Source organism: Panthera pardus, unplaced genomic scaffold, assembly GCF_024362965.1.
Source record: "Panthera pardus isolate Hobbes unplaced genomic scaffold, ASM2436296v1 HiC_scaffold_2, whole genome shotgun sequence".
Lineage (NCBI taxonomy): Eukaryota > Metazoa > Chordata > Mammalia > Carnivora > Felidae > Panthera > Panthera pardus.
Genome location: NW_026526765.1, coordinates 50966510 through 51027457, shown reverse-complemented (window position 1 = coordinate 51027457; position 60948 = coordinate 50966510). Strand labels below are relative to the sequence as shown.

The 60948-nt window shown below is 45.3% G+C and overlaps 1 protein-coding gene across 1 annotated transcript; it reads right to left on the bottom strand.

Annotated features, from left to right (window-relative positions):
* Positions 1-951: 951 nt before the first annotated feature.
* ADRA1B (adrenoceptor alpha 1B) lies at positions 952-52565 on the bottom strand. Its single transcript, XM_019433759.2, has 2 exons — positions 51065-52565; positions 952-1588 (listed from the first exon to the last, which is right to left on the bottom strand). The coding sequence occupies exons 1-2, from the start codon at positions 52011-52013 to the stop codon at positions 981-983; spliced, it is 1557 nt and encodes a 518-aa protein (XP_019289304.1). The 5' UTR covers positions 52014-52565; the 3' UTR covers positions 952-980.
* Positions 52566-60948: the final 8383 nt, after the last annotated feature.

Below are 60948 nucleotides of genomic sequence, written 5' to 3'. Positions count from 1 at the left end.
TCTGGGTTTCTTTACCGGTTCCATGGACACAGGTAAACAATGGAGTGTTTGGCCTAAGAGGGATGTGGGGAGGAGGTGAAAGGAACCAGCCCTTTTCTCTGCCTGGGGTTCCATTCCGTCTCAAGTGACAGGCCCACCAACTGTCCTGGCCACAGAGTCCCAGCTAGGATTGGGGTCCCTGGGACCAGGCTAGAGCTTGCCCAGTGTTGCCCACAGCAGGAGGATTAGATACCGCTAAGGGTCAAAAACAGGCAAGCAGGATTTATGGGACAAATCCACGGGCTCACTTTCAGCCACAGGGTCAGATCTGTTTAGCCCTGGAGGGCAGTAATGGCAAAGGCTGCAGCGGGGCCGAGGGGCTCCAGAACAACTACTGTCCACAGGACCGGTGGGACTGACGGGGACAAACCTGAAGGGGAAGGAAGAGGAGACTCCAGATCCTGCCTACCGCCCGCATCACAAACTACTCAAAGGCGCACAGGAGAAATGACCTTTAATGTCCGATTTGTTTGCAACCCCGCCCAAGTGCCATCATTCTGTGAAGTACAAGGAGGGGCTTGAGAGGTACGAAGTCACGGAGACAAACGACGCCCCCGCTGCCTCCCGGGCGCACACTCGCTCTGCCCCCGCAGACGGGCGGCCCCACGCACGCACACATGCAGACCACACGGACACCGCACAGACACACGCACGTGTACCCACGGTTAAATACATGTACAGAGGGACTCGTTTGGATATATACAGAGAGAGAGACGGAAATCCCGGCCGGCGTCGGGTCCCCCAGGCTCTCAGCATGCTCGGCCCAGCTCTCCGCGCTGTACCTGGCACCCATGCCCCTGCCAGAAAAGCAGCTGCCCCTCTCCCCGCCCCCCTCCCCCCGGTTCCCCCGGGGCCCGCGCCTCCGGGCGCCGACGCCCCTCCCCCCCTCCGCCCGCCCTCCCCCCACGATGGTTTCCTCCCCACCAACCCCCCCGGGGGCTCTAGAACTGCCCGGGCGCCAGGGGCATGTTGGTTTTGAAGCCTGGCTGCCCGTTAGCCACGTCGGTCGCCGCCTCGCAGCCGCCGTTGCTGGCGCCGCCGTCGGTCCCGGGGCTCTCGGGCTCCGATAGGAGCTTGAAGGTGAAGAGCGGGCCCGAATCGTGGCGGCCGCGGCGGCCGGGGGGCTCGGGCGCCGGCAGGCTCAGGAGCGCGCCGGGCGCCTTCCACTCGGGGAAGGCGCACAGCTCGACGGGCGGCGGCGCGCCGCGGCCCAGGTAGCCCGGGCTCGGCGAGGCCGAGGGCAGGGTCCGCTGGCTGCCGCTCAGGCAGCTGCCGCTGTCGTCCAGCGAGTCCTTGCGCGACTGCGAGCGCTCCAGCGAGCCGCCGCGCGTCCACGGCCGGTAGGTGTAGGCGCAGCCGCCCAGGCGACGGCGGCGGCGGCGGCGGCGGCGGCCGCGGCACTGGCACCCGAGGATGCGCACGAAGGCGCGCTTGAACTCCTTGCTGGAGCACGGGTAGATGATGGGGTTGAGGCAGCTGTTGAAGTAGCCCAGCCAGAACACCACCTTGAACACGGCGTCGGGGGGCTTCAGGGTGGAGAACAGGGAGCCTGCAGGGGAAGGGGTGGGGTGGGCACGGGCAGAAAGACAGACAGCAGTTTGTGAGTAGTCAGGTCCTCTCCTCCGAGGGCTCCGCCTAAACGCGGCGCCCGGGAAGCGCTCCCGCCGCCAGGGCTTTGCCCAGGCCACCTTTCGCTGCCTGGAGCGCTCGCCTCTCCCTTCTCCAAGTGAGCGAATCCGACATTCTTTTTGGGGGGCTGGTTGAGCTAACCAGCACCGAAACTCCCTAAAATCTTTCCTGGTTTAGCTGACCAGCACCCAACCTCCCATTTCTCTAGATATCCCAGGGCAGCGCTTACCACTTTGTATTCCAGTGATAATAATCACCACACGCAACTGCACAGCTCTTGGGGCATTGTGCTAGGCGCTTTAACTATATTGTTTTGCCCTACAAGAGGCATTGAAGCTGACACCGATTGATCTCCATGGCAAATACGAGAGGTGTTAAAGACCTAAATGTGAAAGGTAAAACTTCAAAAGACAAAGTAAAGGAACGATCTTTTTGATCTAGGGCTGAAAGGAAAATGACTTAACACTTCAGAAAGATAAACTGCAAGGCAAGGGTGGGAGAAGGTATTTATAATGTCTAAGACAGTCAAGCGATCGGTATTTAGAATATATAAGGAACTCCTGCAAATCAACAGGAAAAACAGCATTCCCAGTAGAAATGTGGGCTAAGGAAGTGAACAGGCAATTTACAAAGCGGGGAAACCTGAGGGCTAACGTATGCCAGGGTACTCAAAATATTAGGGAGTAGGATGCATAGTAATGAAAACCACAAAGAGATATAAGGTATCTGTTAGGGTGGCAAAAATCAGGGAACTAGAGAGTGCCAAGTGTGGGCAGGGGTGTGGGGACATGGGGAGCCTTCTGCCTGGCTGGTGGGGAGCACAGGCTGTGAAGCTGTACTGGAGAAGATTCTGGCACCACTTGGTCTCATCAAGTATATACACATACCTCTTAACCTGGCGGTTCTTCTGCAGGGTATAGATCTCAAAGACTTTTCACACAGGTCCACAAGGGGACACCTATAAGAATGCTGAGAGCAGTGTTGCTTATGGTGATAGACAGCTGGAGAGAACATAGGTGTTCCTTACTGAGAATTATGGAAAGGTAGCCTGGAGTAGAAGCCCAGCACAGAGATTATTGCAGCAGGTAGATAAGGCCCTAAAAATGGCATGTCCATATAGCAATGTGCAAAGGCTTAAAAACATCGCTCTTTAGGAAAAAAGTAGGAAACAGAATTGAGATTTACAGCATAATACTATTTAAGTAACACACCAAACCACCACACACATTTTGCAAAAACACTTTCAAAAAATGTCAAACACAAAATGGTTGCCTAAGGGGGTAGGCAGAGGGAAATGGGAATAAAAGGAAATAAATCAATGAAATAAGAGAGAGGCCTTACAATGAGGTGCTATGATGGAGAAACATGATTAACTCATCCCTCGAATTTGAGGTCCAAAAACATTTTATGGCATATTAAATTAAAAACAATTTCCATTTTAAATGCAAGGCAGCTAAGACTTGGAGAGGGTAAATGACTTGCCCCAGGTTACACAGCATGTTTGTAGTATAGTTGGGATTCAAACTAAGTCTGTTTGAGTACAAAATATGTTTTTTAAAGGTGATTAATAATACCCTTGGTGGAAAAATGAGAAAATACAAAAAGAAAAAAGAAAAAAAGAAAAAAATTTTAAAAGCACACATAACCCTGCAATGCAGAGAAATTACATTTGGTGCACATACCTTCAGATTTTTTTCTCTGTTGTATATGTATCTTTAAATGTTTTGATATATGCAATTTACTTTACAGGACATTTTGTTATTTCAAACTATGTTCCCTAACCCTGCCACTAAGTTGGTGGTACAGTGACTTTCATATTCCTGTCTTATCTCCTCTGTTTAAACTGTGAGCTTCCCAAGGGTCTGGTCTTCTGGATCAACTTTGATTCCATTTGGCGAATGAAGAGCACACACTCCTAGAATATCTGAATGGGGGTGGGGGGTGTCTTAGCAATCACAAATCCAAGCTCCTCTTTTGCAGATGGAAACACTGAGTCCCAGAGAGTGGCCGAAAGTGCCAAGGGGCAGTGGCATAGAAGCCACAGGATAGAAATCCTTTGATTTGGGGCTACACTTGAGCTTCCCCCTTGTAGCACTTCTCCTTTTTGATTCTTTGAGGTTTGCCTATTGTTATAGGGAGCCTCCTAGTTTTCTGCTTAGCAAGCCAAGGATGGTGGTGGGCAAGGGTGGGGAGACGGCTGGGCTCCTGGTGCAGGGCTAAGCCAGGCAAAGGTTTACATTTAGAAAGAGGGTTATCTGTATCCGGGTGTAAGTGCTCTATTTTTTAAAGTTTATTCGTTTATTTTGAGAGAGACAGAGATAGCACGAAGGGCAGAGAGGGAGAGAGAATCCCAAGGAGGCTCCCCACTGTCAGTGCAGAGCCCGATGCGGGGCTTGAACTCCCGAAACCATGAGATTATGACCTGAGCAGAAATCAAGAGTCAGATGCTTAACTGGCTGAGCTACCCAGGTTCCCCTAAAAAGTTTACTTATTTATTTTTAGAGAGAGAGAGAGAGAGACAAAGAGAGAGTGGGGGCGGGGGAGAGGGAGAGAGAGAGAGAGAGAGGCAATCCCAGTCTCTGCACTGTCAGCACAGAGGCTGACTTGGCCCTCAATCCATGAGATCGTTATCTGAGCCCTGAAATCAAGAGTCCGGATGCTCAACCGACTAATCTACCCAGCTGTCCTTGATGTAAGTGCTAATTATATGTACAAGGTACACTGATTCTTCTTCTTTTTTTAAAAGTTTATTTATTGATGTAATCTCCATACCCTACGTGGGCTCAAACTCATGACCCTGAGATCAAGAGCCGCGTGCTCTACTGACTGAGCCAGCCAGGCACCCCACTACACTGATTCTTTTCCCAACTCAGGGGGAAATGTGGGAGTGGGCCACATTCTGCATTCGCTTCAGATGAGGCAGAAGAGGGCGCCACCTCGTGATCTGATATGTGACAAGGCCAGCACCATTAGATTTTCACCCCACCATCCCACATACTCCTTTGGACTAAGACACTGTATGGAAGACCCCAGCTGAAATCCAAATACATGGCGTGTGAACAGCTAGTATACATCATGGAATGAGTTGTCTCTGTCCACGGGGAAGACTGTCACTGAGTCTGAAGGGGATAGGCACTGGTCTTGACAATGTGGGAAACTGGAGAATAGATTTTGGAGAGAGGGAAACCTAGAAAAGCTTGGAAGCCTTGCGCGTTACCCTAGAGGATAAATGCTGATGAGCGTGTGTACGTGTAGGCATGTGGTCTTTTTTTTTTTTAAATATGAAATTTATTGTCAAATTGGTTTCCATACAACACCCAATGCTCATCCCAAAAGGTGCCCTCCTCAATACCCATCACCCACCCTCCCCTCCCTCCCACCCACCATCAACCCTCAGTTTGTTCTCAGTTTTTAAGAGTCTCTTACGTTTTGGCTCCCTCCCTCTCTAACCTTTTTTTTTTTTCTTCCCCTCCCTGCCATGGTCTTCTGTTAAGTTTCTCAGGATCCACATAGGAGTGAAAACATACGGTATCTGTTTTTTCTCTGTATGACTTATTTCACTTAGCATAACACTCTCCAGTTCCATCCACATTGCTACAAAAGGCCATATTTCATTCTTTCTCATTGCCACATAGTATTCCATTGTGTATATAAACCACAATTTCTTTATCCATTCATCAGTTGATGGACATTTAGGCTCTTTCCATAATTTGGCTATTGTTGAAAGTGCTGCTATAAACATTGGGGTACAAGTGCCCCTATGCATCAGTACTCCTGTATCTCTTGGGTAAATTCCTAGCAGTGCTATTGCTGGGTCATGGGGTAGATCTATTTTTAATTTTTTGAGGAACCTCCACACTGTTTTCCAGAGCAGCTGCACCAGTTTGCATTCCCACCAACAGTGCAAGAGGGTTCCTGTTTCTCCACATCCTTGCCAGCATCTATAGTCTCCTGATTTGTTCATTTTAGCCACTCTGACTGGCGTGAGGTTGTATCTGAGTGTGGTTTTGATTTGTATTTCCCTGATGAGGAGTGATGTTGAGCATCTTTTCATGTAGGCACGCGGTCTTAATGAGGACTCTTAGGACCTGGGATAGAGGCTGCAGACGCATAGACAGTCGTGGCAAAGGTAAGGAGGATGAAGAGCTGGAGAGCACGCATGCTGAAAACATACTCATAGCTTTGCTTACGAGCCCCATTGAAGATGATAGTAAAATAGGCAATAAATGGCTTAATGGGGACACATCCTTAGGGACTGGCTCTTTTAAAGGATATGCGGAACAGTAAGGCTAATGGCTAATATTCCTCAGACCCACTGTTTCCATTGTGTGTGTGCTCTGTATAGGCCTTGCGCTAAACTCTTTATACCATTAGCCCATTTAATTATCACAATAATCCCTTGATGAAGGTACTATTGTCGGTCCTATTTTATACATCAGGACATCAACATATGATAGTGTCTGCTATTTACATGTGTATACACCTGTTCATTTGTTTGTTCATTCACTCATTCCACAAACACTGAGCTCCTGCTGATGTTGGCATGAGGCCAAGGTGAGGGGGATACAGAGATGAATTGGGGTGTGGTCTCTGCCCCATGGCAGCCCACAGGCATGTGGGGAGAGAGATGTGTTAACAGGTCATTGCAACACAACACACATAGCATTATGATAGAGGCATAAATGTCACTCTGTCCCCCTACACCCAAGTGGCATTTCTGTCTGGTGCTTCTTCACCTCCATCATATTGGAAGCCTTGTATCAAGGACAATGATGGGCTGGATCTCTGCCTTTATTTTCTTACAAAGTACTCTTCAAGGACTATGGCTCTGAGAAGTGTTCAGCCAAAAGTAAGGGGATGCTGCTGACTTTTTTCACTGCATTTATTTACAGCCACATTGTGAGTTTGGACTCCCTGAACCACTTGTTCCTCTGAGAAGAAGATCATTCTTTGCCTTCCATTCTTTGTCTGCCTTTCATCATCCTTCTGCTGATTTAGGCAGTGTGATTCTGTGGCCTGAGCACAGGGCTTGGGATCACACAGACCTGGTTTTGAATCACTTTTTTTGTGTGTACTGGCTGTTTGACATTAGAAAAGTTAATTGGCCCTCTTAGACTCAATATTCTCATCCATAAATTGGGGACAGTATCTGTTCCATATTCTGAATACATGAAAATATCCCTGTAAAATACTAGACATAGGGTCTGGCACCTTGAAAATAATACATAGTGGCCATTTTCCACAAATACTTTATATCCTGGCACAGGCATGAGCCTCCTCCAAGAACTCTTCCCTGATGAACCTCACCCAACTCAGATTGACTTCTTTATTCTGTACCCCACAGAAGGTATACAATCACATCTCATTCTGTTATGGTTTGCCTGTTAATGTTGTTAAGCCATTCCAGGGCTGACTGAGTCCTCGCCCACACCCAGACTTTAAATTCCTTCTGCCAAGGGGCACCTGAGTGGCTCAATAGGTTAAGCATCTGACTCTTGATTTCAGCTCAGGTCATGATCTCAGGGTTTGTAAGATCGAGCTCCGCACTGGGCTCCAGGCTGATAGCACCAAGCCTGCTTGAATTCTCTCTCTCCTTCTATCTCTGCCCCTCCCTCCCCCACCCTCTCAAAATAAATAAATAATCTTAAAAAAAATTCCTTCTGGGCAAGAACCACCTCTTCATTTCTTTTCTTTTCCTCTCCAGATTTGCGTATTTTTATTACAAAGAAAAGAAAAAAAGAGGGAGCACAGAGGTTTTTTAAGGCAGTGAAACTATTCTGTATGACATTATGATGGTGGATACATGTCATTATACATTTGTCCAAATCCATAGAATGTATAACACCAAGAGTGAACCCTAATGTCAACTATGGACTTTCGGTGAAAATGTTGTGCCAATGTAAGCTCATCCATTGTAACGCATGTACCCTTCTGATAGGGGATGTTGATAATTGCAGAGCCTGTGGATGTGGGGGGCAGGAGGTGTATGGGAAATCTCAATACCTTGTTGTCAATTTGGGTGTGAACCTAAAACTGCTCTAAAAATAGTCTATTAGAAAAACCTCACTTACGTAAAATGAAAAAGTGATCTATGCTGATTTTTTAAAAATTACATTACCAAAAAAAAAAAAAAAACCTACATATTATAAAGTGAAAATTCTTCTCCATTCAGGTAGAGGGGACCAGAGCTCACAGTTTTATTTTTTATTTTTATCCTTTTCAATTGTTTTTTTTTTTTTTTAAATGGGAGTTATACACATATCTTTCCCCCAATTTCTTTCCTCACTTAGAAAATATTTAAGACATTTCCCCATGTCGGGACATTATATCCTACCATCTGGATATATAGTAGTTTAACTTTCTCCAGGCTTAACTCTTTTCTAATGATAGTCAAGTAGTGATTTCCAAGTTTTGTCTGTTACAGACTGTAGTAATGAAAAGCCTCATGCATTTTGCTTTTTCCATGTTTGAGTGTTTCTGTGGGATAAACTCCTACACGAGGAATCACTGACTCAGTGCCACATTTAAGTGCTGAAAGCTAGCCAGATTGCCTTCTGAACTAATTGTACCAATTTACCTTCCTGTTGGCTGTATATGATTGTGATAGTTTCTTTACATCTCTGCAACTCTGGGTTTGGTCAGGTTTTAATCTTTGCTTGTCTGAAAGCTGAATAATGACTTTGCCCTCTTGTTTCCTTTGCATTCTGTTTTATTTTGGCCCCATGAAGACTGTAGATCGCATGCCCACCCTGAGCAAACCTTCAGTGGCTTCTGACAGATTCCCTTTCCTTATTAGAATTGGACTCCTTAGAATAGAATCCAGCCTGTCTCCCCAGCAGCCATGTGACCTTGGGCAAGTTTCACACTGTCCCTAAGCCTCAGTTTTCTCATCAATAAAATGGGGCTAATAATAGTGCCATGCCTCTGGGTTATTTTGAGAACTAAGAAGATAAAACATGTCAAGTCCTTTTTAGCACTCAGGGTACCAGGAACCTGCCACCCAGTCAACTTTGCATTAATGCTAATTAACCAAATAATTCTTATTCCTGTCAATCACTGATTGGACTGGAAATCTAATTACAGAAAGTCTATGTGTGAGACCAGTGTTTGGTAACTAGATATTTCATTCTGAGTAGGCTGCTTTCCTTTTCTGAACCTCAGTTTCCCTCCTTTAGGGGAGTGGTTTCATTTGGGTTCTCTCCAGCCTTAAAATTCGGAGTCTTGTTGAAGCTGGGGTTGGAAGCCCTGCTCAGCCTTGCTGGGATGTGCCCTCTTCTCTGGACTTACCACTGAGGGGCAGTGTGGGTCAAGGACTGGACGGCGGGTCTCTCTGATTCTAAGCATATTTCTGCTGCTCCCTCCTCCCCTCCCCCCAGCTGCACAGAAGCTACAGGGCTGAGGGGTCTTGTTTGCTACCCAGGCGGGCCCTGTTACAGCCAAGAAGTTGTAATAGGGAAGGCACTGAGCCTCGTTGGCTTAAAAAAGGATCAGGACCGGGATATCCAAACAGACCTTGGGGGCCAACAAAGCCATGAGGAGAGGGAAAGGGAATATCAACAGGAGATGTGGGTTCCTGGAAGCCTGCTCTTTCTGCTTCAGGTCAGGGTGGTGCCAGTCTCTACGACGTGGCCACCAGCTTGTGGGACGTGCCTCCGAGCCTGGCTCCCCTTCTCTTGCTCATGAAATGGTGTGGTGCGCCTTGCCCTGCATTTTACCATCATGATCACGGCCTGACAGGGCCAGGAAACCTTCCTTCGAGGAGGCTCAGAGAGGGTGAGTGACTTGTTCAAGGTCACTCAGCTGGTGACGAGCAGAACGACTGCCAGGACCTGCTCAAGTGTCATTCATTTGATTCAACAAACATTTGTGGAGGCTGTGGAGGTCAGGCGTTAAGGACCGGTGCAGACATAAGTAGATCTGGGTTCAGGTGCTGACTCTGGATTCCCAGCTGAGCTCCTTGAGCTCGGCGAGGCCCAGTTTCCTGGAAAACGGGGATGGTGATAGTTCTTTTCTGTGCGGAGGAGATGAACTTAGGCTTGGCAAGTGCCTGGCGTGTTGAGAGTACCCAGTAAGTACAGCTGTTCCGACCGCTTCAAACACAACTGCCATTGCCAATGCTGATGCTGTGGTTACTGCCAGTACCAGCATGCAAAGATGGGGAGGGTGACGGAGAGGACAGGATCTACTGTGCTGATGTGGGACCGCCCACCCTACTGCTCTTTCCAATGCAGGCCCAAGGGTGGGCGCCACGTGGTTCTCGAACATGCGGAAATTGTACACATTGTTCTGGGGGAGGACCCATAGCTGTCGTCATGGGCTTGAAGGCGTCAGCAGCCGTGAAAAGGTTAAGGCTCACCATCCCAAGTCTAGGGCTCCCAAGCATCAGTTACTCAATTGCCTGGACCACCGGCTGCTTAATGCTTTTCTCTAGATCAACTCACTTTTGGTGTCTCAACTTAAACTTTCTTAGGAAGCTTTTTATCATTATTTTCAAATCTGTTATAAAGAAAATGTCATGGTAGGGGAACAGAAGGTGAAAAGAAAATGATATTAGTATCTCTGGATCGCTCCAGACAGTGGTGGGCCTGAGGCATGCTCTCTTTTTCAAAAAGGGAGATTGGCGGGGGTTGTGGGGTATTAACTACTTGCTAAACTGAGAGGAATTCCCCTTTGAGGAATCTAAAGGCTTGAAGGAACAACTTTCTCATGGGAGAACCCAGCGCCGGGCACATGGTAGGTGCTAACTAAAATTTGCTCCATGATGGACTGAATGAGTATGTGATTCAGAGTTTCCTGGGCCATCTCTAGCTGTCCTGCCAAGCTGTCTTGCACACCAACTCAAATCCATAGTTAATTTGAGCAGCAGTCTAAGAGCCGCCCTGGGAAACCCTGCGGCTCTACTCTAAAGCCTCTTGGTGGCCTCCCACTGAGGCCTTTTAAGCAGATCCAATGGGACAACACTTCTGAACACTTCCACCCAGGTGGGGAGGGTAGGAGCTGGAACCCGAGGGGGAGGGGCAGAGCGGTAAGCAGACAGTTCAGTGAGCCCAGCCACGCTACAAGGGCCACGTAGAGGGGTTGTGGAGTGTAAGGATCAAAAGCTAAGGCTGAGCGGGATCAGCTCAGGGAGAAGCATTTCTTGGCTGGATGTGGTCCCAGTGGTCCTTAAAGTGCTATTCAACAAAACTGAACAGTGAACACAAGGTCTCAACCCTCTGGGAACCTCCAGTCTTCAAAACCACGGGGTGCGTTTGTAGAAGAGTATCTACCGTTTGACAAGCTCTTAACTCTGCGCCAATCACTGGGTAAATGTTTTGACCTTCCCTTGCCTTCAACCGGCTCTGTTCCGAAGGCAGCTCGGCATGACTGTGCCGGGCGCAGCGCTAGGGGGCGCCATTCCACAGGGTAGTCTGCAGCACTCCCAGGTGACGGTGGCCAACCTGCATGCTCCCCGCCTGGAGGCCGTGATTACTACGCTCAGGAGAACGGAAGGTAAATTGCTGGATGTCTCAGAGCTAGTGGGTGATAGAATTAGAATTTGAACCCAGGCTGCCTCTCACAGAAGCTGTCAGTCACCACCAGTACAGCAAATGGGGAAACAAAAGATGCATGTGGATGTGGATAAAGGACTGAAGGCTATACAGGGAAGGAGACCTCAACAGTGTTTACCCTTTGTTGGTAGACTCACGGGTGAATTTTCCCTCTGTGTGTTTTTTGGTGTTTTCCAAAAATTTTCTCCATAAACATGAATTACTTTTGCAATTGGGAAAAAGCCAGTGAATATTATTTTAAAAATAAGAAGTAAACCAAAAGACACTGTGTTTATTGGGTCCTTATTACGTGTCAGCCAACTTTGCTTGCTCTATTTCATTTAATTCCTGTAATAGCCTATGAGCAAAGTGGGATTATCCCTACTTTGCAGATGAAGAACTGGAGGTACAGGTGGAGGAGGCACTTGCCCAAGGCCCCCCCACTGGTAATAGGAAGAAAGAAGTATGAAATGACATCTTTTGTTGTTGAGCCCAGCAGCCTCCTCTGTTAGTTCCTGGTATACCTGTGGATGCCCTGCCCTTATTCCCTTACTGCAGAGCAGAAAAGGGGGCCCTTTTAATTTTGTATGTATTCCTACATCCGTAGGCATCATTAAACAGTGGTTGGAGGAATGACCAACCGGCAGCCTCGGAGACTGCCCCAGGGCATGGGGACATAATGTAGCATGTATCGGGTCCACCAGGGGCCAGGTGGTTTGTAACATCCCCCAGGGCACTGACATTCTGAGACTCGAGGATTAGAGGTTTGATTTGACTTATTTCACAGTGAGCATCAGACAAGCGGATGACCTCAGGGGAGCCAGTGGGTGGTAAAACCATTTTGATCAGCTTGTAAATAGAGTGGAACTCCTTTTCAACATGGCTCTTTTTAGGAGCTTTTAGCTACACCTATGGCCAAGCTGCGTCTCCCCAGCTGAAACAGTTTGGCTCAATAAAAACTTGAAACATTTGAAATAGTTGCTAATTCTTTCAGCACCAATTTTATAAAGGAGGTTTCCTTGGATGTGGAAATTCCCTTTGAGGTTTTTCCATTTTCACTGGACACTTAACCCTGGAATGAGTTCATGAAATTGTCCAACAAATACGATATCTTCGGGGCCACTAGACATGTTAAGTTTTAAAGCAAATGATGAGAACAATGATAGTCACCAGAGCCCCCATTTACAGTAACCTAAGAACCAGTTATTAGGTACTATGTTTACAAACACTTGGTGCAATCCTCCAGCAGCCCTGCTATTACTGTATCTCATTTATTTTACAGATGAAGCAACTGAGGTTTAAGAGATTAACAAAATCATGTGTCTGGTAAGGATTAAAATCCAACTTTGAAGTCTGGGTTCTTACTCAAATTGTTTAATAATAATAATAATAATAATAAAGAAGCTTCTATTCAGTTCCTTAAGCACCAGGCAATTTCTCCCTCAACTGGGAACAATCTCTCTTTGCCGATTTGTCAAAGCACTTTCTCTGAACCTAAAATATGGCATTTATCACTTCCTACCTTGAATTACTCGTCTCCTCTGATTAGACTGTGAGCTTCTAGAAAAGAGAGTTCATGTCTGATTTTTTCTTTTCCCCCAAGGCCTAGAACTGTGCCTGACCATGACAGGCACTCAGCCAACATGTGTTATAGGAAAACTGAAATGTGTTAGCCCTGGCTACTCAAAATGAGGTTTATGGATAAACACCATCCGTATCACCTGGGTTCATGTTAGAAATGCAGAACCTCGGTGAGCCAGTGAGTCAGAATCCGCTTTTAACAAGATCCCGAGGTGGAAAGCGTTGTCTTAGCTCCTGTTACAATTTTATTTTTAAAATTGTTTTCCTAGGTACCTTGGGATTTATGGATGAGCAGAGGCTGGGCTGAGAGCCACCTCACCATGGCGTTGACAGTCTTGCCCCAAACCTTCCAGCGACTCCTATGGTTTACAGGATAAAGTTCAAACTGCTTAGGCTGGAATTTAAGACCTTCTCAAGTGGGCTGCAATGGACTGAATCTTCACAACATGACTTCACTTTTCTGGCTTCTTTCCCCTTATTCACACTGTCCACTGGTCTGAGATGCCTTTCACTGTCCCCCTCTCCTCTCTATCCTTTCCAAGCCTCCCTCAGAATCCTCTGACACACAACCACAGCCTCCCACTGCATGGCTTCCTTAGAAGTGTGAAAGCAAGCGGAGGGAATGAGCAGTCCATGAAGACCTGCTAAGATCCAGGAGACCTGTACACCTTCCCTCATTTCACCCTCACAATAGGTGGGAGGGAGAGGTGGGTTCTCTAATTTTCAATTCTCAATTACAGATGTGGAAATCAAGTCTCTGAGGGTACAGAACACACCCAGTGTCACCACAGCCATTAAATGGTAGAGCTGGGATTCAAACCCAAATCTGCCTGGTCCCAAAGCTGGGCTGTTTCCACAAGACAGTATTGCCTCTGGACTCTTAGAACACTTACACTTCTGGGGTGGGGGAAGTCTAGAATTGTTTACTTGTTATTGTAATGGTGTCTTTATGTATATTTTATTTAGCCATTAAGACTCCAGGATCTAGCAACCAAGAGTTTTGTGTCACTCTACCCAAGTGGTTTGTCACCTGCCGATGCTGGTTATGCAGGTAACTTAGCACCATATAATTTGAGGGGCTCACAGGCCCACTGAATCCCATCCATGAGCACCCAGGAGGTGCACAATCACTAGATTAAGAGTGTTTGCTTTTCACTCCACAGATTTCTATCATAACAGTTGTTGGACTTAGCTGAGAGTCTGTCTCCCTTATTTACAAGATTCTTGAGGCGAGGGTCAATCCTTCTCATCTTGGTTTCTCTAGCACCTAATGCTGAGCTTGCTTATAGTGAATGTGTAAAGACATTTGTTGGGCACATAATCTCCTCTTCATATGCTTAGGCCAGTTTCAGATTCATAGCAAGTGCTGAGTAAGTGATTATAGGGTGATTCCCTTGCTTATACCTTGCTTCCTTCCTTTTCTTTATTTAAATGGTAACCACATGCCAATACCCAGTTGAGTTCCCATCTCCTTCCTGGAATCTTCCCTGACTGCTCCAGGCCTCCTGTTTACTTCCCATTAGAACAGAGTCTGCAACACATAGCTTAGTACAGAATGCCATTCTTAAGGGATGTGACTCTTGTCTCCTTAGGCAGAGCCAAAGCTCCTTGAAGATGGGGTCTGTGTCCTATACTTCTAGTACAGGGCTTACCCACTGATTACTTGATTGGCACATTACATCTTCCAGAAGGGAAGCTACCTCCTGGTTTAGGCCCGGAGTTGAGAGCAGATGGGGTGGTGTGGTTTCCACAGCACTTAAGAAGCCACCTTTGATGCCAGACTGAATGTGATCCATGCTTTGACCTCGCAGGAAAGAGCAGTTTCCCTGAAGAGCACTTTTAGAAACTGAGTGTTAGGGGATCTATATGAAGGAAGCCATAAAGCTTTATAAAGGGGAGTAAAAACGAGACATGTATAAATGGGGAGACATAGCTTGCTTTAGTACAGGAAATCTCTTTTGATGATAACTTCAGTTCTCCCCAAATTAATCTGTAAATTGAAGACAACTTCATTAAAATGCCAACAGGATGGTTTTTTGTTTGCTTGTTTGTTTTGGGGGGGTATTAAATGATCCAAATATATAGAAGCATATGGAATGTGTAAGAATAACCATGCAAAAATAGCCAAGTCACTTGAAATAAATAAAGAATGATGGTATTGGGATGATGGGTAAACCCACTCCTACAGATATTAAAACCTATCATAAAACCACAGTAATTTAATAAATCCTAGGGCAGGAAGTGCAAGAAAAGGCAGATAGATCAATGCAATGATACAGTTTGGAAAAGGAGCCAAGTGTCCATGAGAATTTTATATGCCATTTCAATGTTTATGGGAAAGAAGAGATGCTTGTATAGGCAGTATTGGGATACAAGGCTAGCTAGTTAGAGACAAATAAAGCTAGATCCTTACATCAAAATAAACCCGGCTAGATCCAAGATTTTAAGTATAAAAATTATTAAAATATTAGAAGATGCAAGTAAATATTTTTATTATTTTGAAATAAGAAAGAACTTTTTAAGGATGACACAAACCCAGGATCTGCAAAGAAAAGCATTGATGAGTCTGCCTAGACATTTCTATAAGGTTGCAAACTTTGAGAACAAAGCTAAGGGAAGAACTGAGAGAAACATTTGTAATTCAAATGGCAGTAAAAGGAATAATATTTCTAACCCTCTCTTTCAAATCAATCATGAAAAAAACAACTCAATAGAAAACAAAGCAAATCGTTACAGATAAGCAAATAACAAGAATAAGTACAGCAGACAGCCAGTGAATTAATGAAAACATAGTAAAACTCCTTCACAAAATAAATAATGTAAATTAAACAGCAGCAAAATATTTCAGGTCTATTAGTTTGGAATAAATTTAAGATATTGCTTATGCTCAATTTGGCAAAGGTGTGGGAAAGCAGACATTTTCGTACATTCTGGGTGAGAGTGTAGACTTGGGGTGGAAAATTGGCATTATCTAATAAAACTAAAATGAGCATAGCTTTTGAACTAAGTACTCCAATGTCCAGGAATTTATCCTACAGAAGAACTCTTAAAAGGGAGGAAAAATAAAAGTATAAAGAACTGTGGTAAAGTTCCCCCATATTGGAAATTATCTAAATTTCTAACAATAGGGGTTGGGGAATAAGCCATGTATCATCACACAATGAAAAATCATACATTGTTAAAATGATAAGCTAAGTCTACACGGAATGATATCCATGACAGAATTAACTAGAAAAAAAAATCAAACTTCAGGAGACAGTGTCTACTATGGTCTGATTTTTTAAATAAAATTAAAAAAAATATGTTTATTTTTGAGAGAGAAAGAGAGAGACAGCGCGAACGAGCGCAAGCCAGGGAAGGGCAGAGAGAGAGGGAGATGCAGAATCTGAAGCAGGCTCCAGGCTCTGAGCTGTCAGCACAGAGCTGGATGCGGGGCTTGAACTCACGAAGTGTGAGATCATAACCTGAGCCCAAGTTGGACGCTAAACCTACTGAGCCACCCAGGCACCCCGGTCTGATTTTTTTTTTTTAAGTTTACTTTATTTTATTTTGGAGAGAGCTTGAGTGAGTGGGGGAGGGGCAGAGAGAAAGGGAGAGAGAGAGAATCCCAAGCAGGCTCTGCACTATCAGCACAGAGTCTGATGTGGGGCTCAAACTCATGAACCATGAGATCATGAGCTGAGCCAAAGTCAGACACTTAATTAACTGAGCCAGCCAGGTACCTCTATGATCTGATCTGATTTTTAATAAAGAAATGGTGTGTGTGTGTGTGTGTGTGTGTGTGTGTGTGTGTGTGTGTTGTGAGTGTGTATTAGCATGCTCACAGAAAAAACAATCTGGGTGAATACATACCAAATTGTTCTTAGTGGTTATATTTCTGAAGGATGGGTTTATGGGAAGACTTTCACTGTGTATTTAAAATTATTTTTGCAATGAACAAACATTGCTTTTGTAATGAAAGAGAGAAAGCAAGAGAAATTGAGAGGGAAAGAGGAGAGAGAGGGAGGGAGAGAGAGAGAGAGAGAGAGAGAAAGGTTTAGCCTATAGGAGAAAAAGAGCCAACATAGGGCAAGTAGCTGGCAGACCTTTAGGCCAGACCATCACCTTTCTGGGCTCCCATTTAAGTATGAAATGAGGGGGTTGCATTAGCTAACCCCCTCCTTCTCAGATTCTGAGCTTTGTGTTCACTTGGTTTTAGAGGTAGAATGAAAATTGGGGGAGAAGGTACAAATATATACCTACAGCCAGAGTGTCTTTGAGCCCAGAACAAACAGGCCATGCACACTTGATCCTTCTTTCTGAGGCACATGTGAACCTGCAGCTTGGCGGAGAGGCTTGGTGTGTTGGGATGAAAGGCTCCATGAGAGATCAGGGACAATTACTGGCCTTGGGGAATCAGATGGGGAAGTGGGCCACTCAGGCCATTAGGCCTTGTGCGATGGCTTTCATCCCTTCCCTTGGCAGCTGTCTGCTGACTTCCCTGCCTTCCTCTCTCTGACTCATCTCTCTGTTCTGTCCTTTGGCTGGTGGTGATCAAAACTTTTCCCTCTTTCCAAACTGGTTTTGCAGGGTCAGGTTGGACTGGGACCCATGGATAGCGCTGTGTCTCCTTTCCACTTGTCTGGTCTGGGACATTCTCCTCCCTGCAGGGTCCTGCGGCCTTCAGAGCTTCTCAATCACAGAGTGGGTGATGATGCTACTCCACTGTCTGTAGGGCTGTCCTGTCTTCTTGTCAGAATGCTCTCCTGCCGTTGTGTATTGTGGGAGCCAGGCACATCATTGGTCTCATTAATACAGTATAATAAAATGATTAGTCTTTGCTGCTGAAGGCCTGCCACTCGAGATTTTAGCAAAATGGGACTTTATCTTGCTTCCTGATCTAGGTTCACGGGTACACCACACAATGACCCTGAAATTCCAGCCCTTTCTCAGGGCTCAAAGGCTCCTTACTGCTAGGAAACTTTACAGGTAGAAGTACCTGGAGGACAGAGAGCTGGCTGGGTTTACTGAGGCCACATAAGAATGTCTTCTGCAAATTGCTATGAAGACAGGACTGGGTGGGTTTAATATCTACTGCCTGTGCTGTTTATATTTGTGTAGCCCAGATGTCGGCTGGGAGTCTTACTGCCCTTTGAAAGCTAGGGGGGATTATTTTGAGTGTCCCTTTTCCTTAACCTTGGAAAGTCCAAAATCCTCCCCTAAAGTCTCTGGGTTCCTAGAGTGGAACAGGGGACTAACTTCATTCATTCCTCTCCTACTTCTTGGGCTCCATTTCCTTTGACAGCCCGTTCTGCATATACCACCTTAAGGCAATGATCCCACAAGACAAAAATCACCCATACCAACACACCAAGCATTTGAAGCCCTGCTTAATGCTGGGCTCCCCGCTCCCCTCCTTGGCCCCTCCTGTCTCAGCCCCTCTCCTCCCAGGTTACTCCAAGAGTTCCAAATTCTTTGCTTTTTCTTTTCTTTCTTTCTTGTTTAAGGCGAGCATTTAGCATTTCTCTTCTCTCTTCCTGTTGCTCTGGCCTCAGCGGGGAGGGTTCAGCTGGGGACAGTGACTGGGGAGATGGGTTTCACTTTCCACCTTCGGCTCTAATTAAGACATTTTCCCAAAGACAGTTCCTTTCCTCACAGAAATTCTAGATTTTCAGAAATACGATGTCTTCCATCTCTTCCCATGTAAATAAATGCTCCGTTCGGTTTGATGTAGGTTTTTAGATTATTGCCCCTGCTTTGCTCCACTTTGTAGCAAGTCTTTACTGAACACTTCCCAAGTGCCTGGAACCAGTTGAGAATTTAATCCAGGAGATTAGCACTGACTGGGGAAGCAAGGCAATTCCAACGATTATTTTATTCAGTCCCCACAAGCCTATGAGGTGAATACAATTACTATGCCCATTTTGTGGATAAAAAAACTATGGCTTAGAGTGACTGAGGAAATTGCTCAAGATTACAGAGCGGTGGAGACAAGATTCAGTTCCAGGCCTGACACCAGAGCAACTGATCTTTCTGCTACCTCAGCGCGGATTCCCACAAACTGGAGACTTGTTATTTCCCTGGAACATTCGGTGTGAAGGTGCCTGGAAGAAAACCAGGAGGTGCTGGTTACACGCAGGGACAGAGAGATGTGGGTGGGTGATAGTTTGGGAAGGAGGTGTTATTTGACTTCGCTGCTTTCAGAGAACTTTCCTGCAAAATGATTCCTTCCTCACGTGTTTTGAGGAGACAGGAGCTGGGAGGACAGGGGAGTATATATATATATACTTTGTGGGAAGGGTGCAATGAGGTTTAAAGGCAACAGAGCAAGTGTGTTTTAGAGAGCTTGTAACTTAAGGTTATTCAGTCTTTGAGAGGAGGCCTGACTTCCTACACGGCGTCCTGATCACAAGGAAGATAGAAAATGCATGCTGACTCTCACGATGGTTAGAAACGGACTCAGTCTTTACAATGGTTCCAAAGAAAACACAGAAGGTGGTGGTGATCTGAATTTAACCACAACAATGACAATGGCAGGTGCCACCTACTGAGAGCTTGTAGGTCGCAAGCTCTGTATCTATCCCCTGATGTGCATTATTTCATTCAATACCCAAAACGATTCAGTGTGGGACATACAGTGATTGTCCCCATTTTACAGGTGTTGAAACTGAGGCTTGGAAGAGAAGTAACTTGCTCAGAGTCACAGAGCTATTAGACAGTAGAGTTTTATTACAACCCACGAGTTCTTGCTTTCCCCTCGTCTGCTGTTTGGACTTTGTGAGGCAAACCACCAAAAATCCAAGGACTGAAAGAAAAAGTGGAGCAGATTCCACAGGGGAGCATGGGGTATGGGTGCGTGTGTGTGGGGGTGGGGCAGAAGACCCATGTTTGGGTGTGAATATACTAGTTTTCAGATGACTCATCTTCTCTGCCAAATCCGGGAGGAACTGTGATTATTTAGAATTGAAAAGTCATCCTTCTGTCATTTCCTGGCTTTGTAAAAAGTAAGTCCCAGGGACCTGAGAAGGTGGGGGGAAAAGGGCTGTTTAAACCATAGACTCTTCTATCATCTGCAGAAGGAGCAATGCCAGGAGCGCCTGGGTGGCTCAGTCGGTTGAGCATCTGACATCGGCTCAGGTCATGATCTCGAGGTCTGTTGAGTTCGAGCCCCACGTCGGGCTCTGTGCTGACAGCTCAGAGCCTGGAGCCTGCTTCAGATTCTGTGTCTCCCTCTCTCTCTGCCCCTCCCCTGCTCATGCTCTGTCTCTCTCTCTGTCGAAAATAAATAAACATTAAAAATTTTTTTTTTTTTAAAAGAAGGGTCAACGCTAGGAGCCAAAGGGAGAGAATAGGGCAACATTTTCATAGGAGGAGAAAAATAAATAAATAGAGACCAAAAGATGGAATGAAGCCAAGGCCATAAAGGGCAGAACAGCCCCCTTTTCTGTCACGTATTTCTGACAAAGATGTGGTGGTCTTGTGCAAAATGAGACCCCAAAGCCGGCTGTGGCTGGGTGGCAATCCTGAGGCAGTTCAGGTGTCAGCTCTAGGAGCTGCCTGCATTCTGTGTGGTCTGGCAGTCCCACCTGTCCATCCAGGTGGAGCTAAATTTTCCACCGGGTCACCCAAAAGGGCAATTCACTTAAGGGTGCTTATTCCTCTGTCCAGTTCCTTCCCTGCAGGCTGGGACCGGATGTTCCCTTTCCAAGTCTGAATATGTCACTGAACTTCAATTGATCATTGTGAAAAACGGTCCCATTACTTCCAGAAACATGTGCTCAGGCCAAGGAGGGCTCCTAGAAAAATCTGCCTGGCAAAGTGGCATTCACAGCAGATGGATGGGTGAGGCCTGGGCGTTCATGTCCCCTCCCCTCTTGTCCTAATCCACTGCCTGTGACAGGAGCGGGTGGGTAGGGTTGGTGGAGGTTTGACTGATCTGGGACGAAGCTTTCCAAACCACAGAGGGGCAGGATGTGAGGAGAGAGCATGAAAAACACCAGCGTGTGAAGAAGCGCATTTGGCAGGATGATCCCTCCTTTATTGTTTGGAGGCTGCCGAAGTGTGTGGTGAAAGCAGCCCGGTGCTGGCCGGTCCACCTGCTCTGAGGTCTTGCTGCTTTGGCGGAGAACAGCATGACCTCAGGAGAGAGTCTTGACCTCCCTACCTGCCCCCGCCCCGACATGTCAAATGCACCATCGTAGTGCCCGGGCATTTTATTTCCGCCTCTTCTGATCTGGTTCTGTATTCTGCGGGATTGCTAAAAAGAACAATCTGGCCAAGCCAGCATTTGACTGGGTCTATTCGTGCTGTGGTTAGTTTTAGTTTCAATGCTGCTGATGCATCAAGCCTCTAGCAAGCAGAGCACTGCTTAACTGTGTCTGCGCATCCCTGTAAAATCAGTGGTTATTTGATGAGCACATGGGCATTTTCTGTGTAGCTGCTTCATAGATTCTGTCAGATACTCAAAGGGTTCCATGTGCCCAAAACAGGGTAAGAACCATTGATTTAAAGAAAATCGATCAGGAATTAGGTGGCATGCATGCTTCGAAGAGGGAAGTCTGGGCTTCATTTCTCTAATGAACAGTAAAGGTTAATGGTGCCCTGCATTGGTGGATGGGATGCAAGTGGATGGGAATTCAGACCCTGATGGTGGGAGTGTTAACTGGGATATGCTTGCCGGAGGGCAGTTGGGTCCTAGGACTCAGAGACCTTGTAATTTTATGTATTTGGTTACCCTGAAATTACAATTCTAGAAGGTAAGGGGGCTGACTCTGGGGTCATTATCTATGTCACTGTCGGCAAGTTACTTAACCTCTCTAGACCTCAGTTTCCTCATCTGTAAAATGGAGGTAATGTTATGTATCCATCTAGATCATAATACACGCAAAACCCTTAGTACGATGCCTGAGACACAATAAATGTCAGTGATTATTATTTGGATACAGGATTTTATTGTCACATTATTTATCATAACTGAAAATTAGAGACAACCCCAAATATCCAACGTGACTAGTTTCATGACCCATACAACTTGACTGTTAAAGATAGTGAATATCATTGTAAAAATGTTCATGATATGTGAAAAGACAAAGGAGGTTACAAAATAGTATGTGACATGCCATCCTGTAGAAAAGTGGCTGAATAAATATGCATTAAATATTTCTTTTTTTAATATTAAATATAATTTATTGTCAAATTGGTTTCCATACAACACCCAGTGCTCATTGCATTAAATATTTCAATGATTATGTTTGAAGGGTGGCTTTTAAAAAAAATGTTTAATGTTTTTATTTATTTTTGAGAGAGAGAGAGAGAGAGGGAGAGAGAGAGAGAGAGAGAGGGTGGGGGGAGCAGAGAGAGAGAGAGAAGGGGAGAGAGAATCTGAAGCAGGCTCCATGCCACCAGCACTGAGCCTGATGTGGGGCTTGAACCCACGAACCGTGAGATCATGACCTGAGCCGAAATTAAAAGTCAGATGCTTAGCCCACTGAGCCACCCAGGAGCCCCTGAAGGGTGGCTTTTATTGACTTTTTGTTTTTTTATGTTTTCTAACTTTTCTCCAACAAGCATTATAGCTTCTTGTGATAAGGACAAAACTAACCTCAATAAAAGTTACCTTTAAAAAAAATTTTTTTTTACATCTATTTATTTATTTTTGAGAGACAGAGAGAGACAGAGCATAAGCGGGGGATGGGCAGAGAGAGAAGGAGACACAGAATCCGAAGCAGGCTCCAGGCTCTGAGCTGTTAGCACAGAGCCTGACACGGGTCTCAAACTCACAGACCATGAGATCATGACCTGAGCCGAAGTCGGACGCTCAATGGACTGAGCCACCCAGGCTCCCCCATAAAAGTTACCTTTAAAAAAAGGATGACTAATCTGAGTTGAGGAACTCTGTGACCTTAAGGAACCATATGTGTGAAGTTTCCTTTCTTCTTGTCTGAAATGAAAGTTGTACCTTCTTTCCTTCTTGAGGTAGGGGCAACTCAAACGACAGGGCGGGGGTGAGCATGCTTTGTGAAGGAGGACCCTTGGTGCAAGCAGGAAAGCAGGGGTTCCTAACCCTAGCATCTTTCTCCAAGCAACCTGCCTTGTCGTGCAGCAGCCCATAGGCCCAGCTCTCTGGGCTTTGAAAACCTGCCTCTGGCTCTGGGCTCAAGTCCTGTTATGATTAACTCTGGGGAACTTGGTATGGATTGAAGATGAAAGGTACAGTGACTTTCAGCTACGAAAATTAGTCTGCAGTCAGGGTCCCAAGTTTAATCTCTGTGAAACTGATGGGCAAGTGTGGCCATGCTTACTAATTAGGCAGCAGCAATGTAAATTGATCAGATCAATTCCCTTCATGACGCAAAGCCTAAGAACTCAGGGACAGCTTGAGCTTGGGAGAGCTTCCAGAAAGCCAAAGAACATGAATCGCTCTCCCAGAGATGTTAACATGGTTAATCTAGATTGCTTTGTTAATTGTTGGCTCCCTTATTCAATAATGGATGATATGGTGACGCTGTGTGGCTCCCATGTCCTTTGCGTGGGCAGACTCTGGGCTGGGCGATTTACATTATGCTCATTCATTTCTTTCCTGGATTTACAGCAAGCATTAAACTTGATCAGGCTTAAAGAGCCCTTGCTTTCTGGAAAGAAGCAAAGTAATAGCCAGGGTTCCCATTTCATTTACGAATAGCTTCACTGTTAATTTGAAAGTCAATGTATTAAAAAGGAATGGAAAAAGGAAATCATTAGAAGAAATGAGGCTTATTGCAGCAACCGAGTGTTGAGACCAGCATTTTCAATTTATTTCGTACAGATCAAAGGAAGAAAAGCAAGAGAGAAGCTGCCGGGGTTGAGTAAAATGAGTGTGGAATACAGGAACAGAAGTAACTGGTTCCAAGCCCAGCTCTTGTCACTTACAAGCCCTGAGAACTTGGGCCAATTGTTTTACTTTTCTAAGCCTTGATTTTCTTATTCATACAATGGAGACAATGATCCCGTCCTCAAAGGGGTGCGAAAGTTAAATAAGATAACACATTGAAATACCTCGCTCAGTGCCAGAGACAAAATGAGTAAAATCAGTAAATATTAGTTCTCTGTCGGTGTCTCATCTCCTGAACACAGCCCTGAAATCATGTCTTCATTCTATATCCTAGGTCTACTGTCTGTGCTCCTGGATGTCCAGACTGTTCTTTTTGACAAGGCAACTTGCAGTCCTTTAAAAAAATTTTTTTTTAATTAATGTTTTTTATTTATTTTTGAGACAGAGAGAGACAGAGTGTGGGGGCGGGGGAAGGCCGAGAGAGAGGGAGACACAGAATCCGAAGCAGGTTCCAGGCTCCGAGCTGACAGCACAGAGCCCGATGCGGGGCTCGGGCCCATGAACCATGAGATCATGACCTGAGCGGAAGTCGATGCTTAACCGACTGAGCCGCCCAGGCGCCCCAAGGCAACTTGCAGTCTTTCCAGAACTTGAACTATGTGATTCTTAAGAGGGGGATTGACAGAATGTGGGATTGGGAATTTATGTCAAATTTGAAAAAAGCATATTCAATATTACACTATAATTTTTTGTGTGTGAAACCCTGTTGTTTTCATAACACACAACACAAAATACAAAGTGCAAATCTTGGCTGATGGTATATGAATTTCCAGCTGTAGAGGGCATGTGACTTTCAGTTTAGAAAAAGGGGTCGTTGGTTAAGCAAGGCTGAGAAAATTGATGTATAAAATGTCATTCTGGCAAAACACACTTGGATTGGCAGCGACTGACTGGAAGGGGGCTTGCGGGGAGCTTCCGGGTGTGAATTATCTTTTCTTTCTTGTCTTGGGTGCTGCTTACAGGCATGCGGTCACTTTGTGAAAGCAGATAGGGTGTTGCCCTTTTGACTGGTCTTTACCGTGTGCACGTCACATCACACTTGGCTACAAAAATTAAAAGAAAAGTAAGTGGCACGCCCTTGGCACACGAGGCCTAAAGATGTCTCAAGTCAACGTATTGCGGACGATGGAGAATTGTCTAGAAATTCTGGATGACACTTGTTTCTAGATAGTCTAGGTTTTTACATGTAAGAACAGAGCACAGTCCCAAGCAGCTTTCACCTCTCTCTCCTTCACCGCTGCGACAGCCTCCCCAGTGGGCTCCCCACAGCCATTCTTGAGCCTCTACAATGCATTTTCTGTTTATCCACAGAAATCTTTAAAAAACATAAACCTGATTATATTATTTCCCTTTCCAAAACCCTTCCGTGACTTTCTTTTGCACATAGTGAGAACTCTGAGATCTTTATCATGACCTACAGGGCCTTATGAAATGTCCGTGCTATCTTTCTTTCAGGTGTCACCTGTCACCTCTCTCCTCTTCTCTCTCTTCATCCCAGCATTCTGGCTTCCATTGTTTCTGCTCAGCCATGCTAAGCACATTTTTACATCAGGTCCTCTGCATCTCTTGTCCCTTCGGCCTGAAACGCACCCCCCCCCCCCCCCCGGGTCCCTGCAGGGCTGGCTCCTTGTCGTCACTCAGCTTTCCATCCACGGCCTTCAGCAGCCCTCCCTCTCAATGTTCTCAGGCTTTCTTGTGATCGTCACTGCCCTGTCCCTCTCTAGCACACCCCCTCATTTTATTCCCTCTATGGTACTTACAATGACTCGATATCATATGGTTCATTTATATATGTTCTATTTGCCCACGTACACCCCTGAAGTGTGTACTTTGGAGCTTCATGAAGGTGGGGACCTTCTTGTCTGCTTCACTTTTACAGCTACATTGCTTAACGTCTGACTGGGCTCAGGTCATCATCTCGTGGTTAGTGAGTTTGAGTCCCACATCGGGCTCTGTGCTGAGAGTTTGGAGCCTGGGGCCTGCTTTGGATTCTGTGTCTCCCTCTCTCTGTTGCTCCCTTGCTCATGCTCTGTCTCCCTCTCTCTCAAAAAATAAATAAACATTAAAAAAAATTTATATCTACAATGCTTTCAAGTGCCTGACACAGAGTAGGTACTTGATAGAATCTGGCTGTGTGATCTTTATAAGCCTCTCAATCTCTGAACTTCAATCTCCACATCTGTAAAATTAGGTTACTAATAAGCCTCTCTTCCCATTCCTGGGGTTGTTGTAAACGTTATAGGAGACAATGTATGGGAGACATGTAGCACAGTGCTTGGCATGTCATACAAATGGTGGCTGTGCTCCCTGGGTGCTAATTGCAAAGCTTTGTGAATCTTATACTCACTAGAGGCCTCCGATTTATTTATCATGAGCAAACAATCATCTTTTATTGGGGCACTGGCAAAATTGTAATATGGTATGTTGATAGACCAGCTTTCCCAACATTATTCTGATGTTTCTTTGGCCATGAGTGATTCTCTGTGTGTTGTACAATTATGGACTGATTAATAGAGCCCTTGTGCTACTTTGATCATCCTTCAAGAGACAGGGCAGATGGAATTTGTGTCTAAAAGAATGAGCAGCCTGCAGGACCCTGCCTATGGCCAGATATGTAAGAAATGAAAACACAGGGGCATGACACTCAGGCCAGGACATGGTGGCTAGAGAGAAAGCAGATTGCCAGTGCCCTCCCCTGGAAAAAATGGGGCATCTCAAGGAAACTGGTGTCTTTAGAAGTGTATTGTCACAACAGACAAACAAACCACCACCACCAAAACCCTGTTTGAAATGTTGAGAGGGAACAGGCCCTGTGTGCTTTAAGAAGTTCACCAAGGTAAATTAAAAGTGTATGTTGATGTAAATACATGGGCAAATCTTGGGTGAAGAACCTCACTGATAAAAGCTACCAGTGTGCAAGGAAGAGAGAACCCAGAAAAATAAAATTGGGGTGCAAGCGTCAGAGAGAAAGAATGAATGAAAATGAGAGCCAGTTGTGGTAGGAGGTCAGCCACCCAGGTAATAATACACTGATTAGAAGAAAAACCACCATAGAATTTTAGCTGCAAAATGAGAAAGTATTCTATTGGGTTCTTTTTCATTTTATTTTATTTTTTCTTATGATCTAGGGAAGAAGAGATTGAAAAAAATGGGGAAAATGAAATGAAAAGGAAATTTCTTCTTTTCCCTAACCCCTGGAAAAAAAAAATCCCCCTACGTAGGTCACATGCGGCATCCTCAGTCATTTCTGCAGAGACCCAGGCTACAGGAAGCATGAAAGGATTTCCAGGCATTACTTAGATAGATCTGGTTAGTGAGAGATGATAACAGGTGACAGAGATGAAGTCATCCAACTAACAACTTTTAATCAGGTTGGAGCTAGGGTGTTAGGGACTTTAGATCTGGAGCTCTTGCAGCAGGGAAACCAGAGGAAATAGCCCCGTGTGAGTTTTTTCAGGGCTGGGCAAAGTTTAAAAGTCGTTTGTTTTCCCCTGGGAGAATATGAGACCTCGATTAACAAAGAGTTTGATTATACTTAGGTAGTTTCTTATTTCTATGAAACTTGTTCTTTATTATATTTCTCTTTATCCCCCACAGAGATGATCTAATTTATACTTTAGTTTCAATAGAGCTTTAAAATTGTTAGTTACACACATAGTAAATGAATGCTTTTTCTTTGTAAAAATTAAAAACATACCTTTTGACCACCACCCCTAATTCCAAGCTCTTCCCTCAGAGGAAGCTATTGTTCTCTTTTTGGTGCATAACCTTCCAGGTTTTTTGTCTATATATTTTCATACATATATACTCACAGAAAATAGAATACTTGGAATTTTTTTTATTTTTTGGTAACATTCCATACTATATGCAACACTCTGAAACTCACTTCCCCTTTTCTGAGCAATTCATTTGGAAGATAGTTCTTAATTAGTATACACATTTAATTCATCCTTTCTAACTGCTGCATCTAAGTCCACTGTACAGATATGTACAGGCTAATTTCCTCACTTGTCTATACATGGACATTTAGGTTGTTTTCCAATTAGTAGAGTATTTTTTTTTATGACATAACATCTGGGATTTTTAAAAAATCTTTATTTATTTTTGAGAGAGAGAGAGAGACAGCGCCTGCACAAGTGGGAGAGGGGCAGTGAGAGAGAAGGAGACAGATGATCCAAAGCAGGCTCTGCACTGATAGCGGAAAGCCTGATGCGGGGCTTGAACTCACGAACCACGAGATCATGACCTGAGCTGAAGTTGGACGCTTAACTGACTGAGCCACAGAGGCGCCCCTATTTTTTTTAAATAACAATTTTATTGAGACATATCACGTACCATAAAGTTCACCATTTTAACGTGTACAATTAGTGGTTTTTAGTGTACAACCATCACCACTATCTGATTCCAGAACATTCTAATCACTCTCAAAAGAAACCCAGTACCCACTAGCAATCACTACCATGCCTCCTCTCCTCAGCTTCCAGCAACCACTAATTTACTTTTCTCTCTCTGTGGATTTGTCTGTTCCTGACATTTCATATAATGGAATCATACAATACATGACCTTTTTGTTTGGCTTCTTTCCTTCACATATCCTTTTCAAGGTTCATCCATGTGGTAGCATGAGTCAGTACTTCTTTCCTTTTTTTTTTTTTTTGTGATGAATAATATTCCATTGTATGTATGTATGTATGTATGTATGTATGAAATTTGTTTATCCATTTTTCAGTTGACAGACATTTGGTTTCTTTCCACTTTTGGGCTATTACGAACAATGTTTCCGTAAACATTTGTGTACAGATTTCTGGATGAGCACATGTTTTCTTTTTTAGTTTTTTTAATGTTTATTTGTGAGCGACAGTGCGCGGGGGCGCTCACACACAGGTGCGCAAGCAGGGGAGGGGCAGAGAGAGAGGGGGACAGAGGATCTTAAGTGGACTTTGTGCTGAGAGCAGAGGCCAATGCAGGGCTCGAACTCACGGACCGTGAGATCATGACCTAAGTCCAAGCTGGATGCTTAATGGACTGAGCCACCCAGGTGCCCTGAGCATATGTTTTCTATTCTCTTCGGTATATATACCAGGAGTGGGATTGCCAGGTCATAAAGCAGCTCTATGCTTCACTTGGTAAGGACCTGCCAAACTGTTTCCCAAAGTTGCTGCATCATTTTACCTTGCCACAAATATATACATTTAAACAGGAAAGAATATGTACATGGGACAAATGGATGTGGTGATTAACTTGAGACTTCATCAGCCATGTGTGCAGCAAGCTGAGAAACATACTAACTCAGTGCTGTCTGGTAGAAGTTTCTGTAGTGATGAAAATGTTCCAAATCTGCTCTGTCCAATGTAGCAGCCAGCAGACACATGTGGCTACGGATGTGCTCAAGGAACCGAATTTGTAGTTTTATTTAATTTTAACAAATTTAAATTTGATTTGCCACAGGTGGCCAGTGGCTCCTGTGTTGGTCATCAGAGTACTTATCCATTTCTGTCTGGAAAAACTCATAGTTCCCAAAATAGTTGCGTTAAAGATATGTGGAAAGTGATGTGCCTTCTGGTCAGCAAACTAGTTCCTGTCACAGAATTACGAAGGATAAAATCGGAGACTATGATCCCTTAAATTAGAACTGCACCACATTGAAATTCAGGTAACTCCCAACTTTTTCAGGGACATGTTTGGGAAATTGGCACTCCATGTACCTCCTTTATGCTTTTGGCTCACTCAGTTTAAACAACTGGCTTTATTGCTTTGTTTCTTACTACAAGAGGAATATATATCACCGTAGAGAAGCATGAGAAGAAAATAAAAATGACCACAAGCAACTGCCATTACTAACTTGGTGTGTGTGTGTGTGTGTGTGTGTGTGTGTGTCTATATACAGAGGTTGTTTTTATTTCAACTTTGGGGACAAAAGCAGAAGTGATACTGGAACCAACATTCCTCCTCACAGTTCCTGAGTTCACTTACTGAGTGAGTTCTGACTGTGTGCCAGGCACGTGCTTGGTGAGTCAAAGTCTCCTGGGACATCAAACACCTATTCCAGGTTCCGAGGTGGGGAGTGAGGGCAGAGAGAGCCCAGGAAAGGAGTAGCCTCTGCCTGGAAGCAGTGGAAGTCTGCAAAAGGGAAGTGACATTTGAGCCGGACAGTTGAATTGGAAGAATTTATGACATAGAGAAGAGGGTGAGGGGTGTTTTAGGCCAAGGGAACAGCATGTGCGAAGGTATAAAGTAAGCTAGGCGTGTTCAGGGAAAGGGGACTGCTCCTGTGTGGTTGGAGGGGTAGTAGCATGAGTCACGTGTGGTTTATCTGCTTTACTGTCATTTAATTCTCCTATTCACCTCACGAGGTAAGTAAAATGGCATTCCCATTTTATAGGCAGAAAGTGGAGAGACCAGGTAATTTGCTAGTGAGGCACAGAGCTGGAATTCTGGTTTGTTGAGCACAAAGCTCGGTCTTGAGAAATGAGGTAGGTTGGAGCCCAATTGTGGACAGACTTTTCTGTCGAAGTTACTTTGTGGGTAGCTCAGCAGCATCCTGGCATGACTGAGTGTGCATTTTAGGGAGAGCATTGGGGCTGCAACGCAAAGACAGTTTGGGAGAGAGCTCCACCCACACTATAAGCATGTCAGCAGTTGACCTGGGATTGAACCCCTCTCAACACACACACACACACCCCGCTTTAGTGACAGCAGCCTCTGAGAATCCAGCACTTTTGTTTCCCTCTTCTTTCCCCAATGAAAATCTGTACCAGCAGCCCAAGTTCTGTGTCTATTCCAGACCATGGTGGAAGAGGACTGGGGTGGGGGGCACACAGGACATTGTTCCTTGCTGGGGAACCTTGAACAAATCACTTCCCAGTTTCCTCTTCTGTAAAATGAAATTGTTGGAATTTCTGTGTTTAAATGCCCTTTCCATCTTTAAAATTGTCTGGCTCCTAAAAGCAGTGGGACCTATTAAGGGATTTCACTGTGGCCACATACCATGATTTTTGGAGAACTGATAGAGACTGGCTGCCTCTTTTTTAGAGCCTCTTGCCATTTCCTGAATGAGGCCAGAGATCTGGCTTTCTAGGCATCACTAAAGATATAACAGAATCTTCTTTTGTTTGCAGGCTAGGCCAATGGAAGCAAATAACCTAATTAGGACCTCACAAGCAGCTTGCCCAGTTAAAGCTAATTTAATTAGGGTCTTATTAGTTGTTATAACTACTTTTTAATGAAGCTTTATTACATTCAACTACCCAGATCCCAAGCAATTGTATTAAATGTTGGCAAATGACCGATTAGTCTTTGATTTCATTTCTTTTTTACATGGTTCCCACCTATCCTGATATTCAGATGCCTGTGGTTGATTTTTTTTTCTCCAAAGCCAGGTGTAAACTTGAAGGCATATTTCCCTTCTGATATCAAATTTCCCATTTCTCTGGGATTCCCTGCTCACTGCAGTTGTATGGGAGTGATATGAAGGATGGGAAAAGGCTCCCCGCTGGGCTTCCATATTCCCTAATATTTCCACCATTAATCACTTCCAAACTGCACAATTTCGAAGACTAAGGGCCCCTGGTTGAGATGCCAATGGTGTTGTGGAGACAAACACAGAAAACCATTATTATTATGAATTAACATCTTAGTGAAGATTAGCTCATAATATTAGCTAATTGGCCAATAAATGGGACTCAAGAAAATCAATCCTGGGAGTGAGCAGTTTTGATAGTTGTTGGTCCGTAGAGCAGGATGGGGAGAAAACCAAGAATTAATTAGTTTCTACCATGCACCAGGCACTAGGCTAGATATTTCAACATTTGTTATCCCCTTTAATCCTTTTAACAACCTTGATATTAATGCATTATTATCACTGATTTACAGATGAGAAAGGGGAGCACAGAGAGGTTCAGTCAGTGTCAAAGTTACACAGCTAGTAAGAGGGAGAGTGGGGATTTGAAGTCTTAGGACGTCAGGCAAAGGCTAGGAGACATTTGCAGTGTGGGGAGTCTTGGCCACTAGGGCGCAGTATCAGGACATTGGGGATTAAATTAAGTTGGGTAGGGGGAGGGTAGAGAGGGTGGGAAGGTGGTGTACGTGTCACCTGTGGGCAGGTAAACCGCAGGACAGGTGACTGAGGGGCACTAAAAAAAAACTTGGCAGGGCTCAACGTTTGGCCCTGGTGGGGCTGATGTGTTTGTGTTCTGTCTCTCTTCGACATCAGTGGTCAGTGTGCTGGCATCATTAAGAGCATGGGACTGGCATCAGGCAGACACACAGAGTCCGGTTCCAGCCCTTTTCTGTAGGTATGAACCTGGGCAAGTTGTTTACACTCTCTTGGCCATGATTTTCTCATCTGGAAAAAGGGATACTGGTATCTTCCTCATATTCTTGTTGCGAAAGTTACAGGCTGTGTGTCAAGCATCCAGCCCAAGGAAAGTGCCAGTAAGTAGCAGCTCCTCCACTCCTTGAACTGATGAGCTGTGTGAATACAGTGGGAGGGCCACAGGCAAAAGGAAATGGATCCACAGGGAAGGGGAGCATCCAGTCTTACGAGGTTTGTGGTTCTTAAACCTGAGTATGAACCAGAATCATCTACAGGGCTCGGGAGACCCCCATCTCACCTACTGGGCTGCAACCCTAGTCTCTGATTTAGTAGGTCTGGGGTGGGGTCCAAGAAATGTCATCTCTAACAAGTTCCTGGACAATGCTGGTGCTGCTGGCTGGGGGCCACATTTGGAAACCCACTGGATAAGGTCACTTATAACTGGTGCTCTCTGACCAACACAGACAGTTGCCCCGATCCCTGGGATGGCTACAGGCATAATACTCTGAGTCCTCCAGAGTCTGAGGTGAAGCAGAGAAGCAGAGCTCTTGCCCATTTTTCACTCTGCTTCTGTGGTTTTTTGAGCCACTGGGAACCAGTCCTTGTAAATAGGGGCCAAAAATGTTTGCTTAATTATGATGCCTTATTTATTGTTTGCCATGCCAATCTCTGGGCCTGCTTAGGTTGAAGGGATATTTGTGGTTGTGGCTGAATGTGCTGATACAATTTGTTCTTCACAGAGAGCAAGGAGGGGTTAGGCTCTAAGTAACAACTTCTAATCTATTAGCCTGAAACTTTACATTTTTTAAGGACCTTATCACTGGCTTAATAGGATAGACGTTCTCAGACATACAGGAACAATAGCGCTTGTCTTCTATCATTCTTTTCACCAAGAAGGGGCAACCCACTATATCAGTGAGACAAGGTATGTGAAAGTGTCCAGCATAATGTCTTTTTTTTTCCTGGCCTAATGTCTTATAAATAAAAAATTACAATTTGTTGTGTTTGTTAACAAATGTTTTTCGAGCCCTTATAAAATAGTGACAGCATGCTTTACATTAGGGTTTCTCCACTTTGGCAGTATTGACATCCTGGGCCAGAGAGTTCTCTGTCCTGCGCATTATAGGGTGTTTAGCTGTATCCCTGGACTCTCCCACTAGATGCCAGTAGCACACTCCAGTTGTGACAGTCGAAAATGTCTTCTGACATTGCCAAATGTCCCATGGAGGGGGGGTGGGGAGGTGGTGAGGGGAATCATCCTTGGTAAAGAACAATTGCTTTAAGTTTTTTTTTTAATGTTTATTTTTATTTTTGAGACAGAGGGAGACAGAGTGCGAGTGGGGGAGGGGCAGAAAGAGGGAGACACAGAATCCAAAGCAGGCTCTAGGCTCCGAGCTGTCAGCACAGAGCCCGATGCAGGGCTTAAATCCATGAACCGTGGGATCGTGACCTGAGCCGAAGTTGGACACTTAATCGACTGAGCCACCCAGGTGCCCCAAGAACAGTTGCTTTAAATGAATAATCTTATTTCATCCTCACAAGGACCCAGCGAAGGACCTGTTATTTGTCCCATTTTAGAGTGGAAAGGAGGAGCAGAGAGGTCGAGCAATTTGCCAAAGACCACACAGCTAGTAAAGGAGCAGGAACAGAATTTGAAATCAGGGGTGACATAATCCAGAGCCCCAGTCTGAAAACTTTTCTTGCTTCTGAGAGTATACATTTAAAAAAGTGTAGGGGAGAGAGTCTATTTAATCCTATACATGTATCCTGGAAGATCTCTGAGAAGGAGAGAGGTGAACATGAAGAGGAGTGGGGCTTTTAATTTTTAATGTTTATTTATTTTTGAGAAAGAGAGAGACAGAGAGTGAGCAGGGAGGGGCAGAGAGAGAGGGAAAACACAGAATCTGAAGCAGGTTCCAGGCTCTGAGTTGTCAGCACAGAGCCTGACTCAGGGCTCGAACTCAAGAACCGCGAGATCATGAACTGAACCGAATTTGGATGCTTAACCAACTGAGCCACCCAGGCGCCGCAAGAAGTGGGGCTTTTAGATGTATTTGTAACATTTTATTTCTTAAAAGAAGAAAAAAAAGATATGTAGCAAATTCAGCAACATGTTAACTTTTGTTAAATCTGGGTGGAGGAGTACAAAAGATTATTTTTTGTACTTTTTGGAATGATGGAGATATCTCATAATTAAATATCAAAACAATTTTAAAAACAGTGAAACGTGAGTAGAAATGTAAATGTCGTCTAATATTTTCTGACCACGTGACCATCACACTTGGCACTCTATTTACTTAGTTTTTTATTTCTTTCCTCTTAACAGAGGGATCACCCAACCTTTTAACGTGAAGGAACCAATCCTGTTTTTGTTTTCTCATAAGGCATATTAGCTCCTTCGTAGAATTAGTCATAATCATGATAAGAACAAACAGGAACTTATTAAATATCTCCTCCAAAGTGGAGAGTGTATTAGAGGCTTCACATACATTAGTAGCTGATGTTTATGAAATATTTACCAGTGTTTGGCACTTAGCTGAGTCCTTTCATCCTTTCTTATTTATTTCTCACTTACAATCCTATGAGCAGATGATTTCAGTCACATTTTACAGATGAATTCATTGAGGCTTGGAGAAATGAGCTGTGGAGCCAGGACTCCAGACCTGTATTTGTCTGATTTCAATGTCTCTGTTCTTTCTAGCACGCAAGCTGCCACTCAAACGGAGTCACGAAGGGCTACAAGGCTGTCCCAGAGAAGGGAAGGTGCCAGGCCTCTGCACTTTCTGAGAATCACTGGTTGGTCCCAGACACCTGGCTTCGCCTTTCCTTGATCTCCGGCCCTGTGGCAGTAGGTCAAAGTTCGCCCCATCCCTGCCCTGTCCTAGATGCTGGTTCCAACACCTCTAGATTTAGTACAGTCTGAAAATAACCCTGCCTCTCCTTCCAGATCAGCAGTTCAAGGTCAGCACTAAATTTCACCCCTGGCTGACCAGGGCCCATTGACTGCCTTGCAAAAAGCCTCCCTTCCCGGCAGAATCTGCTCCACAGGCCATCTCCTTACTTCTTGAGCAGCGCTCAATTCAATTTCCAATTTGTGAGGCTGGCATCTTCCAGAGCCAATTTGAATTTTGCAACTAAAATGTGGTGCATTTGCCATGCTCTGGTCTAAATGTAGACTGTCCACTGCATTCTCTGGACTTGCACACGCCCCCATGGTGGAGTGGGGCAAGTTTGGGTGCCCAGAGGAATCCTTCCTTAATAACTCATCCTCCAATTACCTCAAACTCTAGTGTTTTCCTGGAGCCAGGGGGTGGGGGTGGGGGGCAATGTTTTCTTTAATATTGTTATGGATTTAAATCAGGAGCCCCAGAGCCTCGAACCACTGGTGTGGATAGTGGTGGGCCTGGCAGCCTTGTGAAAGATCAAATCCGTTTACACACTGTGGGTGACTGCTTTTTGTTCTCAGATTCTGGGTAAAATACACACATTCCAAGGCCACTGCCTGTTCTGGCTCCACTGATGGATGGGGTGTTGCATTACAAGAGGGCAGCTTGCTAGCCCTGAACTTGGGAAGCTGACACCAAATTCATTGGAAGGATTTGAAGCTTTTAAGCCATTTTATCACCTCTGAGCGGAAGCTGATTTGTCATGCAGATGCCTGAAACTTCTCCACTGGCAATGAGAACTTATCAGTATAAAAAGCAGTTTCTTCAGCTGTGCTGAAACACACTTAGTGGGAGTGCAAATTGCCACACCCTTCCTAGAGGGTAATACATGACTGAGGCCTTTCATCTGAATTTACCTTTTGATCTAGCCATTCAACGTGGGCTTTATTATAAGGAAATCCTTAAGGCAGGTGCAAAAAGATCTTAAAGGAAAAATGTGGATAGCATATTTGTTATGGCTGAAAACTCAAAACAAATGTACATCAAGAGAGGATGGGTTATTCTACACACACAAAAAGTTGCTTAGCCTCATTCCCCCAGTGTCCCCTATCCAGGAGGCAAAGATCAGAAAGTTTGATAACACACTATTGGCAAATATGTGGGCACTCTCAAATATCAGTTATGGAAATGCAAATTGGTACAAGCTCTAAGGAGGATGGCCTGGCAATATTTACAAAAATTTGAAAATTTACTCCAAATAGTCCACTTCCAGGAGTTTATCTTACAGATGATATAGAAAATGATGAAGTGTGTACAAGAATATTTACTATAGCGTTGTGATATCAAAAATTTTGAAACAACCTACATGTCCTTCGGTAGAGGACTACTTATTAGAAGAAAAAAAAAAGTACAATGGAATACTATGCAGCTATTAAAAAGAATGAGGTTATTGTATTTATATTGAAGTGGGAAGATCTCTAAGGTACATTATTTAGTGAAAAAAATCAAAGTGCCAAATAATGTTTTTAGTATGTGATTTCCATTAAAAAGAACATACAAATATATTTTGCTATGCAGGAAATTGACAATAGCTGCCTCCAGGGATGGTCAGTGGATGGTTGTGGGCCAGAGAGGTGAGAGGGACATACTTTTCACTCCACACCTTCTGAATGTGATACCTTGTGTGTGTCTCACCTACTTACATAAATGAGTTGTCATAAGTGGATTGATTAAGTACATGATGGTACCACCCATTATGAAATGAAATGCAGCTTTAAAAAATGTGACAAATAAATTAAAAAAATGAGAAGATTCAGATTTATTGAAATGGAAAGAAGTCAGCACTTGATGCTTAGTGATTAAAATACTAGGTGATCAAATCTGTGTGTACACACACACACACACACACACACTCATATGGAAAATTCTGGAAAGTCTTATAGGAAAAATATTAAAACATGATATAGAGAGAAGGATTATGGGCGACTTTTCCTTTCTTTTTTATATCTTGCTGTTGTGTCTAAATTATTTTTTGCTATGAAGAGTGATAAATTCTCACTTTGAAAAAAATACAAAACCAAAAATCAACAAGCAACTTGACAACATGTTTTTGAAGTGTGGAACTAGGCACGTCTGTATCCAACAGAGAAAGGGGACAAGTAATTTTTAAGTGTTCTAGAGCTGTGATCACATAATAGGATATATATATACACACACACACACACACGCATATATGTATATATGTTTATCAAGAAAAAATATGTAAGTATATGTAAACTAAAATTAGATTAAAAATGACAAATAACATTTTTCTCCTTTTGGCCATTGATACTTTTTCTCTTAAAATCATAAAAAATTAAATAGCCCCATGGTAACTCTTGAAACTCAAGTTATATTCTATCACACTTTCTTAATCACAAATAGAATATTTCCTCATTGTAACATGTGAAATAATACAGAGGTATATAAAAGAATTAATAATCCACTCTTCCTCCCTTCATTGTACCCCTGGAGGTGACTAGATTAATGGCTTTTAAAAATGGGATTACAGGGGCACCTGGGTGGCTCAGTCGGTTAAGCGGCCGACTTCGGCTCAGGTCATGATCTCGCGGTCCGTGAGTTCGAGCCCCGCGTCGGGCTCTGTGCTGACAGCTCAGAGCCTGGAGCCTGTTTCAGATTCTGTGTCTCCCTCTCTCTGACCCTCCCCTGTTCATGCTCTGTCTCTGTCTCAAAAAAATAAATAAACGTTAAAAAAAAAATTTAAAAAAAATGGGATTACAAGTTAATTCTATGAGTTAGTTTTTTAATTTAAATGTCATGAATAACTCTCCTAAATAATAGATTCGTAGACATAGATCTAACCTATTTGTTTTAATAACACTGTACATTTTATTATATTTAAAATTCCTTATTTATGTAAAATTGAACATAATCAGGCTAAACCTAAAATACCAAACATTCCTTGCCCCAATGATTCCATTTCTATGAATTTATCCCAAATATGTGGGCACAGACATATATGCAAAAATATTCATTGCAACAGTGTTGGCTGTAGTAAAAGGCCAAAAATAACCTAAATGTCAATCACTGGGGAAACTGGTAAGTAAAATAGGATGCACCCTTAAATGGGTTACTATGCAGCCATGAAAGGAAAGCAGTAACTCTATACACTGACATGCCCAGGACACCCTGTTAAGTACAGATCATAACCTTCCTTATCTGAGAATTTTTAGAAAATGATATCATTTGTAAAAGTAAACGGGGTAGAAACACATATCCCATACACACATACACTCAAATTTATGCACACACACACGGACACAAATGTATGCTTATAAATAAATAGAATATTTCTGGAAGCACACACAACCTGGGGTAATAGTGTTTCCTTCTGGGAAAACGACTGAGGGTCCAGGATAAAGTCAGACCTGGGTCTGGCAAGGGCAGAAGAGTTTTGTTCATTGCTTTTTTTTTTTCTTCTTTCTAATTTAAATGTTTATGTGTTATTTTTTAGTAAAGAAATTAGCTAATAAAAAGTTGCTGCAAGTAGTTATGCAAAATAGCTATAAAGCATGATGGCATAGTCCATGTGCATTTAAATTGATACAGAAAAATGTCTAAAGAGCCTAACATCCTGAAGTACATCTTTATAATATTGTGTAGCAGAATTCTTATTCTGAGGTTAAGGGGGTGTCTGTGAACTTGGATGGGAAGAGTCACTTTTTAAATTTTTTTAAACTAACCTTTGGCTGAAAGTTAGCACTTCCTTCAGTAGGAATGTGGGCAGCAAACCATAGGAGAATTATCAGGATTTGTCACCAATAGAAATCAGATTTGTGATATCATATTACATTTTTTGCAGATACCGTGAACCACTTGTCACTACTTCAGAATTATAGTAGTTATTTATTTGACTTGCTGCTGGAGCTCATTTATTTAATATGTTAATAAAGAAGAACATTTTTTACTCCATCATAAATTTGTTTGTTTTCAGCACTATAATAACTATTTCAACATAATTGGTTTTCTTTGCATTCCTGTCTCTTATTTATGTGTCTATGGTGAGAAGGGGCTTCGCCAGATTGCCAAAAGGGGCCCAGAGAGCAAGAAAGTCCAAGAACCATTGTGTTAAGGTAACTTCTGAAGGGCTTCGGACAAGGAGTCACAAATGGAGACTGCAAGGGTGTACTTGGGAGCAGGGAAAGGGGCCCTACCACTTTCTCTTGATGCCAGGGGGCAATTTATGGCCTGAATATATAAATTGGAGATGTAATTTTGTTGTTGTTGTGCTTCCAGTTGGTGGAACTTCCTTCCCCCCACCAGCTGCCTCCCTGGAACTCTGCCCGGCTGTGCTGGTAGTGTGAGCCCTGGGGCCCATGCCTGTGAATGACAGTAAGCCCGGCTTGCCCTTGGTCCCATTTTAACCTCCTTCTGGGGCATAGCCAGGGTGCTGAGCTCAGCCTGTAAGCAAAGCACGTCAGCCTGGCAAGAAACTCTATCTTAAAGAAGAATTTCAAAAATCATGCGAAGCCAGCCCCAAATGCATCCCAGCTTCAGGGGAGCAAGGTGCTGTGAGCAGATACCCCTGGAAAAAGTTAAATGGGGCTCTGTGAGGAATGGTCGCCTTGGGTGTACTAGAACATTCTGTTTCTGAACATTTTGGCCCAAACTGTTCATTGGTGAAACCTTTATAGCACAATTTGTGTGCTCACACCAGAAGGGCGCTTGAGTGTTCAAGTGGGGCTCAGATGGGCTGTTGGTGGGTGTGGTCAGACGTCCTGCTGACACAGGCCTGCCAGTGAGGACTGTACCTTGGGCTGACCCACGCTCTGTCACACCAGGAGTGGGGGTGATGGATAGAGTGAAGATGCCCCTCCCTCTTAGAAATTCCAGTCTTAGGAGTCCTTCAGACACAGCTCACTTTCCCCCCTGCCCCTCAAATCTTATAATTTCAGCCTACCCCTTCTCCCGTCTCTGCATTCCGGAAATGTGTGTCCTTCAGATCCCATCATTTGTCTTGCGTGAGATGGATCCTTTCCTTCATTTGCTAAGTATTTAGGGTCAGCCAGCCATGGTTCCAGACCCCACCTCCGTCACTAGTGTATGTCAGCCAGATGAAGATTCAAAAATTGCAAATCAACCTTTACAGTAACTCCTGTTTCCCCACAAAAAACACACATGAGAATTTGCGTCTTTCCTCCTTAAATTGTGGCTCACTGCACTGTCATTATGCATCTTTCTCCAGATGGCTGAGGCTGTGGGTGCCGAGTCTCTCTTGTCCCCACCTCAGGGTCCTCAGTGACCAGGAGGCAAGCGCACTCTTCCTCTGGAACTTCACAGAGGGAAGTACTTTCATCATTCAAATCGAGACACATTTGAGAATAAGAGGGGGTTATGATAATAATAACAACCATCATCATGGTTTGGTAACAGACATAATGGGGATGGGGACGTCTGGTCGTTCCATTATAGAGCAATGCCGCATTACATGTCAAGCAGACCCAGTGAGTCTATAGAGCATTGGCAGACTTGTGACATCTCCACTTTTTTGGGAAGTAATTTGCTATTCCAGAAATCAAAGTAGTCTTCATGGCGTGCATCAGAATGTTGTAGGCCTCACATTTATTTGTAGGGCCCTGTGTGCATGTGTGTATGTGTATGTGTGCACACACATGTATATGTGTTTTTTTTTAATGTTTATTTTTTATTTATATTTGAGAGAGACAAAGCACAAGCAGGGGAGGGGCAGAGAGACAGAGACAGAATCCGAAGCAGGTTCCAAGTTCCGAGCTGCGAGCTGTCAGCACAGAGTCCGACACGGGGCTCGAACTCACCAGCAGTGAGATCATGACCTGAGTTGAAGTTGGATGCTTAACCGATGGAACCACCCAGGCGCCCCTGTATGTGTTTTAATTTAGAATTACAGATGGAGGTGACAGCAGCATTCATTTCACGTCACCTCAGGCCTCTCTAAGGTCTTACTCTGGCCCTGCTATATAAAGTCACCAGAATTGTCTCCTCCTCCCCTGCTTCTGCGGGGACTGATGCTGACCATATCTCTCCAAGAAGTGAGAGGAACATGACAAGGGCTAGTAAGGTGGAATTGGGGGCCGATTGGCAATAGACAGGTCTCCCCCCGAGGTGGGTGGAGTAATAACCTTTTAATAAAGGATGAAGATACTGTCCAATTTTCAAGCTCCTGTCTGTGTCCACTCTAGCCTTCACATATCCAATCTTTCCCCATTGACCCCAGCACCAGGCCCATATTGGTATTTTGGTTTTACAAGAGCAGTCACTACAATCTCCTTTCAATGTGCCTGTAATAGTTGCTAGGAATGAGATAAGTCACTTAACCCCTTTAGGCCCATTTCCTTATTTATAAAATGGGCAAAACCCTAATACCTGTCTGATGGGAAAATGGTGGATAAAGTCTAGAAAGCACTGTGTGAATCGTGGCTGCAATCACTATTTTATTTTATTTTTATGTTTTTTTTTAATTTTAATGTTTATTTTGATTTTTGAGACAGAAAGAGACAGAGCATGAGTAGGGGTAGGACAGAGAGAGAGAGAGGGAGACACAGAATCTGAAGCAGGATCCAGGCTCCAAGCTGTCAGCACAGAGCCCGACATGGGGCTCGAACCCACAGACCATGAGATCATGACCTGAGTCAAAGCCGGACGCCCAACCGACTGAGCCACCCAGGCGCCCCTGCAATCGCTATTTTACAGAGTCTACTAGGTACTTGTCTTTAGGATGAGATGCGTCAAACCTGGACCCTGTCCTCCAGGGGTTCGTAGCCTGATAGCACTGCCAAAGATGTGCACATCAGTGCTGATCCCCATGGACAGATGTGGCAGGCATCATAAACGAGGGAGGGAGGGAGGGAGGGAGGGAGAGATCACTGCCAGGAAAGGCATGGGGACCAAGAAAAATTCTGTGAGAGAGGTGTCCACAGAACTAGGGTTTGGGTGGGCAGGATTTGGATATTCAGAGGGTATGGGAAGAGCATTTCTAGTAGAGGGAAACAGTCTGAGCAAATGCACAGGAGGAGGAAGATGCAAGGTGTTTTTGGGAAATTACAACTAATTCTTTTTATAAAATTTTTTTTTAATGTTTTATTTACTTTTGAGAGAGAGAGAGAGAGAGAGCGCAGGGGAGGGGCAGAGAGAGGGAGTCAGAGCATCCAAAGCAGGCTCCAGGCTCTGAGCTGTCAGCACAGAGCCCGATGCGGGGCTTGAACTCACAGACCACGAGATCATGACCTGAGCCGAAGTCGGACGCTTAGCTGACTGAGCCTGGGAAATGGCAACTAATTCTATCTGAGTTATAGGACTCTCCTAATTCTCCTGCTAAACTCATAGTGCTGCTATCTACTCATTCACTTAGCTTTGTGAGCACCCGTGTTAGGCAGAGAGGAAAGATGTGGTCACTGCTTACTCTTGTGTACAGTTTGTAGAGGAGAGAGAAGTTGATCAGTCACCAGGTTGCTAGGGAGAGCCATGCCTGCGGTGCTTGGGGTGGATGAACAGCACTTGCTTAGCCTCAGGGGTCCTCTCTTTATGGGACTCTTCAAGGCCCTGGGAGAGACCCCAGGAATTTTCCTTATATTGTACGATTTTGTGAAGTTTTCAAAAGTAAGATCTGTTAACTGCAATTGATTAGGACTGCTGTCTGTTTCTGCTTTCACTTCCCTCTATCATATTTCCCCTTGCCCGGGGAGGCCATGGAGTATAGGGGCCATGAGCATTTTGGGGAGCTACTAAGCAACCCATTCATTTGGGTTGAATGTATATAGTGAATAAATATATGTGGCTTGCAGACTTTTTTTTCTGGATAGTTTGGTCATCACTAGCCACTTACTGCAAGGTGGAAAAACAGCTCCTAGAAATACTCTCTTGTTCACGATGCTGACTCACCTGGATATGTGACATCAAGAGGTAGGGCCAGAGTCTGAGCCATGATATGAGAAGTCCTACAGTGTGGGACCTCATGTATGTGGGTGGCAGAGGCAAATCACGTTCTGAAATATATCCAAGCCAGAAACTAAACTATGAAAGAAAATCTTCCAAATTTTGTTTTCCCCAATTTGATAAAAATCTTAAAAAAGTATGTGAAATTACTGGGCTGTCTGGTGGCTCAGTCAGTTGAGCATCCGACTCTTGATTTTGGCTCAAGTCATGATCTCAGGGTTGTGGGATTGGGTCCTGTGTCAGGCTCTGCACTGAGTCTGGAGCTTGCTTAATATTTCTCTCTTTCTGGGGCAACTGGGTGGCTCAGTCGGTTAAGCGTCTGACTTTGGCTCAGGTCATGAACTCACATTTCATGAGTTTGACCCCTGTGTCGGGCTCTGTGCTGACAGATCAGAACCTGGAGCCTGCTTTGGATTCTGTGTCTCCCTCTCTCTGCCCCTCCCCTGCTCGTGCTCTGTCTCTCTCTCTCAAAAATAAATTAAGATTGAAAAAAAAGATTCTTTCTCTGTCCCTCTTCCCAGCTCGTGCTCTCTCTCTCTCAAAAAAAAAAAAAAAAAAAGAAAAAGTATGTGAAATTACCAGTCATAAGCTGTGAGACTGCACAATGTCTGAAGTACCCATAATAAAAGAGAAATTTTGACATCTTGCTAGGGGAAAGACCCAATTATTTTTAGATTTCTTTACTTTTCTCTCTAGGACACGATGCCTCTCAGTTGCTGAATGATAGGCAGCTACTTGCTTCCTTTCCTCCTTCTCTGAATAGACTTTGGTTTCCCCAACTCCTTTGTGAGGTTCCATAAATCAAAGCTCAGAGCTCCACACTTAGGGTACCCCCCGTGATAACTCCTTAGCATTATCTGATTGCCTCCTTGTGAATCCAGGTTCCACCCCTCATCAGCTGCGTGGCCTGAGGCAAATCACTCAACTTCTCTGGACTTCAGTTTCCTTATCTGTAAAATGGGGACAAAGCAGTGCTCACTTTGTAAGCCTTTGGAGAGGAGTCCATTAGAGAACGTACAGAAGTACCCCTAGCCCAGTGTAGCTCAGGGAGCGTGGCACATGGCAAGATCCAATAAATGGGATGTATTAGTAGTATTATTATCAGACATGGTCTGGAGCACAGTGACTGTGGAAACATCCTGGAGATATCAGAGAAAGCAATTTCCCAGTGGGTCCAGCTGCCATCAGTTATTTTTATGAGCCACACACACACTCAGGTAAAGGCATTTCCTGCATTACAGACCTGAATAGGCCCAGCTGTGATGGCAATGCAGCTACATGTGCACCTGCTGGCATTTCTGTGGCCTGTTTTGCCCCAGCAGGATTCGGTGCCTCCACAAATGGCCCCCCATCCTGTAGTTACCTGATAAGCATGACCCTTCACACATAATTCTTCCCCCCTGCCTGCCCTTCTGCCAGTCCTTTGAATGCCACTGCAAAGGTGAGGCTAACTCATTATCTATCCCCTCCTTCCCTTCTGCCTCCTTCCCTCCTTTACTGCTTGTTTTCTCCCACAAATACGTCTTGTGTCTAACCACCGTGGTATCTTCCGTGATTCCAAGACTTTAGGACCCTCACAGTAAAATTTCAAAAAAAATTTTGGTGGGGACAGATGTAGGGCTACCAACTTGTTATTTTGCCAAGTAGGTCATTAAACATACACACACACACACACATCATCATCATCATCATCATCATCATCATCACTATTTACTACCATCATTCCATCAAAGAAATGCTATTTCAGTGTCCCAAAATAGAAAGGACATAGTCTTTAGAATAAAAGGACAGTCATTTATTTTGAATACATTTGGAAAAACACAGAATTTTTCTAATTTTTTTCTCATCTTGTCATGAGCCAGTAAAAATTTTATACCCTTCGGCACCAGACCCCAGACAAATGTTCAGGAAGCACTGTAGTAACAACAGGGATAATATAATAAATGCTTATTGAGTGCCAAATGTGGAGTCTGATAGACTCTACCATTTACTAGCTGTGTGACCTTGGGCAAATTACCAAACCCCTCTGAACTCTCGTTCCCTAACCTATAAACACAGGGATGATGATGCTTGCTCTGCAGAGGGGTTTGTGAGAATTATGAACAACACAGAGCATTCAGTGTTGGGCAGTGTACCCAATACATTGAAGAGCTGCTTCTACGGTGCTCCTTCTCTTCCTCTTCTCCAGGGAGGCTCTAGTTTAAAGAATTCACTTTCCTTCTCATCAGCCTTCTGCCTTTCTCCATGTGGACTAGCCCAAGGGACTGGGCAGGATTGGAGATGCTTCTGACTGCACTGGGGGAAGCATAACCAAATTTTCCTGGCTCTTCACAGGGTGTTCATTCCAGGGGTTCCCAGGCATGGGTTGGGGGGAACTGGTGCTATGTTGGCTGCATAGAAATCACCTGGGAACTTGTTAAAAATTGAAATTCTCTGCCCCATCATGAGAAATTCTGATACGATAGGTCTGTGGTGGAGCTCAAGAATCTAGGCTTTTGGAAAGAGCCCCCTGTCAGATATTTCTGATGAATAGTTGGTTAGCTGTTGGTCACAGCTCCCTGCTTTTGGGTTGAGACATTTTGTCTACTCAACACATAAGAGTGTCTGGCAGATCACTCCCAGCATGCTGTCCTATGAACCTTGATGAATGGCGTCTGAGGAAGATCCTAGGAGGAATCCCCTTGACGGTGTTTTGCTGGCATCTCAACAAATGATAACCTCCATCACCCAGAAACATCAGAGTTATTCTAGACATACTTCTTGTTCTCACTAACCTCCTGAATCATATAACAACCCATCCCCAAGTCCTTGAATCTGTCCATTTCTCTCCACCTTCACTGCCCCCAGCCTGGTCTAAATTACCATCAGCTCTCACTGGGATTGTGGCCTCCTACCTGCCCCACCTTTCATTTGTGCTCCATACGGAGGCCTGAGTCATCTTTTCAAGACATAACTCAGATGGTATCTCTTGTCTGCTTCAAACCCTTCAGTAGTGGCCTTAAGATAAAATCTAAAGTCCTTGATGTGGCCTGAAATCCCTGCGTGGCCTGCCCTCTGCCCACACCTCCAGCCCTGACTTGTACCTGGTCCCCCTACTCTCTAAGCTTGCTACTTCCCCACCACTTCCTGCCTTAGGACTCTTGGACATGCTCTTCCTTCTGCCCGGACCCTCTTCTTCTATCTGCTGCCTGTACTGAGTTAGCTCCTCCACACTTTTCAGGTTCCGCCTAAATGTCACTCAGGGACCCCTGTGATATGCTGACTCCTATTATTTACTTCTAATAGCATCTCATCCCTTTACTTTAAGTCACTTGTTGCAATTTGTGTCGTGTTATTTGTGTGCATGTGTTTTTCAAATGGTCTGCGTTCCCCTGTAGAACTAAATTCTACGAGAACATGGAACATAGCCGTTTTGCTCACCACTGTACCTTCAGCACAATGCACAGTAGACATCCAATAAATATATACTTATTCAGCAAACGAATGAATGACTAAAGACATAGAGCTAGATTCTCAGTTAAAGGGTAAGGTCCCACATTTTCCTCTGGCTGGAGCGATGGAAGGTCCAGCATTGGGAGACCAACATCCTACACGGTGCAGTAGGTACAGAGCAAATCTAGCCCTGAGCTAGAGTGTGGATGCCCTTCCCTAACATTTTCTGGGTGTCTTTTTTGCACAGGTGAGTGGGGAGTGGAAGAAAGGCAGGTTTTGTAACAGAAGTATAATACCCAGCTTTTGACATGGCAGCTCTGGAGTTTTGGAGCACATTTGCTATGAGAGCAGATTTGGACTGGGAAGCAAGAAGGCCAGATATCTCCTAGGTGCAGTGGAACAGGTTATGTGCCTGTCCTGACAGACTGGGATTCACCCCTTGGCTCTATTGTTTACTTGCTATATGACCTGGGGCAAGAAGGCTAACCTCTCTGAGCTCAGCTCCAGCTCTGAGCTCCTCCCACCTATTCATCTGTAGAGAGGGAGCAATTACTCTCCCCTGTCAGGGTAGCTGTGAGGATTAATGAGATAATGTCTGTAGAGGGCCTAGCAGAATGTCTGGCATATAGTACATGCTTCATAAAAATAAGATCTCACGAGGTGGTAAACATCCTGCAGGCAGGGGCCATGTAGCACAGAGTAGATGCATTAGGAAGTCTTTATTGATGATTTCATAAATGGTCGAATATATTTTCCTTTTCCAGAAAGGATTCCCTGCGTGTAAAAATTTCTCCCTCACTTAAACCAATTGCTTTCTTTGTGAGCAACTCAAATCCCTGTGTTTTGAAACCTCAGAGCTGGAGGGTTAGTGTGTATATTTGTGGCGGTGGCCCTGTCCTGAGTCATCTCTGAGACCCTCACCCTCCCCAGTGCTCTTGTGGGAGGCAGGAATTCATCAGCCCCAATTTGAATGAGAGGAGTACAGAAACAAATCAGTGCAGAGAGAGATTCCTATTTGGTCCCAGTACTATGAGAACACAACTGTTTCTTTGAAATTGACCTTCATTTATTTGGAGGGGAAAGCAGTTAGTTCAATAATGGCTTCCTGGTGCCTTTCAGCATTTTAAAAGACGGAAGAAAGATTTGGAGCGAGGCAAGGTTCCAGTGTTTTCTAAACAACGCACTAAGCCCAGCTACCAGTTGGCTGCCCAGTACTTCCTGCTCCCCTCCCCCCAACCCCCCATGTATCCCCACAAGGCAATGCACATCCCTCAGTAGCCCAGCCACTTCTCAAGACCCTGGCCAGGTCTTCCCTAGGTAGGTGGGAGCTAGCCTTCATTATAATGCCTGGGAGCCGAAGATTCCTTGGACATCTTGCACATGGCCTACTGCGTAGAAATGCTACTATATTATATTCCAATTATTTCCTGTCCCTCCAAGGCCCGATTCCAGGGCCTGAATAAAGAGGTCCTTGTCTGGTGGCGTCCATCTCTGCTCCCTAGTAAGGAAAAGCTGGTCCCTGGCCCAAGTTGGCCTGAGGCCGCAGGGGAAGGGTGGGGAAGAGGTAGGGAGGGTGTTACAGGTGGGGAGAACTCCTCAGGAGACGAGAGACCCACCCCTGCGGGCAGCCCAGTCCTGCTTCCAAAAATAAAAATAAGTGAGGAAGGAAAACAAATGGGGCCCCTGACCAGGACCCTGCAGAGGGCATGACTATTTTCCCTCCTTCCCAGGAGGGATCCCAACCCTTCTCTCCCACAGAGAAGACAAACACAGCTATGGAAATCTCATGCCATCCAGGCACCTGGAAGTCTGTTGCTAATTGCAAGTTACTCCTACCTGCACTTCTCTGTTTGCCAATGATTGTCTTCCCCTAGATCTGCTTTCTCTCCTTGTGAGTGAAAAGCATTTCATGGAAAATTTCGAATTTGGAACCTTCTTCAGATTCCAAAAGAGTTATTGTTCTACATCATGCTTATTTTGTTTGGGTGTTATTTGAACTCAGGGGAAGTAGAAACCCACATCTTTATGTTGCTGGGATGCTCTTCTTAAATTATTAAAAACATGCTGATAAAGCACCTTTTCTGTTTGAAGCTCTTGAGTACTTTTCAGAGTCCATCCCAACCAAGGCCTGGAGTCCATATTTCTTACCTGCCAAGGGTTGGGCAGCCAGGGGAGACGAGGTGGGTGAAGTAGCTTAGGGACCGCACACCAGGAGATCTCCGGGAGATAGTGGCAGGGATGTGCAGAAAGGTTTCATGGCAAGGAGAGGAGAAACAAGCTCTGAGGGCAAGCCATGGAATCCAGGGTTAAGGCCTCAGAAGGTCATAAACAGAAAGGGAGGAAAGGTGGGGATAGTGTGAATGACATGAAACCGAGGATGAGTTTGAAGAGTGGGACCCACAGAGAAGTCACACCATCCTGCACCACCATGTGTCTGGGGAAGGGCTAAGCTTTGTCGCGTTTAAACCTTGGTGTCTAGGATGTTGGAGCCTGAAGGGAACTGAGCGATCCCCTGGCCAGCGATTCTCAAAGCCTGGTCTGTGGACCGCCTCTTCAGAATCACCTGGTGGGCTGGTTAAACATGAGGATTCCCGAGACCTATCTGATGTACTGAATCAAATTCTCTGTGGGTTATATCTAAGAAGCTGAATGCTTATCAAGTTCCACAGATGATTGTGATCTTTATTAAAGTTTGAGAGCCCTTGATTTAGTCCAACCCTCTTGTTCCCTGAAAGTGAGATCTGAAGCCCAGAGATGTAAAACAGGCCTAGGATAACAGAGCTGATTGATGGCAGAGCTCACATTAGAAATCTATTGCTCTTGAACCCCAGGGCAGTGCTCTTTCCATTTCAGCATGTGGGCAGCCTCTTCACCTATTTGGACCTGTTTCTCTTGCCCCCTAAAGTCAAAGCTTGCACCTTTGATCCATTCCCTGCATCCTGCTGGGGCCTTCTCCTTCCTGAGGATGCTCTGGTCCTAGTCTCTATAGGTTGGGGGGGCAGAGGCAGAAAGAAGAAAGGAGAAGGACTCAGTTCTCTTCTGAGCCTTTAGTCACAGGTGTGGGATGGTCAAATGAGTAGAGAAAGAGAAAACACAGCTGTAGCTGAGGGACGACTGGGATCTGGTTTGTAGTACTAAGCTGACTTTCACTGAGATTTTGCTGTGCACCAGACACTGTGTTAAGCCCTTTCCATACATTAGTGCAAACCCCATGGAGCAAATAGTAATTAGCCCTATTTTGCAGATGGAGAAACTGAGGCTCACAGGTGAGTGTTCATTTGCCCAAGGTCACATAGCTAATACATGACCAAATCACTTCCGTGTACAACCATGATCCAAAGCAGTGTGAACTATTACTCACTTTAACCCAACAAGCCTGCAAAAGGACCCCAAGACCTTGGGGAAAAAAAAAAAAAAAAGCTTCTCTGCAGTGAGATGTGACCACTCCTGGGAGGGGGGTGGGGTGGAGTACAGCTTCAAACGCTTTCCACGTAATGCACTAAAATTATTTCTGAAAGGCATTAACTTGCAAGCCTGCCTTGGAAATGACAACATGGAGAGTAGGTTAAACAGGTTTTTTTCTTCATCTTTGGAAAATGGAAACTCCTAATCTCAATTTGCTTTCTTTCCATTTGCCCCTTTCTCTTAAAAGCAGTGTGCCTTCAGAATTTTAGTTGTTTGAGGGATTATGTTCAGTTCTAACTGAGCCCTGGGTGTGATTGCAGGCATATATATGGTTGTGGCACGTAGCAGCCGTTACCTCTTCTGATATCATGGCATATGACTTTGCAATGATCACCTCCCTCCATTCATTTTCCGGAGTATCTCCCAGGGACAGGAGAGGAACCCAAAGCAGGTCAGTGCCTTAGAGAAGGGACAAGTGTTCCCCAAGCCATGTGGACAGCGTGTCACAGTACCTTCCTGTAGATTTACCTCCTAACCAGATCTTGTCTTCTTGGGAAAAAATCAGGAAGCTTTTTGAACAACTTAGTCAGACCATTAAACAAAAGAAGATGGACATATTTTTATAGGAGAGGAAGAACTCAGTTTCATCCTAGCAGGATTTGGTGTCTGGTAGCTGAAGGTGAGGGACCACTGTAATTTAAATCTGGGTATTCCATGAATCACCAGAGTTAGAACATTTCTGGGTAAAAACTGAAAACATGTGACCCTCCGGGTGTCTTTCTTCTCTTTCAAATCTCAAGCTTTAGTAACTCAAAGGCTGGATGGGGCCGTGCAGCTGTTAAAAGGCCCTTATTAACTCATAATGAAGGGAGTGCATTGAGGTGATAGCAAGCGGTAAAGGGAGGAGGGGAGAACGCAACCTCTGCAAAGCTCATGGGGAGCGTGGGTCTCTGCAAGAGCCCTGGAAATGCTGAATGAAAACTGCCTTTCTGCGTACGAGCCGCCTGCCTGTTTCCCAAATGCCGCGTCTGCGGTAACTACAAACTATTTTGTATGCTGCATTAGTGACGCTGCCTTAGCCCGCACATCATTACTACTGAGATAACGCTGGTGTGATGTTCAAGTCCAGTGTCCTTTTTAATTATTAAACCGATGCTGTTGAATGAGTCATTCCACATACCAGGTTTTCCTCCTGTGGTTCTATTTCAAGAGACTAGCGCCTTACTTCGTGTGTTCCACTAACACCTGAGTTGGTTCTTAGCCAGCTACCCAATCTGCAAAGCCTTTGCAGAACAAACAGTATTCCCCAGGCTCCAAACACACACAGGCTGCATAAAAAACAAACCCCACGAAAAACTTTACAGTAAGCTCGTCAGTAAACCCCAGATCTGAAAACGCCCTGTTCCCCGTCCGCCAGTCCCCAACTTACCAAGCGGCAGAGCGATGAAGAAGGGTAGCCAGCACAAGATGAACATACCGACCACAATGCCCAAGGTCTTGGCTGCTTTCTTTTCCCTGGAGAACTTAAAAAGTTTGACAGCTATGGAACTCCTGGGGTTGTGGCCCTTGGCCTTGGTACTGCTGAGGGTGTCCTCATGAAAGTTCTTGGAGTGGATCCTCAGGGTCAGCTCCTTGGAGTTGGACATCTCCTTCATGACTCCGGCCTCCAGGTTCTTGGTGGTCCTCTTGGCAACGATGTACACGCGACAGTACATGACCAGAATGACCGCCAGAGGGATGTAGAAGGAGCCCAGGGAGGAGAAGAGGGCGTAGAAAGGTTCTTCAGTGACCCCACATTCTTTGTCATCATTGGGCGCGGGCTCCTTCCACCCAAGGAGAGGCCCGATGGAGATGACTGTGGACAAGACCCAGACGCTGAGGAGCGCCAAGATGGCCTTCCTCCGGGTGACCAGCGTGGGGTACTGCAGAGAGTAGCGCACCCCAATGTAGCGATCGATAGAGATGGCGCACAGGCTCAGAATGGAGGCCGTGCAGCACAGGACGTCCACGGCGGCCCAGATGTCACAGAAGACCCGTCCCAGCACCCAGTAGCCGAGCACTTCCAGGGCAGCCGAGAAGGGCAGCACGGTGAAACTCAGCAGCAGGTCGGCAATGGCCAGGTTGACGATGAAGTAGTTGGTGGGCGTCCGCAGGTGACGGTTGCAGGCCACCGACAGGATGACCACGATGTTGCCCACGATGGCAAAGAGGATGAAGGCGCCCAGCACCAGGCCCACGGAGATGGCCCTGGTGATGTCCAGCTGGGGCAGTGTGGAGTTGCTCGAGGTCTGGTTGGGGCCAGTGAAGTTGGCATTTTTCAACTCTCCCCAGTGGGCAGGTGCTGATGTGTTGTGGCCGGTGTCCAGATCGGGATTCATTTTAGAGTCGGCCCTCCATAGCCTGGGGTGAGCGGGGCTGGAAGGGCTGCGGCCGAGCTCCTCAGCTGCCCTGCAACTTTGCTTCGCCCGCGGTCTTCTTCCCAGAGGCGCCCTCCCGGCGAGGACTCATCTCCCCCCCGGGCAGCCCAGCCCCGGCGGCGCGTCTCCTGCCTGCACCGAGCCGCCCGCTCGCCCGGCTGTCAGAGGGAGGCGGAGGAGAGAGGGGCCGAGGCGGCAGCTCCAAGTTTAATGGTCCACGTCAGGCGCGCCGGGCCGGCCAGGCGGGGAGCGGCGCGGGAGGGGCGGCGGGCAGGGGGGCGCCCGGCTCGGCTCGGCCCGGCCGGCGGCGGGTGTGCGGGCAGCGGCGCCCAGCGCAGCCAGCGCCGAGGAGGGTCTGCTCGCAACCAGCCGCCTCTGGGCTGACTGCACGGCGGTGACATCAGGCGGGGGAGCCCGGCGCCCTGACTCCGCGCGGCACTAGGGGGCAATGCGGGTCCGGCGAAGGCGCCCGCAGCCCCGACGCCGCCACCCTGGGCAGCCCTGGGCCGGCCGCGCTCCCCGCCACCCTCCCCCACCGACCTACGCGAGCCAAGGGATGGGAGGGGGAGGAAGGGTGACCTGAGCTTGGGGAGCCCCGTCCCCAACCTTAGGTGGCCCGCTGGGATTCTTGCCCCTCCTGTTCACCCTTGGGTCTCAAAAGCGGCGTGGGGTGCTTACCGCTCCTGGGGGAGGGGGGCGTCTGGAATCAGCACCCAGACTTAGGGGGATAGGCAACTTGTGTGGAGCCTGAAAGAAGAATTGCCAGGTTAGGCAGCAGGTGAGAGGGACTTGAGTGGGATCTGAGACCAACCCCCAGCCTTTACCTCCCTGGTAAGCCCAGAGGCTTCTCTTGGTTCATTCGTTTGTTCACTCACTCACTCACTTGTTCATTCAACAAATTGTTAACCGGGTACCCACTGCCTGCACTGGGGACATAGCAATTGAAGCAAGTGGACAAAGACCCCTGCCCTCCAGGAGCTTCATTCTACTGGGAGGAGACAGACAATAAACAAATAAGTAAGCAAATTGCGAGGTGTGTCCTATGTTGACAAGTGTAACAGAAGATAAGGCAAGGAGGGGAAATGGAATGGTGTGTGTGTGTGTGTGTGTGTGTGTGTGTGTGTGTGTGTGTGTTGTGGGGGCGGGTATTTGGAATTATAAATGGGTTCCCTGGATGTCACTGAAGTGATGTTGGAGTCAAGACCTGAAAGAAATGAGGAACAAGCCAATGGGCTATTTGGGGGTGAGGGTGAGGGTGATGGTGGTGGTGGCAGCATTAAGAGACCTCCAGACATCTGAGGAAGGGACTTGGGAAATCCAGATTTTTATTGATTTTTTTCCTTTTCTGTCTGATATCCATGTTGGACAGTTATAGGGATACACTTCCAAAGGTGGGCATATGGTGCTTAGGAGAGAAGAAATGTGCTGAGGGAGAGCCTTACGTTAGTTAACATTTTTTCGACACTTGTTATGTCCCAGACAGTATGCTAAGTACATTTTGCATTTTCTGATAATCATAAGAAAGAAGGGCTGTTCTCATCATCATTTCCATTTTGTGGAAGGGACAAGGTACAGTGAAGTTCAGCTCTGCCCAAGTCCACATAGCCATCATGGAGAGGAGCTAGGAATTGAACTCAACTCTACAGGTCTGTTGCGAGTTGAGCGCTTAGCAGCTGTGTCACCCTTTTCCCCTGAAAGCACTGTAGGGGGTGGATTTATTTCCCTAGATTTATTGAGAAATAATTGATATAACATTGTATGAGTTTAAGGTATCCAATGTGTTGAATTGATGTACTTAGATATTGCAAAATGATTATCATCATAGCATTAGCAAAGATCTTCATCATGTCCCATAAATACCATTTCTTTCTTGCAATGAGGACATTTACTTTCATAGCAACTTTCAAATATATAATATAGCATTATTAACTATAATTACCATGGTGTACCTTAGATCCCCAGAACTTACTCATCTTATAACTGGAAGTTCATACCCTTTGATCAACATCTTCCCATTCTGCTATCCCCAACCCCTGACAATCACCACTCAACTCTGTTTCTATCAGTTTGGCTTTTAGATTCCACATATAAGTGATATCATAGTATTTGTCTCTCTCTGTCTATCTTACTTCACTTAGCATAATGCCTCAAGTTTCATCCATGTTGTAGCAATGGCAGGATTTCCTTCTTTCTCTTGACTGAATAATATTCCATTGTGCATGTGTACTCTATATTTTTTATTCATCCCCCAGTTGATGGACACTTAGATGGTTTCCATCCTTGGCTAATGTGAATAATGCTGCATGAACATGGAGGTGCAGGTAGCTCTTTGAGGTCCTATTTTCCTCCTCCTCCTCCTCTTCTTCTTCTCCTTCTCCTTCTCCTCCTCCTCCTCCTCCTTCTCCTCCTCCTCCTCCTTCTTCTTCTTCTTCTTCTTCTTCTTCTTCTTCTTCTTCTTCTTCTTCTTCTTCCATGTTTATTTATTTTTGAGTGAAAGGGAGAGTGTGAGCTGAGGAGGGGCAGAGAGGGAGACAGAGGATCTGAAGCAGGCTCTGGGCTGTTGGCACAGACACCAACGTGGGGCTCAAACTCACAGACTGTGAGATCATGACCTGAAGTCGGATGCTTAACTGCCTGAGCCACCCAGGTGCCCCAAGATCCTATTTTCATTTGCTGTGGATATATATCCAGTAGTGAAATTGCTGGATCATGTGGTAGTTCTATTTTTAATTTGGGGGGAACCTCCATATTGTTTTTCAAAGTGACTCTACCAATTTACATTTGAGGAAGGGAGTGGATTGATTGTTGTAGAGAGAGCTATCTCCCAAGTAGAAAATTTTGAGACCTGAGTGACTAGTACTATAAGGGAACTCACATTTATTGAGCTCCTACTGAGAGCCAAGCATTTACTTGTTTTTGTTTATTCTTCACAACAATCCTTTGAGACTGGTGTAACCATTGTCCATTGAGAGATAAGAAAACCGTGGTTCCAAGAGATTTGGTGCATTCCTGAGGTCATGTGGCTAGTAGACATGTGGCAGAGCAAAGTAGTGACAGCTATAGATTGAAAGGTAAAGTTTGATGCCATCGTTTACTCTCGTCCAGAAGCTTGAACCTAGGGCTTCCCACTGTCTACCTTTGATAATCACTAAAACCTGATATTCAGGGGTGGGGAGCCAGAAGAATGCTCAGGGTGATTTACATTTAAGTCCTCAACCTAGAGGTAGCATCTTAACCTCTTTTTTTATTTTATAAACATGTAATAAAAATATATAAATACATGTATGTATGTATTTGGGGAGCAGGGGGTTAACCCACACCTATCCAAGGTTTTAATCTAAGGCTTTAATCGTCTCCACCCACCAAAATGCAGAGATTCTCACATGCACAAAATACACGGTTTCAAGAGGTTCCCTGAAATTAAGAAATGTGTGGTAGGGGCAACGCTGAAAACAGATTTTTTTCCCCCTATTTCAATTAAATTTGCTGAAGTGGGTATCTGAAGATTCTAAAAATCTGAGAAACACAGGTTTAAGGTGATTTAGCTCTTCAAGAGCTATCAGAACTTGCCCTTGCCCATCTTCCCATTGTGGTGGTCTAGGAGGCAGAGGGAATCGGTAAACTCCCGTAGATAGTCATGTGCCGAGCTGGTTATCAAACTCCAGTTCCCCAGCCCACAGAACAGTGTTCCTTCCTCTGCCCCAAAGGGAAGCCACACGTGATATCCACTCATGACTTGGTTCAGGTATCAGAATGTGGAAGAGATTATTGAGCCAGATCAAAAGGTTCAAAATCTATGCATATTTCAGACATGATGTCATTTACCGGTGTCTTTCATGAAGTCAAAACAAACATCCCACCCAAAGGCAAACAGGTAGGTAGGTATTAGTCTTAAAAGCAGCCATGTACCAGGACCCCACTAAGTAACCTTTGCTAATGGTCCTTTCCTTGCTGCTCCTCCCCTCCCTTCACAGGAGATACCTCTTAACCCCTCTGGCTGATATCTGACCCATGGAATTGACCATTTGTTTAGGTGTCATGAGGATACAGGCTATATTTCATTTTCTCGGTACTCTCTGGGGCAAAGCCAAGCATAGAGCTCTGACTCACTCGAGGCTTGGGGAAGAAGAACCTTTTCATTATCCATCTGATTACATTACAAACCTCTGATGTCGCAAGCTCCCATTTTTGTGAGCCCTCTAGGAGAAGCTGCCATTGAGTTTGACCTGTGGGGAGACCAAGGCTATGCAAGGTTCTGAGATCAGCTTAGAGGCTCTATGGGAGGAGACCTCTCACCTGTGACTGGGCAGTTTTACATGGTACTCCCTCTCTAATTCTCTACAGTTTTCTTTTCTTTTCTTCTTTTTTTTTTAAATTTTAAATGTTTGTTTATTTTTTGAGAGAGAGACAAAGTGCAAGCAGGGGAGGAGCACAGAGAGAGGGAGACAGAATCTGAAGCAAGCTCCAGGCTCCGAGCTGTCAGCACAGAGCCAGATGTGGGGCTCGAACCCACGAGATGTGAGATCATGTCCTGAGCCAAAGTCGAATGCTTAACCAACTGAGCCACCCAGGCACCCCTCTCTGTGTAGTTTTCAACTCAACCATCCATGTATGGGAACATCTGCTCTGTGTAGGGCACCATGCTAGGTGCTGTGCGCAAATCAAAGATGAATTAAATCAAGCAAGCAATAACCTAGCACTAAGCTAGGTGCTGTGAGAGAGGATGATTTGGTAAAGCACCCCTCAGAGAGTACCTGCTGTGTGCCAGGCACTGTGCGAGGCACTCCACGTGCATTTACTCAAATCTTCACAACAATGCAAGGCAAGAATTGTCCCCATTTTTCAAGCCAGGAAACTGAAGTTCAGAGAGGTTCATTCACTGAGTAAGCAGCATTGGTATTCAAAGCATTGTTGTCTGGCTCCAAAGCTTGCATCCTTCTCTCTGCACCAGACTGATTAAAAAAAAAGAAAAGGAAAAGAAAAAGTGGCAGAAGGCTCAGTGTTAGCCCTGAAGGACATTACAACAGAAAACAGAATGTGATCAGGGTCCTGAGCAAAGCAGAGGTCGGGGAAGGGATGGCAAGGCAGAGCTCTCCAGGGCAGAGGGCTCTGCGGAGGGACTCCTTAGTTCAGGCTTCCTGGTCTCCAAGGCCAGCACTTGGTCTGCTGAGGATTTGAGAGCCAACTTGGATTCTAACCCTGCTTCCCTCATGTAACAGCTATTAATATGACCTTGGGCAAGATAATAAAGTGAACTCTAGCATCAGATAGACCCGGGGTATGTCCCAGTTCCCATAATTTATTAGCTGTGTGTCCTCGGGCAAGTCACTTAATCACTCTGAGCCCTAGTTTCCTCATCTGTGAAATGAAGGTCATGATAGTCCCTAATTCAGACAGGGCTGAGGTGAGGATTAAATGTGATAATGGGTGTAAAGTGCCTAGCACCTAGTAAGAGTAATATCAGCCAAGATTATTAAGGGCTTTCTAGGTTCTAGCCATGGTGCCCCAAATGCCTTCTATACATCATCTGATTTAATCCTGATAATAATATTATGAGGTGGACGCTATTACTATTGACATTTAATAGACGAGGAAATTGAGTCTCAGAATAGCCGCCCCAGGCCGCAGGGCTAGCAGGTTAATACAACGCACCCGTTTTTAGCACTGGCTAAAAATGAAAAAGAATTGGAGGAGTGAGGTAGACTTGGGTCTCCAGGACTTGGAGGAGAAGTTTTGCCCCTGCTGTGGCCCAGATGGGAGAAATGAGAAGCACCATTTGTTCTGGGCAGGGGACACTGGCTGTAGCAGAAGCACTTCCTCTGCCTCCAAAGGCAACGGGTCAGAGGCTCCCAGGAGGGAGAGATTTCAGCTCCTGCCCTGGCCCTCCCGGGCACACCTGTCCTCTCTGGTAATTACAGTTTGTCAGTCTTTGGTGTGGGTTCCCCTAGCCCAGAAATTCTCGTGGCACAGCATTTCCTGGGAAGGTAGAGAGAGCTCAGTAGCAGCCCTTTGCAGCAGGCTGGCGAAGGTTAGTTGCCAAGTCATATCCAGGGGCTGTATTCACACCACGTGCTCCAGGAGAGCCCAGGAACCCTGAGTTGGGGGCTGGGGCGTGAGGGCACAGGGGGTGCCAGAAGGTGGAACGTGACCACCTGCTGACTCTGGAACCAGGGAACCCTTCTTTCTTATGCCCCAGCAACTCCTCTGGTGGGACAAGGTAAACAGGTGCTGCAGACTTGAAGGTGAGGGAGCATGTGTGCTGTTTTCCCAAACGACTCTGCCTGTCCCTTCATGGCTTTGGGCTTTGCCCATCCTTTTGCCCAGGAATCTGTGGTGGTCCCAGAATTTCTCCAGAAAGAGGCTTTAGGTTGCAATCTGATTTGAAGGTGGGTGGCGGCTGTGTTTGTGCTGTGCTGTCCACAAGACTGATGCCATTGTCCACAACAAAGACTGAGGGCAGGGAGTTGATGGAGGTTTTACTGGTGCTAACGCTCTCCCAAGCTGCCTCTGTATTGCCACTGCCAGGATTTACTTTCTAACCACATTTGTTAAAACCATCAAAGGTTAACGCAAAATATCACAAAACAAAATTTATGGCAATAGGCTCCTTACCGCTGACTTTTCAAGTCACTGGCCCCTCTGGGCTCTTCTACAACAGAAGTTAGGATCACCAACTTCTGAAATGTCAGATTCAAAAGGACCCTAAAGATCATCTAGTTCGGGGGTCAGCAAACTACAGCTGGTGGAACAAATCCAGCCTGTGCCTGTTTTTGTAAATAAAGTTTTATTGGAACACAGCCACATTCATTCCCTTACGTTTTGTCTGTGGGTACTTTCATGTTACAATGACAGAATTGAGTAGCTGCAACAGGTAAAATATTTGCTCTCTAACCCTTTATAGAAAATGTTTGCTGACCCTTGATCTACTTCGACACTGTTATTTTACACGTGGGAGCATGAAGTCCCAGAAAGAGGAAGGGATTTACTAAGACATAGCCAGGTTTAGTAGCCCAGAGATTTTACTCCATTCCCATGACTGTTTTGTTTTGTTTTGTTTTGTTTTGTTTTGTTTTGTTTGTGACTGTTTCTGCAGCCTGACACAGGCTCTGAGCTTGAATCTCAGCTTTAGTTGAAAAGAGTGTGATCTTGGGCAAGCATGTAACCTCTTGCAGCCTCCATTTTTTTCATCTGAGACCTGGGGATATTGCTTCCTATTTCTTGAGATAATGCACATATTAGATGGTTTGAGACTTAAAGGAACTATGGTCTGTAAAGTTTGGGATGGGACCTGCTCATAAAAAACACAATCAAAAACATCTGCTATTATTATTGATGTCCTCTGTGATTTTATATGTATTAATCTTATCCCCGTCACCTCCCCTGCCAAATTTCATAAAGAAAAGGGCTACCCCTTACCACTGGTTCTTTAACGTCTCGGGCCCCAGACCTTGTTGAGGATCTCCTGAGAGCTGTGGACATGTTGCTTTACTCCACACTTTTCCTGAATCCCTTATAGGAGTGTTCTCAGCGCCGAGTTCCTGACAGGGCCCTTTTCCAATTGATCTCCACACTGTTACTTCTTACTTTTGTTTGCTGAGCCTCTCTCCCACTCAATCTCACTGTAACTTCTTTCACTCTTGGGCAACAGAACTAACCCAGGGTTTTACTTTTCATCAAGGAGCAAAACTTGAACTGAGTAAAATGAGTAGACGCTGACCTTATCCTGTCTTCCCAGAGCTCATGGTCTAAGATGAATAATGGGAATGTGTATCTAACGACGCACAGAGAATTGTGTTTGACATTGAACATGAATGTGAGTTAAATAAGGAAACAAATAAATACATGGCATAGGTCTCCATTCTTCTCCTCTTTTGTGCTGTTTGAACCAAAGCATCCAACCTTTTTTGGGGGATTTTCACTTGCGGTGACCACCAAGTTCAGAAAGGTCTAAAGGAAGTGGTGAGAACATTTTTCCTTGGGGGCATCTAAAAATTGTATCTGGTATTAGAGCTCAGCTTTGGAAAGGACAGACCCGGCCCCTGGGGAGCAAGGCAAGAATGTGATGTCAGAGGGGATTTCTGCCTTCCACTTCCATTTTCTGACAGAGGTGGCAGTGTGGGGCCCAGGGGTGAGGTGGGCATATTTAGGATAGAGGTGTGGCATCACTATGGGTTCCATGGGCATGGCAAAGGAGACAGGAGTGTGAGAAAGAGGCAGTTTTCTTTGCCTATCTCTGCCATGTACTGAAGAATGCCGGGACAGGAAATGCCCAGCGTTTCTTAGCTATTTACTGGACGCCAAACTGACAAATTTGGAAGGTTGCCTCAGGAGTCCTGAAAAGATGAAGGGAGAAAGAGGAGGGACCTTCTTTTTGTTTTTGTTTTTTCCTTTTGTGGGACTGCTCTAGTAAGTGCTTGTGAGTAGGGTATGGGGAAGATTTTGTAGAAACTTCTAGATGGGAACCACATGGTATGGATTGCAAGTTTCTGGAGGGGCTTCCAAATATCTTCTAGCCCTTTGGAGTGCTATCCATTTTTTTTTTTTTTAATGTTTATTTATTTTTGAGACAGAGAGAGTCAGAGCATGAACGGGGGAGGGGCAGAGAGAGAGGGAGACACAGAATCGAAGCAGGCTCCAGGCTCTGAGCCATCAGCCCAGAGCCCGACGCGGGGCTTGAACTCACGGACCGCGAGATTGTGACCCGGGCCGAAGTCGGACGCTCAACCGACTGAGCCACCCAGGCGCCCCTGGAGTGCTATCCATTTTAAGGTAAACATTGCGTTATTCTTATGGCCCTATTTTAATTAACCATGAGTACAGTTCTGTACCAAGCATGTGCCAAGCTAATTCACAGGCATCATCTCATTTAATTCTCCAAACAACACTTTTGGGGAAG

Coding starts and splice junctions, on each gene's coding strand:
- ADRA1B (XM_019433759.2), bottom strand. CDS start 52,013: ATGAATCCCGATCTGGACACCGGCCACAACACATCAGCACCTGCCCAC. Junction 1,589..51,064: donor CTTCATCGCTCTGCCGCTTG/GTAAGTTGGGGA, acceptor CTTCCCCTGCAG/GCTCCCTGTTCTCCACCCTG.